We start from the raw sequence: 70,675 nt of genomic DNA on the forward strand, positions 1-70,675 counted from the left end.
TATTAGTTTGAGAAAGTTCCTACTATCCTTATTTTGAGAGTTTTTATAATGAATTTTGTCAAATGTTTTTTCCTGCACATATTGATAATTTTATTTAATTCTTTTTCTTTGTTGTGTTAAAATGGTGGATTACATGGATTGGTTTTTGGATGCCAAACCAAGCTTGCATTCATTCCTGTGATAAGAACTATGTAGTTGTGATGCATTATTCTTAAGTGGTTTTTACTTTATTTATTTGCAAATATTTGCTGGTTTTTGCATTCATATTCGAATAATTACTGAGGATTTTGTATCTGTATTCACAAGGAGTATAGGTCCATATATTCCTCATGGTAATATCTCTATGTATTGGCAGTGGGTTTCGGAGTTGAAGTGGGGGTGCCTCTTTGTTTCTGAAAAGTTCTAGTAAGACTGGTTTCAACTTCTTCCTCAAGTGTTGGGTAGAATTCACCAGTAAAACCATGGTCCTGGAGCTTAACCATTTGAGAAGTTTTCTTTCTGGTGACAAATTTAAAATAGCTCTATGGTTATTCAAATTTTGTTGCTTCTTCACGTATTTTGGGTTCCTTTGCCTTCCCAGTGGCTAGGGTGCTGTAGGCTGCAAACATTGACAGGGACCCTGGCAGAAATTCCATCAGAGTCCTCCCGCTAGAAAACTGCCCTGAAGGCCCAGACAGCAGGTGACCACAGGAAGCTGCAGTCTGTGGAAGTCAGGGCGGACTAGTTCCCAGACCCTGGAAGTTGCCCGGGGCTCTGCCTCAGGAAAAATGCTCCCTTCCTGGCCTCCTGAGGAATCAGCCCTGCAGGAAAGTGTCCTCTTCCTGCTCTCCATCCACGATTCCCAAGGAGCACTAGGCTCCATTTGGAGCAGATTCAAATCCTTTGTTCCCATCCTCACAGTCAGAGCACTTCTTGCTGGACTGCCCCTCAGAGTCCCTTTCCTCCTCCTTCCAGGGGACACTCAGATGCCTGCACAAAGCCGGATCCCAACTGTTGGTTGGGATTTACTCCACAAGCAGAGCAGCCCCAGGATCCCTGGTCCTCATTATTCAGGACAAGCTGAGTCCCACCACTGACTTCCCCAGGCACACAGAAGTGTGGCCTCCACAGCGGGGACCTCGGGAGCCACACACGGGAGTTATGAGGCAAAGAAGTGCCACAGTTGGGCTCTGAGGAATGACTGACTAGGGAAGCTCAGCCATCTCGGCAGCGGAAACATGGGAACCCCCTTGTCTTTTCCTGCACTAGGAAAGTTTCTCCACCACAAAGAGTCATGATGGAATGACAGTGCCATCTCTCCTTTTCCTGCAATTTGACTTTTTTTAGAAGTCTTTTATATTTGGTTCTCAATGATTATCTGTCCTTTTCTAATGGATGTCCCATGGCATGGTCTCAGAAGACCAAGGGAAAGAGGCATGCAGAAGTGACCTGCTGTGCACTGGTTGGTGACAAGGACAGAGGAGAAGCAGGGGCTAATCCAGCTGGCCTCCCCGAGTCTCTGAGTTGGTGGAGAGTGGAAGGACATGGTAGCGGTTGGGCATAGGAACTTGGGGGCAGTGGAGGGTGGAGGCTACAGTCTGAGGTGTAGGTCAGCTGGTCTAGGTGAAAAGAGAAACAAGAGTTTGGGATTCCACCATAATTGTTAAATCTTAATCATTGTTCTTATTTTTTTTTCCCCCACAGACGAGAAAGAAACGCTTTATCAGATTAAAAGCCTTGCAGCTCTGGAGAAAATCGTCGACAGTCTTCGAAGAATCATAGGTAAAGGGAGCAGGAACTGAAGTGACGGTGGGTGGGGAGGATGGCTGCTGGCCCTGGAGCCCCCTTTCCCTGAGGAAGAGAAGGAAATGGAGCCTGTGCCCCAGCTCCACCCCTTCTCTAGAGCTCCGGGAGCTGGGCTGAGCCCCTGGCAGGAGCCCCGTGGGGTTTTCTCCTGGGCCTTTGACGGACAGTCCAATACAAGGTCATTGGCCATGTCACTCAGGGGGCCAGACGGCAGGTCAACCACAGGAAGTTACTGTTTGTGGAGGTCAGGGTGGCCCAGTTCCCAAACCCATGGGAGCCTCCCCGGGGCTCTGCCTCAGGAACACGTCACTCTCTTGTCAACCAAAGGGACCAGCGCTCGTTCCCCTTTCCCAGGAATACTTGACCCTGCGAGGCTGCCCTCACACCCATGCCCAGTCTCCTCACACCGAGACCAGGAGGCCACAGCCTGCCATAAAGTGTCCAGGCCAAGGAAGGTCCGTCCCTAGGCCACCTCAGGGTCTGCCTCTCACTTGAGGCAGGAGGCCTCCCCTGTAGCTGAGTCTCCTCTGCTCCCCACCGCTCATGTGGTGGAGCCCCTCTCTGTTGCTCCGTGTTCAGATGGCTCTACTTTGACCTGACTGCTAGGAAGCCGCCATGAACTTCCCATGGCTTGGACCATGACACCCCTCATGGCCCCATGCTTCTCTGTGGGACCTTCCAGAACACCCTTAGGCCTCCCTCCAAGCCAGTCCTTCATTAGACAGCTCTCCTGTCCTCCCAGTCTCTGAGGTGGATGTCCACAGTCCCACTGGCAGTTCTGTGCACTAGGGCACAGAGCTCACCCTCCTGTGTGCTGCCCTGGGGAAGGAGCAGGGAGCAGCTCTGCCCCACCCAGAGCTCCCAGCTCTCCATGCATTTGAGGAAGGGACTAGAGGACAGGCATCAAACAAGCCGGCTAGGGGAGCAGGCTGCTGCCCAACCCGCCAGGGTCCCACCCTCTGGGACTCATCTATGTGGCTCTCCTGCCTGTCTGATGTCCTCTCCCTTGTTTCTGGCAGGGCCTCTTATGCCTCTGTCCTCACACAGGAGTCCCAGGATCCTGCCCACCTCCTCCCACTTGTTGCCAGTCTCATCTGATTCTACACCCTGCTCTCACCCCTCATGCCCTGTCAGCCCTGCCAGGTGGGGTTCCTCTCCTGAAGTTTGATGCACGCTGAGCATCAGCTGGGGAAATGTTCAGAGCGTCACACAGGCTGCTCCCGCTGAAGCCACCTACACTGGACACCTCTCTTCTTGTTCTTCCCTTTCTTTCACGAAGTGTCCTCCTGGGAAACAGCACAAAAATCCACTCACTTGGCTCCTCATTCTCTTATGGACCCAGCACAGGAGAAAGTGGGGTCAGGACTAAGAAGCAGACTTTGGAGTCGGTCTGACCTAGGTTCAAACCACAAGTCTTATGACCCCAGGGAGACACTGGGCAAGTGACTGCCTTAGCTGGCTCCTCCAAGTGGGACAATCCTAGCCCCATGTCTGGAGCTGAAGGGGTGAGAGGGAATGGTGTTTGCAGGGTGCGCTCACAGAGCCTGGCACTCAGGGAGCTCTTGCTACTCGCCTGTACCTGTGTGAGGGCCACACCTGCACAACCCAGAGAGCTGGCCTGCGCCACTGACATCCAAGCCTTCCCTGCCCCCACAAGCACCACAGGTCAGCAGGCCATCATTGGTGTGAACGCCACTGTCACAAGAGAGCTGGGGGGCTGACACACAGGATTCAGCAGCAAGCAGTGTAGCACCAATAACTTCTTAAGGAGGTCTCCTCTTTCTTAATAGGGTATAGTCTCAAGAACAAACAAAGGCTGAGTGAGAGCATGCTGACTTCCATATACCACAAGAAAGAGTAAGCCCGGCCTGAGGAACAGGACCCCAGGAGCTGAGCGCCCCACCCTGGGCAAAGATGAAGCAGAATCAAAACCATTCCATGTCAGGAAAAGTGCTTTTAAGAACACCAAATAAAATTAACAGGTTTAAACACATAATGTGGGTTTTTTTTTTTGGGGGGGGGGTACCAGGGGCACTCGACTACTGAGCCACATCCCAGCCCTACTTTGTATTTTATTTAGAGACAGGGTCTCACTGAGTTGCTTAGCACCTTGCCATTGCTGAGGTTGGCTTTGAACTCCTGCCTCAGACTCCTGTAATGGGGTTTTTGGTCTGTAAACAAATGAACAAAAAGGAACTGGAAAGCTAACTTAGCCTGCAGAATAACGCCACCTGAAGCAGCTTTTGTCTAATGGGATGAGGACAGGGAGACCAGCGCCAGGGGCCATAGTCGGGACTCTCCAGAGAAATCAACAGCCTTGAGATTGGGCTCCTGATCGCATGCAATGTGTGGCTGTGGCCACTGGGGGTGCAGTTGCCAGGCAAAGCTTGTCCCAGCAGGAGCAGCAGTACTACCCTCCAGGGTGCAGGCAGGGTGGCAGTGGGCAAGGCCTGCCACACTGTCACTGACACCTGGTTAGGTGATCCCAGGCAGCACCTGGCTGTGAGGGCTGAGAGACCCTGGGCAGAAGCTCTGCAGAGACCGCTGGGGATATCCCCGCCTCCCTGCACAAGTGAGAGACCCCTCAGTAACTTATCTAAGAGCCAGTTCTTTAGTCTCAAGAGCTATGTTCAGGTGCAAAGTCCCGAGATGAAGAGAAGGACAGCAGGACTTGTGCTGTCCTTCATAAGCAATTTAAAGAAACCTTTAAAAGTGGTTTGCACTGGGGGAAAGCAGCAAAGTGTTAAAATTGGTACTTCAATTCCTAAAGATGCAACTTCACTATACACTGAGTTTTACTTTATTCATTAAATCATTCAGCTAACAAATTTTGAGCACCTGCTGTGAATATGAGATTATCTGTGGCATGTGGGACCTACGCTCAAGGGGGCCAAAGAGACCCACCTTGGCTACACATCCCAATCTGCCAATCAAACAGATGAGCAGCAGTAAGGGGCAGGAAGAAGTTTTAATCAATGTGGCCAGGCCAGAAAGAACAGATACAAGGGGTCAGTGACCTGCCTCCAAGGTTGTACGCTGGTGCTATTATTAGACCTTCATTTTGCAAAGGTCCCCCATCTGCCAGTAGCAGTGAAGTGGCTACTGCATCTGTTTTACGGGAGATGGATCAGCAGGGAAAGAACAGAAAAGCAGGGAAGTACTTGGAGCCAGAGCCAGCAGGGCCTGCAGCTGGACTGTGTGTGGGAGAAAGTGTCGATCCTGGGGCTTGACTCTAGCCACAGGACAGACAGACACTGGTGTCAGTTACAGAGCTGGAGAACACTATGTATGTGTGGGATGAGCGACAGGTGCAGCTCGGCTTACTCAAGAATTTTGCTGGGGCACAAGTGAAGCTGCCTCTAAGAGATCCAAATGGAGATACTGGAGATCCTAGCTCACCCTTGGGCTTTACCAGTCCGGGGCTGGAGGGGACAGGGTTCCAGGGCTAGAGACATCAATTGAGGATCATCAACATACAGAGTCTGAGGTGTGGGATTACATGGCATTGCATAGGAAGAAAATCCAGAAAACAACCACATGTCTAGGTCTCAACCATATGGTCCTTGAGCTTTTCAGAGGTCAAATGAGAGGGCTTGCCCGTCACAGAAGACAAAGCAAGAGCTAGTGGTCAACCTGTTGCATAGTCCTGCGAGACAAACTGTGACTGTCCAGTTAAGCAGACTTAAAGGTCTGCAATGAATTTGACTGGAGCTATTCTCTGGGAATGCTGGTGGCTGAGGGCAAGCAGGAAGGGGCTGGGGAAGGACAGAAAGCAAGGACCATGCCCAGTTCTCCAAGGCTAGACTATGAAGGAAGCAGAGAGATGGGCAGTGACAGAGGAGAATGAGTGGCAAAGGAGGGTTGCGGTTATTTTGAGGCGTAGAACTGTTGTGGGTGAGAGCACTCAGTAGGGCAGGAGCAATTACAGGGGAACGAGCATCCTCCCTACTGGACATTTGAGCTTCCTTCCAGTGAACTGCCTATCAATAACCTTGGAGCATTTCTTCTGCTATCCATCTTTTTCTCTTTATATATTTGTATTCTTTATATATTTATATATAAAGAATACAAATCCTTTGCTTGTTCAAGTGACTTGCAAACAATTCTCCTTAGTTCAGTAGCTTGTCTCTCACTTTCTGGTAACTTTTGTCAAAATGAAGTTTTTAATTACAGTAAAATATGCTTTTTTTTTTTTTTCCTTTAATGGCTGTGTTTTCTGTGTTAGGAAATCCTTTGCTGTCATAACATGTTCGCTGTTTTCTCCTCAACTGTTTGCCATCTTGCTTTCTTATTTAAGTGTAATCCATGAGGTACAGATTTTTCCAGTGGGTGTGAGGCAGAGTCTTAATTTCACCTCTTTTCTTGCTCACTGCTCTGGGCCTGCTTGGAGCAGTCGTGTGTGGGCTGCCCAGTGGACTGGACCTTGGACTGCCACGCCCTTGGGATTGAACACTGTGCTCTCCTAGCTTTTCTCTGTAGAGCAGCCTGTCCTTGCCAGTGTACTCACACCTCAAGTAAGTGTTGATCAAAGTTATAGGTCATTCCCTGCTGTACTCTGGAGAATTAAGAGGAAAGGGCTGTTCCACACTGTGGATGAGGGGGCTGGGGAGCAGAGGTCAGAAGGCTGCAGCACCAGCTGCACCCAGCAGGGACTACATCCCAGTGACACTGGAACAAGAAGCAGGGCAAGAGGAACTGAGTGGGCACCAGGGACATGCTCGGCAGCTGCCTCACACCCCAAGTGTTGCCGAATCCTGACAACCAAACCCCTGGAGGATATGACTTTGAGAAAAACAAAAAACTATCTAAAGTAATACCTAATGGCAGAAAATAATTGGTAACTGAGGTTTCTATATATTACCAGTGGGAGTATAAATTAATAAAGGTACTCTGGATAGTTATTAGTAACCTTCATCTTTACAATCTAAAAATCCCTTTCATGCCTGCAATCCTTTTCTCATCTGTGCCGCAGTCTGGCTGGGCATAAATAACTGAGCCACCACACAGCCTTGTAGGTTCAAACAGCAACTCTTTATTCCCAAACTCTCACCAGCACTCCACACACACTTCCCGGGAACACACTCCCTCCACTCAGCAGCAGGATCCACCCTAATCCCAGCCGCCCTATTCCTGGAGCAGGGTCATCTTTCAACCATTCCCTCTAGCAAAATGCCAGGCTCATTCCGACTAAACTGTGGCTCTCAACACATCTGACCTTGACATTGACTCTTTTACCTGGAGAAGATAATTATCATCTTCCTTAAATAAAGGTGGGAACTAAGCCAGAGAGGCCACAAAACTCCCTCCAGCAGAGAAGGCCTGCACATTCTTTCCAAATATATGGACCCAGCCCTCTGAAACAGAATGCAAAAAAAGGCTGGTATAATGAGAAACTGTCCTGGCAGTGACCCCCTGGGCCTCCCTCCATGCGGAGGAGGCAGGGCTGTTTTCTTTGGCCTCTGTCCCATTTCTGATTGCTTCCCTAAATGCCCAACAGCCACTCTGAGATTACTCTAGAGTTTGAAAGGACCAAGAAGGGTGGTAGAAGGTTCTAGAAGACAATCAAGCATGTGTGTTCCTGCTAGAGACCATTGTAGTGCAAACACTTGCTCAGTGGACATGCTGTTAGGTCATGACAGGCAAGGGCTGTTTCAATGTCACCCAATTTCTGTTCTAGAAGGAGACTGCTAAGATTCCTTTATCTCAGGTCATGAAATGTCCCAGCAGGCCCAGTGTTTTGTTTCCAGCGTGTTGTCATGCAGCAAATACAAGAGTGGTACCTGCAGGAAGATGAGAATCCCTTTGATGGCACTAGGTACCTGATCAGCTAGTGGCAGGTCAGCAACTTCTACCTGAGAGCTGAGCAGTCCCATCTGAGCCTCTGGATAGCAACTGGGGACTTTTGAGCTTGCTCCATGAAGGCGTCCACACCCTTCCCAGTGGATCCAGAGGCATATTTTAATAGTAGCAATGACCAGCTAGGGACTTCCCTATGGCAATGACATGGGGGGAACTGATGTCATTCTAGTTGAAACATTTCAAATGACTGCATGGTGGCTCAAAGTCCCACATGCCACACATGCGTCAGGAAGTCACCTGTCCCATCCTCACCCGAGGAGAGGCCCTCCCTTACCAACTTCCCTCCTTTAGGCACCTGCTCCACCCACAGCCTGCTGCCTTCTCCTTTCTTGTCAGTTACCTGCTATGGGATACATTCCAAAGCCCCTGTGTCGAATGCTTGGTCCCCAGGGTGGCCCCCTAGGAGGGTGAAGGCTAGTAGGAAGTCCTTAGGGAACTGGGGGCGTGCCCTCGAGGGAACCGTGGACCCCAGTCTCTGTCTTTCTGCCTCCTGGCACATGGCAACAGGTGCTCTGCCACACACTCTTTCCATGCTGTGCCACCCTCACAGGAGGCACCTGACTTTGGGCTGTACACCAGAGCTGTGAGCTGTGCCTCACAGAGTGAGCCTTCACACGATGCAATCCTTTATGGAAAAATACAATTCCAATTCTAAAGGGGGAAGGTTGTTTTTTTTTTTAACATATTGAATGTTAAGTATTGTCTTCTATTGTGCATCAGGAGTCTTTCTTCAAACACCTGTTTGCTTATTTCTGGTTGCTTCGTCAAATTAGACAAAGGATATGGTTATAATCTGCTTTACTTTTTTTTTTTTCTTGCTTTTTCGAAACAAGAATTCTAAGACAAATCTATGATTTCTAATTTTGGGGTAAACACTAATCAGTGCTTAGGAAAGCTTCCGGTGTGATAAAAAGGTCTGAAAAGAACACAATACTGAAGGAAATGGAGAGGGGAACTGGTCACTTCCTTTATCTCCAGTCCTTTGGAGAGGATCTAAACAGTGACCCTGTTGTGAAGGAGGGTACTCACAAATTGAAGAAGGGAATTCACCTGTGCAGCAACTGACCTGTCCTGTCCACTCCCCTGTTTGTGGGAACCAGCAGGCTTCCACCGTACACAGGCTGGAAAAGCAAGTAACACAGTCCAAAACCTCTCTGTTGAGTCCTCTAAGTTCTTTTTTGGGATTGGCAAATAATACCCTTGGGGCATTTGCAGTCCTGGAGTTGAACAGTAATAATCATAAGATTTGGGTAAAACTTGGGGGAACCACCAACTGGAACATTAGTATCTGACAGTACTGACTGGATACAAGGTATCCATGATCCCCAAAAGGGAGCTCTTGAGGATCCACCATCATATATATGTAGGCTTATTTCAGTTCGGCTATATAAATATGTAGAGTCAGAAGAAAACAGAAAGCAATCTTAATTGAAAAACTATCCTATCATTATAACATGTTTGACTGGTCAGGCTTTAATATTGTCTATGCAAAATAAATCAAAGGTTAAAAGAGCAAAACCTAGTGGTGTGTTGGAAACTAGGCCTGGGTCTGATTTCTAGCTCTGCCACAGGCAAAGTAGCTTGTCCTTCGGCAAATTCCTGTTTTTCAGTCTCAGACTCACCCCATTCCCCGAATGTAGGGTAAAGAAGAGCAGTCCCTCCCTCTCATTATTACAAATGGGAAGGTAGGCTTATGTCCTTTTGGAAAATGGGGCACTTAAGGAGAGAGGAAATCATTGTGAGAGGATAGATATTAAAGAATTACTATAATTAAAGTCATTTGCAAAGAAAAATGAATGGTAGAGTGAACAGAGCTGAGATGAGTTCACAGGTATTTCCACCCTTAAAGTATTGCTTAAACTATTAAAATACTCTTTCTGGCCTCACCTGATAGACTGTGGAGCAAGAGACGTTTAACTCAGGCCCCGCAGCCCCTATTCATGCCGCACACATCTGTGGCGTCTGCGGGAGGGAAACGGACCTGGAGCCGGCGCTCGGTCCAGGAGGCATTCCCGGCGAGGCGGAGCGAGGCGCTACCGCCTGGGGTCCACCATCCACCTCGAGAACCTCTCCGCAGGCGCCCCAGAGCACCGAAGGGAAGAGCTCCGACGCCGCGGGAGCACTGCCTGGCCGGGCGCACGGACGCGAACCCCGGAGCCGGCGTGGCCTCAAAAGGCGCTGCCGCAGCCCGGCGCCGCCAAGCCGCTCTGGAGCCGGGCAGCCGCCCCCGGCAGCGCGGCGCGGGGAGGCCCCGCCCCCAGGCGCAGGCCCCGCCCCTCCCCGCCCCGTAGTCCCAGGTGTCAGCCCCAGTCTCGGCCGCGGCAGGCCCCGCCCCGCCGCAGGCCCCGCCTGCCTTCAGTTCGCGCTCAGCTCCGCAGCCGGTAGGACCAGGCTGCGGTGCTGCTCTTAATCCTTTGTGCTCCGCGGCGGCTTCGCGGGCTCTCACCGAAGCGTCCTCTCGCTCGCCAGCCCCGCGCTCTCTAGCGACGGACCATGGCGGCGGCGGGAGCAGGCGCGGGCGTGGAGGCGGGCTTCTCCAGCGAAGAGCTGCTGTCACTTCGCTTCCCGCTGCACCGCGCCTGCCGCGACGGAGACCTGGCCGCGCTGTGCTCGCTGCTGCAGCAGACGACGCGCGCTCATTTGGCCGCCGAGGACTCCTTCTACGGCTGGACGCCCGTGCACTGGGCCGCGCACTTCGGCAAGGTGGGCACGGGCGCTTTAAGGCGCCATTTTCCGCTGCTTTCCCGTGGGGGCTCGGAGAGGGCGGGGGCGCGGGGCGTGCTGGGAGCGCGGGGCGGAAGCGGGGTCGGCAGGCCTGCGCCCCTAGGGGCTAAGGGCGCATGTGCGGCGGCGCGCGGGGTGGCAGCCTGGGGGCCGCGGGGCGTGCCGGGAGCGCCGGGCGGAAGCGGGGTGGGCACCTCGAGGGCCCAGGGCGCATGTGCGGCGGCTAGTCCGGCTGGCCGGGTTTCAAACCCCCAAGCTCCCGAGGCGGGCCGGGCCCTGGCAGATGCGATGGTGGGGTCCGCCGCGTAGTCTCTTCGGCGGGGAGCTTCGTCGGGGGAAGGAATGCTTTTGGAGGGAATGGCCGGACTGCGCTGCGGTTGTGCGGAGGCCGCGCGTGCGTGCTTAGCGGAGCCGTGCGGCGCGTTCCGGAGGGCCGGACGCCGGTCGCTGGGGACAGTCGGCGGCGGCTGTCCGGAGAGTCTGCTGAGCGTCGCCTCTCTGGAGAGACAGTGGCCCTTAAAAATTTAGAGGGAGCGGCTCAGTCCCTCGCTGTGCAGTCGTGCTGCTCCTCAGAGACGAGTCTTAGCCTGAGTCGTGAGCGTCTCCGAGTGCCCTCGGAGGCGAGGGTCCGGACTGGGGGGCGGTGCCCGGGCTCTGGGGAGGGTCGGGGGTGGGGGGGCGCGGTGCCGGGGCTGAGAGGTGAAGGAGCACATGTGGAGGTGGGGGGCACCCTGCAGGAGAGGCACGGGTGCCTGGGCTAGAAGATGTGGGGGAGGCCCGTGCCCGGGCTGAGGCCAGGCGTCTGAAGGAGACCTGAGACCTAGCAGTTCTTGGCGCCACCCATTTCATCTCCTGGGGTGGCGTCTGATCTCAGACTGCAGCTGGGAAGAGCCACCCAGCCTTGTTGGGCACTCCCCAGTTAACAGGCCTCTCTCCGGAGGGCTCTTGCTAGGGCATATTTTTATACCAAGCTTTAGGAAACTTTGGATGTTTTTCCTGCCTGTTTTAGGGAGTAGGTCTTGCAGGCAAGAACCATCTTTTTCTTTTTTAAATACTTTTCTGATGATTCCATCCTACCCACCCTGGGATGGCACATGACTATGACAGTCTGTGGAGTCTGGAATGGTTACACTTTTGCTTCATGCAAATGGTCACTTGGAGTACTTATTTACCAACCCAAGGCGGTCCCAGTTATATTTGAGGACGAAAAATAGTCCTAATCCCTTAAAATATTAAATTTTATGCTATATGTATTTTACCACAATTTTTTAAAATGACCGAAATTATTTTTAAAAGGTCTTTTATCTCTACAGAGGAAGTGGTATGTTTGCTTTGGAGACTATCGTTGTACCAGAGGCCCATACTTTATGGGTTTTAGGTAAGGTAGGGATCTTGGAAAATCTAGTCTGGTGCCCGGGTTCCCACCTGTGAGAAGCAGCTCCTAGGGCAGAAGTTAGGCCTAGACTCGAAGCTTCTCCACCCTTTATCAATGGTTGCACTCTTTTTAACAGTTTCAGGCATATATCCTTAGATCATGCCCATGGCACACAAGTTACCGTGAGGCTTATTTGTTCCCAGAGTACTAAACATTAAAAATATCTAATTATACCTTGCTTTTTACAAGATACCATATTTAGCAAAACTTTCCAGAATTTCAAACCCAGTTTTTAACAGGCTTAGGTCCAGTGAACTCTCAACTAATGTTAAAGATTAACCACTTCCATTTTATTGGGTTTGACACCTATTCATCTTATTGCTAGTTGATACTTTTCATTTTTCACTTGGTAATAAAGGCAGTGTTCAATCTGCCTTCACTCCCAGTTTTACATTCATTTCAAACAGACCACATTTTAAATGTCTGTATTTCTGAGAGTTTAGCTCACAGGTGTGTAACTTGGGTGTCATGGAACATCTGTTCTCCTTGTGAGGTCTGTCCTCATTACTATAATTGTACTGGGGATTGAATCCAGGGGTGCTTTAGCACTGAGCTCCATCCCATCTTCTTAATTTTTTTTTTTTGGAGACTGGATCTAAGTTACTAAGACTGGCCTTGCAGTCTTCCTGCCTCCACCTCCCAAGTCATTGTGATCACAAGGAGTACCAGAGTCCTGGTGGTCCTCTTTAAACAAGGGAATGGGTGCATCCAGGATAGCTTTTTTTGTGGTCCGTGAGTAGAAAATAGGTTTCTCCACAGTGTGGGAGAACATGTGATTCAGTTGAAAAAATGCTGGGTGCCCGGTGGACTCTGGATAAATTTGTTGAATGTAATGTACTCTTTAGCCAGAGGCCAGCGTAGTATTCAGGCTTAGCTACAAATCCTTGTTTTAACTTGCTGGTCTTCAAGTTAGCTGCCTATTGGGTATAGAGCTCAGCTGTGTTGCCTTTTTTGCATACTTTTCTTTGCATACACAGATTTTAAAGACTGAAAATAAAGGTTGCACACCCCTGAAATCCCAGCTATCCTGAAGCTGAGCCAGGAGGATTGCAAGTTCAAGGCCAGCCTGGACAACTTAGAGTGTCTCAGGAAAAAAAAAAAATCCACAAGGGGGCTGGGGGTGTGCAGTACAGTTGCGCATTCCCTGTGGAAATAGCTACGTATGTTTTTGTAACTTACAGTCACTATGACTTATTATTCAAAATTGTATATGTATAAGTCTTAATAGAAGTTTTGGAGTAATGCACGCTGATCTTTTCTGATTTTGGATTTTTCTATTGTAGGAAAATCAAAATATTTGTGCATGTTTAATATTTTGCATTCTTTCCATCAGCTTTTTTTTAAAGGATGAGGAAAATGTCTTCTAAATACCTTTTTAAATTTGCATGGTGTTAGGAAGGAATTAATTTGTTCTCTCAAAAAAAAAAATGGGTAGCAAAAATGCCATTTGTCCCCAGTGTGGAAATTATATTATTTGTGTGGTATTTTATGTTATACCGACATGTTTGCCTGTTTTTATATCCCTCCCTGCTGTGTGCGAAGTTGGAGTGCTTAATGCAGTTGGTGAGAGCTGGAGCCACCCTGAATGTGTCCACTACACGCTATGCCCAGACTCCAGCTCACATCGCCGCTTTTGGAGGACATCCTCAGTGCCTAGTCTGGCTGATCCAAGCAGGGGCCAACATTAACAAACCGGTAAGAATGTAGGGGATTGACTCTGCTTTCCCAGTTATAATTACTCCCAGGGTATTGTTTCAAAGTGAGGCCTTAATTAATGAGTTTGAAGTGTTTACCTGAGGGTAGACTGGAGTGTTCCTTCAGTTATTATGGATAATAGACCCTTTCCAGAAGTTTGCATACTGTTCATAGAGTGCTTTTGCCTATTATGACTCACCAGATCATCTACTGCCATTAGGGTTGATTTGCCTAAGGTCACAACTGGTAATTGATGGTTCTGGCCTCCAGCTCAGGTTTCCTGGCTCCAGCTGCTTCAGCTTCACTTCACAGTCACTAAAAACACATCCATGCTAGCAAAAGGAGTGGCCTAGGTCAGCTTCAGACACACATTTGGGATGATGACTTTTCGAAAAGTCGATGTCATTTACTGAGTGGGAAGAATAAGTGATTCCAGCCCTTTGTGTTTAAATGTGCACCAATAAAATAATCCTAAGAAATGTGCACAGACTGAAGTGTGCATGCGCCCACATTTTTACTGGTGTTTTCAGCATCTTTTCACCAAATAATTAAAATCCTATTATTTTAATTATAAAATAAATAAAATCCTTTTATTTCCTCTCTCTTGCTTTTCTTTGTCTTTCCTAAGATACCTTCCTTGATCACGGCAGTTATAAAGTGGTTGTAGTTCCCTTCCTGAAGATGGCACAGCTACCCACCTTAACTGTAGCAGTTGAGGATAGGTATTTCGGCCAGGCTGGAAACATGGATAAGTGGGAAAAGAGTGCAGGGCATAATTGGGCAATTTGTTCTCTGTGAGAGACTTGTAGGAAAGACCCTATGGAGGAGAGGTCCTGGGTGGTAGGCTTGTTCTTATCATTGAGCTAGCCTTGGGCAGGCACACCTGTATTCTTTCCACACTACCTCCCTCTTCTCTGCACTCAGACGTGCCTTTATGTGTTTCTGCTGCTGCTGCTCTACTCTTCTGCTTGTGAATTATCTCCCATGTACCCTCCCGTGCTGGGCATCAGCACAGCTGCCCATTTGCCTCAGAACCTGCACCCTGGACTCCCTCTCTGCAGTTAGAAAGGGCACTATGGCCTGGGACAAGTCACTTAGAGAGATCTAAGGAATTTGCCTAGTATTGGTTTTTGAATCTAGAAGCTCCCTTTTCAGCTAGTGTCTCACAGCAGCTTCCTGTAGTGAACTAATAAAGGGTGTGGGCTGAGGGTATGCTCTTGCGCCTGCAACATCATTCAGGTGCCTCCGGGCAGCACCTCTTCTGTGCTCTGCTTCCCAGCACAAGACTACCTGATCCTCTCTCCTAGCAGCTTCCACTGTTGAAATACTTGCCTGATCAGAAGCCCCCAGGTCCTCATATCCACCCAGAGTGCCCACGGGCATTGTTGGGCACCCTAGAATCTCTTAGAGGGCCACAGGTTTTCATCTTTCAAGGTAAAGAGCTGTGGTCTAAATCTCAGGCATGGTCTTGCTCTTAATCCATGGGGGCTGGACTTGGCCTCTCTTGTAATGGGCACTCTGCTGTCCTAAGGTCACAGTAGCCCTCTGGCAGCTCCCAGTGTACCTCTGGCTTATCTTGTATAGTTTTTATCTGACATTTGTGTTTTAAGTTTTTGAACCTGGCATACCACTTCTGTTAACCTTTTGGTATGTAAGCTGCCAACAGTTTGACATTCGTTTTCCTCATGCTTTATACAGACTTCCTGGGTCATCTGTCAGGTGAGCTGAGAAATGGTAGAAAGCTGGTGTGCTGCCTGCAGGCCTGTGTTGGGCTTCCCCAAGAGGAAGTGAAGCTAGCTTTCATGTGCTCCATTTTTAGTGCTCATCTTGACTAGCTTTGCTCAGTATTTGAAAGCCAGCTCTGATTTCTAATATCTAGATCAGAAGTCAAAGGTTCCCTTTGTTAAAATCAAGGTGCCCTGCTGCCCTTGGAATTCCTGGCACATCTCCCTCTTCTCACAGTTTGCCATGGTTCTAGACTCACATTGCAAACTTAGGTGTTTTTGAGATGTGATTGGTCTGAACTAGAGACTCGGACACCCTTCACGTGGCCTTTTGCTCTTGGTATTCTCTCTCTTGACTGCAGATGTCATAAGCAGTGTCTGCTGTGCCCGCCAAGACTCTTCTTGTGTAACAAACCAGGGGCTGGATAGTTCTGCTTTTCAGTGTCTTCCTTAATGTCTGGTAATATTCTATCATCTTTTTGAAATAGTGTAGCAAACTCAGGTTTTTCATCTTGCTTGTAGTTTTCTTGTCAGTATTTTTACCCAGGGGGTTTTTTGGGGGGAGGGTGATACCAGGGATTGAACTCAGGGGCAGTTGACCACTGAGCCACATCCCCCAACCCTATTTTGTACTTGAGACAGGGTCTCACTGAGTTGCTTAGCACCTTGCCATTGCTGAGGCTGGCTTTGAATTCACATCCTCCTACTTCAGCCTCCTAAGCTGCTGGGATTACAGGCATGTGCCACTGCGCCTGGCCTTTATCTAGTTTTTATTTGCTTTATTATGTACCACTTCTCTCCCTTCCCCTCCTCTTTGGAAGAGTTCACTTTTTTGAATAGTCACATGGTTTGCTGGTTTTCTTTTTTCAAAAATAGAAATTTTTTGTTGTTGTTTGGGGTGTTAGATTTCTTTATATTCTGTTCACAGCCTTTTGGACCCTGATTGAAATATATGTACACACTCTTCCCTCCACTCTGCCCCTTGAGTCTCTCGTATTCCGTTTTCTGCAAAATAATGTGCCATGTTTGTTTTACTTGGGTGGCCTACACCTTACTGTCCTCCTCATGAGTCATTGTGCATTGAGAAGGAGCTCAGGTGGCCACTGGGTTTATGGAGGAGCTGCTTTTCCCAATGCTGCACACCATGCCCAGTTGCTCACTGGCTCGCTCTCAGTGAGGCTGTAGGCAAGTATGGCAGTGGTAGCTCCAGTGACAGTGAAGTGGGTTTATCCAAGAACTCTGGGTGCTTCACCCTCAGGATTCCCTGGACAAAAAAAAAAAAAAAAAAATTCTAAATTTTTCTAACAGAAGTGATGACTGCTTGGGTCTTGATTACATTTACTGTTTACTTGTTACTTGCCTGATAGCCTATGGACAGGTATGAAAGAGTCCATCCCTTCTGGTTGACTGTGTTAGAGTCCAGGGTGTTTTCCCTGAGTCTGCTTACTTCTGCTCTGTTCCCCTTTGTGTCTTCTTTGCTAAAACAGAAGTCTGTTTAGACTGCAGAGCCTGCTGTGTTGACCCTTGGGGTGGTCTCCTTCTGTCTTTGCCTGAGCCTTTGACCTCAAACCATCTTTTCTAAATATGGTTCCAAATCAAGAAAAAATTCAGGGTAGATAGGTAGAGGAACATGGGTAGGCTGGACTGTAAGTTAGCTAATAATATGTGCTATTTCAACTTGTCATAGGATAATTATTGGGGGTTTATGTGTACACATTGGTGCCAGGATTAAAACATTTGTGAATCCCGATTGAGAGCATTCATGCTGTCCCTGCTAAAGAGACCCCAGGATTTTGGGATATTGACCTTTAGCTAAATGCTTTGGAGAACACCACCCCTTCTCTAGTCTTTGTCTTCTCTTCACCTAGATGTTCCTTTGTATTATGCTTCAAATTATGCGATGCTCAGCTCGTTTGTGTCACAGGTGGATGAGAAGACCTCTGGCTTTTGCTAATTGTTCTGCTTTAAAATGTGGAAGATGTTGTTGGATCTGAGAATGGGTGTTGTGTGTTTCAGGACTGTGAGGGGGAAACTCCCATTCACAAGGCAGCCCGCTCCGGGAGCCTCGAGTGCATCAGTGCCCTGGTGGCGAACGGAGCTCATACTGAGTAAGTGCCTTCAATTATCCTCCCAAGCTAGAGAAGTAGTCAAGGTGTTTATATTCAAACCACAGCATGTAGAGCAAGCAAAAGCCCTAAAATCTTTATTTTTAAAATTAGTCACACAGTTTTGTTTTTTAGATCAGTTGGTGTTAGCAAGATTGTAGTCTGAGTTGACCACTGATTATCAGTAGGAGCTTAGTTCCATGATGGCTCCAAATTCTTGAAATGAGAGAATGTATTAGGGACAGAAGGATCAGTCAAGTGAGTGGATTTCAAAGTTGACATTGTTGACTTCGCCACTAACTAGATGTGTCTCTGTGGCAGGTCTTCGCTTTTCTTTGCCAGCGCATGGATTGAGCTAGAATATCCTTGCAGGCCTCTTTGGCTTTTGAAGACAATGGGCTTTTCTACATTTTGAATTCCTCCTCTTAGCAGATGTGAGGACCATCTGTGCTGAAGGCTGTGGACAGTCTCAGTCATTAGCCTAGTGTGACTTAACTTATGACTCTTTGTAAAGTAGAACTTAAGTAATTAAAGACTTCAGACTTGCTTGCTGGGAGCCTTTGATACCGGTGGCATTGTTGTAGAATTCCTTGTTGTTGCCCCGTTTATATCAGCTAGCTCATTTATCATCTGACAGAATAGTCTTTAAGTATATTAATTTAGAAATGTGATCTTGTTTGCAAATCATTAGCTAGCCATGGCATTATACATTTATTTAGGTATTAAATTCGTTTGTCTTAACTTTCTCTTAAAGATTTATTTTATAAAATTTTTCTTCTACAGTTCACAGCATTAACAATGGATCCAGTTTTTCACCCTTAAATCTTGAGTGTAAGCTATAGAGTTGTAATGACCAGATAATTGATACCAGCTTTTTTGTTTTACCTCAAGTGTTATGAATGATTCATAGAAATAGAAACCACTTTATTCTAATTGGAAATGTGAATATTTAGACTTCGGGAGAAGTAAACCCACAAAAGTTTAACCCTTTGGTTTCCATTGTTTTGACTCTGTATTCTAGTAGGTTCTGAACAGAAACCCTGGGCAGCAAAGCCATACAGATTCACTTAAGGCATGTTTCTATGCTGGAGGCTGTCAGCAGTCTCAGTGACTTAGCTTCTGTTTCATTAAGCGTTGGCAAGATTTGCCATTAGTTTGGCTTGAATCCTTTACTTCATGTGGCAAATCAATGTTGTAAATATGGCCTTTAATAACTGCTACATTGCAGGGGACCCTTATAAGTTAATATGTAGTCGTGACTTAAGATAATCTAAAAGTAATTGATAATGTTAATGTATATTACACAATTTTAAAACATTGATGATTCTCAATGACTTGTTTTAAAGTTATAGACGAAGTTTTATAGTTGTGCTTAGATCAAAAATTCAAATTTTTTTTAAAACAGAAGCTTTGATTATGAAATACAGAGTCATATAACATAATTAAGTTGCTTAGTTATTATTTATTGAAATAATGGATAATTAGGAGTTGATTTTTTTTTTTTTAATTAATGACTTATTTTTTCCAAACAATACTCTAATCGGTCCTAAGCATTTTATTACACAATGTTAATTTTATTCATTTTAATGGATGGACAGCTTAATCCTTCAAGCCAATCAGTATCTATCATTATGTCCTTTTTTTTCTTTCTTTCTTTTTTTTTTAAGTAGGTGTCTTTTTAAAAATGAGCATCTTTTATTTACAATTTTGTCCTTGGTTACAGGACCCTCAAGTGTCTCTTTTCTACCAGGTGTGGCTGAGCATGGCCTCGTGTGCCAGTCTTTCCCATCTCAGTATAAGAGCCACCCCCTCAAGACCCTGCACTGTGGTGACGTCCCTGGACTGGGCTTTCAGATTTTTTTAGAAGAAATATTTAGCCTGAGCTACTAGCCAAAAGTGATTCTTAAAATTCTTAGTCTTTGGCCTAGAAATAGAACATAAGTAATCATTATTTATTGCTATAAGTATATGTGGTTATTTAGTTTTAACATCTAAATAAAATGTCAGTTTTGCCAGTGAGCCAAATTAAAAATTGCTTCTTTTTCTGTTCTGCACATTTTTATAGTTCACCCCATTTAGTCTAGTCATAGCAACATAGAACAGTTAAATCCTTAAATAATGGCGTTTAGGTCCACTTTATTTGTTCTCTGTGATACCACTCAGATGGTCAAGTGAAATCCTAGCAGATAATACCTTTTTTTTTTTTTTTAATTAAAGAACAGAGGCAAAGGATTAACTTTTTTTCCAGTTTAAAATGGGTAGATTAATTCTTTCTTTTACATTTCATAATATTTAGGAGATAGTGTACATTTTTCTTTCCATGAATAGATTAAAAGCTTCCTCATACCAGAATTTTTAAATGAATAATTTTGTTCAGTTTCTACCCCACTTTACTGTATCTACTTCACTGAAGTAACCGAAATCTAAATGCTCTTTGGGTCACGGGTAGCTGCTGAGGGCAGTATGCCAAGTGTCTGGCTGGAGTGGTTTGTTAACTGACTTGTTAATGTAGGTTGCAACTCTAAGATAAGGCATTTCAGCTCCTGTGCATCGTGTTAAATTTTCTAGCACCACACGTGAGTATGTTAACAGACTTTTGTTTTCTTCTCTTAATTTAAAACTTGAGTTTTGGTGCCAAGTTATCTTTTCCATATGAGCTTCTTTTGGGGGCTTAAGCGATAGTCATTAATATTTACTGTTATTTACATCTAAAAATTGAAGCACACAGGGTCAAGTCTCAGTTCTGTCACTAGACTCCATGTTTGTATACTGTAAAAGGCCTAAATCTGGGTCTGAGAGTTAAATCGTGATCACCCTCAGTCTTTCTTGCTGGGGAGTGGGAGGTTCACTGTAACAGTGTTGCCTCAGCTTCACACTTGGTCTTTTTGATTAGAAGAAGGGCGTGTACTAACACAGCTGCCAACTAATTTTTCCTTGGGATAAGACAGGTTAAGTCAGTGTGATTTTTGGAGAAAGACTTAAAGCTTTGCTTTCTGCTGATAAGAAGGCCTTATACTAATGCTGTAAATAGCAGGTTCACTTTCAGAATTTTGGCTACTATTTTGTTTTCTTGAGAGGGAAAGGAGAATGTTTCCATGTCTTCTAAATATTAACATGGCTTCTAGATATTAACATGGAGTGAAGGGGGTTTAGCTGGACGTGAAGGACACTAGAACTACTTGAGCCTCAGACGTATTTGCAGGTCTCTTTTAATCCCACACTGTGTGGAGAAGGCTGGTGCCCAGCTGCAGGCTCACAGCCTTCCTAGAAGAGAATTTCCTTCGAGGCCATTTAGTCTGTAGCATCTAGATCAAGTGAGCTACATTTTGTCAACCTAATTACTTTGAACTTGGGAGGCACCTCACTGTGATCTCCAGGTAACTGGAGAAAGCTCTAACCTGAGATAATAAGTAGAGTGATTCACTGTAGAGCATTCATTCTTGCCTAATTTAGAAAATAGGCACAGTTGTCTGAAATAACAGAAGCCTAAAATGAGATGCCAACAGATGGTTTTTTAATGCTATAGGAAAAGAAATGCTGCTAAACTTTTAGAAATTCTTAATTAAAATGGAATTGGCTTACTATGGTTCAAAATCAGTGGCCATTAATGACCCACCTTTATTTGCTTACCTTGAAGCCCAGCCTAGAGGCAAAATTTTCACCAGGACAAATATGTCTGATGAGGGCACTTAATATTAGTGTCAGAAATTCACTTGCATCTTTTGTCCTTAGTAGAAATGAACTTAGTTTCACATTATTAGCCATCATTTTTTAAATCTCTGTTTTTTAGTTCATTTGCTGCTTGTTTGTCCTTCAGGATAATAGTCTAGTTAAGACATTTGTTAGAATTATGGCTGAGACAGTCTTCAGATGCCTGAGCTCTAGTTGCCCTCACGTCCTAGGCCTTGCCCCTCCTGGTTGCACGACAGCTTATCTGTCTAACTCGCTATCTCCTGCTCATCCCTTCTCTGCAGTGCTGCGCGTGGGGATGTCTCTTCTAAAGGTCCTAATACAGGTTCCCTGCCAGGCAGTAACAGATGTAGTCTGACAGTGTTCCCAAGTTATTGACCAGTTTAGTTTAGAATTTTGATTGTTTTAAACCATTGCTTTTACAGGTAGTGCGTTCACGTCGAGCCAGCGATAGCCTGATGTTTCTTTCTTACTGAGTTAAAGTGAGAGCATGTTGCATATATAGCACACTCCTGAATGATGAGCTTGTGTTTTAATGTCTGTAGACAAGATTGTGGCTCAATTATAGCATAAAACTGTCCTCGGTAATGTTGAACTTGAAATGAAAACTTGGCACCAAATTTATTCAGGTAGAAACTTTTTTAAAAAATAGTTTCTTCCTGTTGTTAACTAAAGAATATATTTAAGAAAGTCTTCCTAATTATGTAAGTTTGGATACCAAAGGGTTAAAAATACACAATGTGTTTTTTACTGAAGAAATTTTAGATGTTTGCTTATGTTTTATCTGTACAAATGGACATTTAGTAATGTTTTATCTTTTTTTTTGTAATGATTCCATTTATTTGCTTATTTCCATCTAGGAATAGTTACTAATGTATTTGTGATACAGCATACCAAATTTTAAAGTAACCAGAATCGTGAGTTGTTGGTTTTTTAGTCCATACTCTTAAACTTTTGTTAAAATATTGACATACTTAAATTGGCTTCATGCTAAAAATTACAAGAGGTAACTTAACAGGTAGTGTTGGGAGCAGCCACTCGGCGTCAGGATGGTGACAGGCCGGTGGCTTAGCTCAGCAATTGCTTCTGCACCCCATGTGTGTATATGTATTTTTAATCAAATGTTGCCTGCAAATGTGATCCCTTATTATTTAAGTTTCCTGTGTATGCACCATTGCCCGTTTTAAGTCACACAGAAGATTCTGAATCTGTAAAAACTACACGTGTCAATGTTTTACAGCTACGTAATTCGAATTGACTTGATTTTTTCAAGTAATCCTAGAAAGGGGGAGCATTCCATATAGAAACTGCTGAAACTGCCACAGGTGCTTCTCCGAAAACCTTACGGTTGTGGCATTGAATGCTCAGTATCGCTTCCTTTCTGCACACGAGGCGTACTGTTGAGGTATTTGTTGCGGTGATTGGTTTTAATGCTAATCTAGGAATTCAGATATAGACTCTTTAGATTTGCATGCTTTGCTTACCCTAATTTATGATATCTACCTGTTTACTTGTAAACTAACAATAGCTAAATTGAGATCAGAAATTTAACAGAAATATTATTTATATAAAAATTGTGGTTATCTTTTATTGTCACATGGCATTAACAAAAAGAAAACACCCTGGAGGTTATGTGGCACCTTGGATTCTAAAAAATTGTGTTTCAAGTATTTTCTGATATTTGATTTTTCAAAATTAACCCCCCAAAATCAACTTTTCATCAGAATGGCTTCTCTTCTGGTGTTGTGGCACTGTAAGTGGAAAATCGAAAGCAAGCTGGCTGGCCTCAGTGGAGCTGGAGTCTAAAGTCGTTTGAGAGGAATTCTTAGGTATAATAAATTTTAATGCTCCATTCAAATATTTTTCCAGAAAGTAGAAGCACTTGTGTTTTAACTTCAGTAAAGCTAGTGGCAGTTTGATTCATTTTGCCGTTGGTTTTCAGGACACTTAACTAAAGTGGAGGTCATTCTTCCACGTGCTGTGCTGGTATTCCAATGCTGAAAGGGTAGCAGGAAGTGTTGGAGAGGATGGGTGTCTGCCCAGAGACTGCTCTGGTAGTCTTGGTGAATGGTACAGGAGCTGGAAATGACGGGGAGGAACACCCATTATGGTAGAACACCAACAAAAGAATCTGCTCCTTCTAAACCTCCTTTTAATAAACAAAATCAGTGTTTAAACTTCAACAAAACTACAACTAATTTGAAAACCAAATGATTGTTGTTTTTAAAAATATCTGCCCACTTTCAAAGATTTCTCCAGTGGACGTTAGGAGCAGAGAGTGGACGAGGGCTTTAGAATGACCTTCCAGAACACTCACTGGTTGTCAAACATGGACAAAGATTAACGGGATCTCAGGCACAGCCTGCATACCCCGGTGCCTCAAAGGGTGTGAAATTATACACCCTAAGTGTCAATCTAAAAAATACCACATGTGTGATTTTGTCTCTAGCTTAGTCTTCATCAGAATATTGTTTTTGAAGCCAGGTGCAGTGGCCATACCTGTAATCCTAGTAGCTCGGGAGACTGAGGCGGGGGGATTGCAAGTTATAAAAGCCAGCCTCAGCAACTTAGCAAGACACTGTCTCAGAAAGGACTGGTGATGTATGACTCAGCAGTAAAGTGCCCTTAGACTCAATCTCTGTTAGAAAAAAATACACACACACACACACACACAGTTTTTGAGGTTTTTAACATTTTCCTCCAGGTAGTTTAAGTTTCCTGTGAGAAGAATGTGTGTAATGCTGCAGTCCAGATTAACTTTGTTCTTACTGATTCCACACTTGGTATAGGGAGTCAGTGAATGTTGGTGGACCATAGGGTGAAGGGTAGAGTGTTGATAAGTACTAGATCCCAAGTGGAAGTAACAAACTTGTAAGTCAGTGATTTAGTTTCTGTGTCTACCTCTTATGAACTTTAGCAAATTAAAACAAGTACCTTAGATTTAATAACCTACGTAAAATTGGAACTGTAAATATAGAGTATGAGGGTTTCTGAATTTGATACATTTTAACCAGAATCACTTTTTAACTATTAAAATACCACAATTGAAATATTGCTTCACTGAAGCATATGTGAAAATGAAAAGACCCAAGCTTTTGTTTTTAAATAAAGTGATTTGAGGGCTGTGGGTATGGCTCAGTGGTAGAGAACTTGCCTAGCATTCTTTGCACCTTGGGTTCAGTCCCCAGCACTGCAAACCATTTTTAAAATGTTTTGAGAATTATACACTTTAATTATTTATTCTAATGCTGACTTGGAAGCCTACATGGTGATATAGATGAGGAACTCAGGCCTAAAGGTGTCTCTCGATGCTTGCCATCGGCATTTGCCTGAATTCTCTTCAAGGATCTAGACTGTGCATGGAGTGTCAGTGGGACTGGGAGCAGTTGGTTTAACTTGAGGTCTTTTTCTCGGTAGTTAAGGTTTTGTGACAGATGTGGCAACTTTTTAAAAAGTGATCTTTGAATTGAATAGTGTGTGGAATGTGTCATTTTCCAAGAAACCCATTATTGAGAGTAGAGGGATAGTTACCAGGGTCATAAATTGGGAGATTATTCAGCAGGTGTGGCTGGCTAGCTGGCTGGCTGTTTTTTATATGGCCTGTAAACTAGGAATGTTTCTTGCTTTTTTAGGTTGGTTGAACAAAAATCAAGAGAATAATAATATTTTGTAACGAGATCATATGAAATTCAGATTTGAATGCCCACAAAGGCTTATAGAACATAGCCTTTCTTGTTGTCTGTGTGAGTGGTTTCTGAGAGGGCATGGCCTGCAGTTCCTAAAATATTTACTGTCCAGCCCTTTAAGAAGAAGTGCCACCCCTGGATCAGATGTTCCCTAGTGAGCATGTCTGTCATGTGCCGCCTGAGTGTGGAGAGCCAGCAAGGAGAGGTTTCTGATGTGGACAGAGAGGAGTGAGGTGGCTGCATAAGGAGCTTGCAGGCAGTGGGTGAAGGTGAGTAGGAGAGGAAGGGGGTGCCTGGCCAACATCAGGCGCTACACGTCCTGCTCAAGAAGAACGCGGACACTGTCAAGTTAGGCTGTTTGTTATACAGTCAGTCCCTGGTAACACAAGTCACTGTGTAGCTCAGGTCTTCTGCAGTCACTGGGAACAGAGGGAGAAAACTAATGTTCCCATTCCTGATAATGCCACATGGGCAGTGCCACCTAAACAGTGGGTAAATCAGTCTCCTCCGTTACTGTGTCCTGTCCTCTGTCACAGATGCTGTCTGTATAGTACACTTCTCTGGAAATTTTTTTTCAATCATCTCCCTTCCATGTTGTCTTCAGAACCCTAAATTGTGTGGAAAGCCATCAGAACCTTGGATGACTGGTGGTTGTGCTTGCTGGTGTGGCCCCCACGTGGCATGCACAGTGTGAGTTGGTTGTGATCCTCCTTTTGAGATCTTCCTTTAAAGTCTGGAAGACACTGCTGAGAGCCACCTGGAGGTTGTTGGCTCTGGCCTCAGGAGAGTGGTGAGCTGGTGTTGCCTGGTGCATGTGGCACCCTGGCTGCAGCGCTCCTAGCACTTGATGGTCTCCATATTGCTGTACCCTGTGTGTCTTAATTTTCTCCACCAAATTGGCCTTTATGATTGTGTCATTTAAAAGTGGTTGTTTGTTCTTTCCCATTCTGATCCATCAAGAAGTGCTCTTTACCATTGGCTGTGCTGTTGGTGGTTTTATTTTTCCTGTGGGAATGGCAGCTTTTTGTTTCTATACTCTGGGATTGGGATTCTGGAGAGTGAGACTATTGTTTATCTACAGGAACTGTTAATTTGTAAACCTCATGTTCTGCCTTTATCTTCAGATTTCTCAGAGTTTGAAAGTCTTCACATAGCAGTTTGTATTTCTCGACAGAGTAGACCTGTCTATACCATCTTCTCTGGTGTCCTGAGAATGAAGCCTGCAGTGGGTGAAAAGTACCACCTGTGCGTAGCAGTGCTCATGATGCTGCAGGAGGCTTCAGCAACAAGAGGACACTGGTTTGGGCCTGTGTGGTTAATGTAACTCACTCTGCCCAAATTTGGTTTTTCCTTTTTATTCATGTATCAAAGTTCAAATGTTGGGATGGATATTTATCAGGATTCACAGCCACAAGGTCCTAGATCAAATAAAAATGTTAAAGTTCCCAATAGTACCGAACACTGTTACCTTTGTTTTTTAAGAGAATTTTGTTCATTTCTGGAATTCTTAAGTCTTTTGTCTCTATATCTCATTAAATTGGGCTTAGCCTTCCTTCCAAATACATATTGCATTATTTTTTATATATCATGATTTTAAAGGTAGACATGTTCAGTGAGTATCCAGAAACATAGATTTTTACTTCTGAGGATGGAGCTTTGGTTGTGTGGCTGGAAATAGGAATACAAGGCTGTGATTGACCTTGAAAAGAAGAATATTTGTCTCTTAGGTTGTAGTTGTCTTTTTCAGATTTTTTCTTTTGTTACCTTCCTGGTCTCCCTAACCAGCAGCCTCAGGGTCCTGGACTGGCCGTTCAGTGGTGTAGGCTGAGGCGCTTGCTGGCGTTGCCTCGTCTCTTATATATATATGCAGCACAGCCAGGGAAATGGTGCCTTCTTTGTGGAGGATTTCACAGAGCCCTGTGTACTCTTTGTCTTTCAGGGGAATTTTAACATGGAGTTGCTTTTGTGCCCTCTGTTTAAATTTGGTGTCCAAACATTTACACACTCAGCCGTTTCTCTTGTGTGTTACTGAGAGTCTCCACTTAAATTGTGCCAGGTCTTCCTCCTCTAACATAGTGACTGCAGAAGACATGAGAGACCTTTACTTTAGTGTCATCAGTCAGGTGAAACATTGGTTCTTTGGAATGGCAAGAGTAGTCTCAGGATGAGTTCCTAGGACACTATGCAGAGTCTTTTCATAGGAAACATCTACTCAGATGCTGTAGAAATGCTGACATGTAGAACTCCTGCAAGTTTTCTTAAGACCACCCAAAACCAAAACTTTTTTGGGATGTTGAGTCTGGTGGCAGTTATTTTAACATCAGGGCATCCTTCTAAACTTCCACTTACAGTGTTGCATGCCAGCATAAAATCCAGCTTATTGCTGAACTGGGACTGTTCTTAGGAAGCCAGTTGGTGTGAATGCCATGGACAATTTTAGTACATGTTTGTTTGTTATGATTTTACAGAAGCTAAAGGATGGGTTATTAAAAATTAAGTGCAGATAATGTGTAGAATTCAGTTTCAGGTTGAGTCTGAAGTTAGCATAAATTTAGATTCTTCAGACTAACAAAGAATCTTGAGAAGTAATTAGGAAGATGACTTTTTTAAAAGTTTAGCATTAATTTTTTAAAAATTATTATCTCCCGAATATTGCTTAGAAATCAAATGTGTATAAGAGAAGTTAGTTATGGAGTTAGGATAGTTAACTGCTTTAATGAAGATTTGCTGTAAATTTGTTGGCTTTTTCATATCACCTTCAGATAGATAGTCAGTTCAGCAGGAGCAGAGACCAGGTTCAAATGCTAATGGGTGTAATTCAGTGTTTTTGTGTTGTGCAGCTTGAGAAATGCCAGTGGCCTGACAGCAGCAGACATTGCACAAACCCAGGGTTTCCAAGAGTGCACCCAGTTTCTCTTGAACCTCCAGAATTGTCACCTGAACCGTTTCTGTCATAATGGTGCCTTGAGTGGGGGCCATGAAAACGGATTTCCCAATCGTGTTAGTGTGGGAACAAATCGAAAGAGATGCTTAGAAGATTCGGAATCCTTGGGAGTGAAGAAAGCCAGAACTGGAGGTGAGACCATGTGGGCTGGGGAAAAGCAGGACTTTCCTTCCCGGGCGAGTATCTTGCATGGCAGAGCATACCTTGGAGAGGCACCTTCCTGCAAGGTGAGCCGTGCCTGGAGAGTTCTTGTGCAGGACGGTGACCACCACTGTGAAGATGTATCTCATGACAAGGGCAGGTGTGGGAGGGACATGTCACCTCACCTGTGAGTGTGTGCCTGCAGCTTCTGAGCACCCTGCCAGGAATTAGGAAGAATTTGGTCATCTGTTTTATCTGTTCAGAATATAACCACTAAAAAAAAAATGCCACCATACCTGATTTGTTTTTTCACTTCTTGGAAAATGTTTCTGAACTTATAATAATTGTAGATGATATGTCAAACATCTGTCACCACTGGCTTGGGGGATGTGACTTCGACTGGTTCTCATGCCCTGTGTGGTGTGTGAGTTCCTGTATTAGTTTTGGTGTCAGGTCTGAGGTAAGTTACTTCATTCTTCCCTGTTTTTTAAAGATGGATTTGGAGTTTACGTAGCAGTCACTGATCACTCTTTAACTTGAAAAGTCTTCCCTTCAATAGAGGAGAGACTGACTGTGCTTACGTATGAAATGTCTTTGACTGATGGCAGGAACACGCAGAGAACATGACAGAGAAGCAAGTGTGGAGTGAGTGACCACTGAAGTTACAGGCTCAGGTGGGACTTGCTGAGGATGATCTCAGCATCCTGCTCTTTGGTCTTAAAAATGCCAAACACCCAGTGCTGTCAGGCACCTGGGAAGTAGGAGATCTTGATCTTCTGTGCACGTGGCTTGGGGCAAGCCGTCCTCTTCTATCGCTGTGCCTCAGTTAACGTAATGAGTGCTTTAAGAGTACTTTTTTCCAATATTTGCACTTTGACTTAATGCCTGGTTAATGTTGTGAAATGGTAAAAATGTGGACCTTATTATGCCCTTGTGCATCAATTGTATGTGTGTTAGTTTAAATGTTCTTTATACTTTATTTCTCCCTCATCGCTGACAAGTCTAAAATCTGTTCAGTGATTTTAAAAAGATGTCCCTTAACATTCTAATCAGATTCTAAAACACCACATTTAGGGAGTTTAAAAACTATTCCAAAAGTTTTTAATGTAGGGATGGGGTTGTGGCTGAGTGGTAGAGCATTTGCCTAGCATATGTGAGGCCCTCAGCACCACATAAAAAAATGAGTAAACAAAGGTATTGTGTCCATCTATAACTAAAAAATAAAAATAAAAGAAAAAGTTTTTAGTGTCAGCTGAGTTGGCCAGTACGTCATTATCAAGTGTCCTAAAAGGTGTTTCCAAGGATCCCTTAGGTTTCGTGAATTTTACTGCAGCCAATCGAGTAGAATCAGACTGATTTTGTCCAGTGGTAGAGGTCCAGTTTGCACACCCCACAGTGCATGGTCCTCAGTCTGAGGGTGCTTGTGCAGAAGAGCATGTGGCTGGAGATGCATGTGTTTTCAAGATGACGGTCATGCACACCTGAAAAGTGCACTGTACTTCATGGAGCATGTTCCGTGATGGGTGCAGTTTCAGAGTGTCTCGATAACATCTTTGAGCCTCCGTGCGCTTTTCTGTGAGCTGCTTCCTGATGTCCATTCTCTCGCCATGGCTGGAGTGACTGTGACCTCACAGCTCCTTCGTGGTCTGGTCCTTTCTGCAGTTCAAGTCCTTGGACATGCCCTGCGTTTGCACATTGCTAGCACAGATGGGCTTTTCCAGCCTGCCCTGCCATTTGTTTCCTTTTTCCTACTGTCACATACTGTGTGAAATGTGGGGTCCTGGAGCTGATTCTTGATCATTAAAACAGTTTTTCCCACTATGCATGAAGTTGAATATATAATTATTTACATTCTTTGTTGTGTTTTTGGTTTGTAATTCAAAATAACAGCACTACTTCATATTCATAATTTCTAACATTTCGTTTTGATTTGCCGTTTAAGTGTGTATGAGCACAAGTTTTGCTCTCTATCTAAATTACTGGTTTTGATAAATCCCTATTCTCATGTCAGTAAATGTTTCATTTCCTCATGTAACATGCATAAAAAATCCTTTTGAGTAACTTCACATATAAAAATAATTAGAAGGGTTTAAGGGTTTTTTTCCTTTTGTTTAAAAACATATCTATAGGTGCCTGGAATACCTTGACTAAATAGATCATAGCTTTGACCTTATTAAGTAAACAGTTCTTCTGTCTTCCTACAACTCAGCCATCACATAGAATGATGTTTTTAGTTTGAAGTTTATTCAAATAAGCAATAATTCCATTTGGCTTGGTCTCTAAATGCATTCTTTAAGTTTGGGATCATGAGTCTGGCCCTACAGAAGGTAGTAGTTCTGCTTTCAGTAAACCACTGGGAAGTACTGCTCATTGCAGCAGTTTTCTCCTAGAAATAACGTGATACAAAGTATCTTAAATGGATAAAAATGACTAGGACTTTTTGAATTGAATATAAATGGAGGGCTGGGGATGTGGCTCAAGCTGTAGCGCGCTCGCTTGGCATGCATGCGGCCCCGGGTTCGATCCTCAGCACCACATACAAAGATGTTGTGTCTGCCAAAAATTAAAAAAATATATATTAAAAAAAATTAAAAATAAATAATAAATAAACCGTTGGAAACAACTTATACTAGGAAAGTTCATACTTTAAAATAACTTAAAGCCATTCAAGTCATATCAAAATGCAATTTGCTCAGAACAGAGGTGTTACTGGATAGACATGGGTGTATAAACCCTGGAGGGTGCAGTAAAGCTAAAGTTGATGAGAAGCTGGTCTTGAGAAGTGTTGGAGGGGGCCTCTTCCCCAGGATGGAATCCTGTTCTTTTGGGATAGTGATAGTGTGTGCATGGGGTGGTGTTTCCTCTTTCTTTCTGTCCTTTGGTCAGAAAGGAATGATAGGTGAACTTCAAGATTTCATGACTGCACCTGCTTTTAATAGTAAGTTTGGGTTTGTTGGTGTTCCTAGTTCATCTTCAGGAGTATCTCAGTACAGTGTTGGCATGTGTAGTCCTTGAAGACCATCCTGAACCTGCCAGTGCCCCTAGTAGGAAAGAATGCAGTTTTTTCCACAGGTGGACACTCGATCCTGTCGATTATTGTTTGTTTCTGCTGGTGGTCCAGATGGACACAGGAACTTCTTGTGCCATGATTGGTACCACCACAGCCCTGAGGAGTAGCCTATGGTGACAGCAGATCTCAGAAGTTGAACTGACTTCACAGTCATTCTAACCAAATAGCTATTGGCCTCAGATTCTCATTTGTGATATGTAGGTGTGTAATATAAATATATCTACAATGCTGTCACTGTAAATCAGCAGTGAAATTTCCCAGCATAGTTTTTTTTCCAGGATGAATTTAACACCAAGTATCTCCATTTTTCTGAGTTTGAGGGTTTTGTGTTTTGGGTTTGTTTGATTCTTCTGGTGGCCCCTGGGGATGAAACCAGGGCCTCGTGCCAGACAAACCTCTGCTCCTGAGCTACATCCCCAGCCATTTTTATTTCATATGGAGAAAAAGTTGTAAGGTTCCTAGGCTGGCCTCAAACTCCCATGTAGTTGGCGTTAGAATGTGTGCACTGCTAAGACTGGCCTATTTTTCTGTTTGTAATTGCTTTTGTTGAGCAGACTTGAAGAGTTCAAGTTTTAAGGGCAGTGTGACTAGCTAATTTGGTAAATACTAGGTGTTTGCTTATGTCTTAAAGATGAGATTCAAAGAAAACCCCAAAAATAAAATTTTAATTTAGCTCCCCTAATTCAGCCACATAAGATGCTTTAACTTCTTATGTCTCTGGTCTCCTAAAACCTATACTGAAAAACTGTTCATATTTGTTTTTAAAAATTTAGAGCAGCAGAACACCCCTCATTGTGTTAAGATGCTGTGAGCAGGCTATGCTACATTGAGACCACACAGCGTCTGGTTCCCATTGCTACCTATGCGCTCTGGTTGTTCTACAGTTTGGGACACTGATTTTCCTTCCTCAGTCTGACAGCACTACTGCCTCTGTCTCCTGGGTGCACTTCCCCGTCAGTGTCACCCTCCCGCCTCACATCATTCTCACCATCTGCCTGCTGGGATTCAGGCCATGGCAGGAGACCAAGTTCCACTAAAGGTCAATTGAGTACTGGTTTAACTAAGATCTTAGGAAATAAGTAGATAATCGAAGTCAGTCATTTCTAACGACGGGTGGCTGGTGGGAACCATGAAGGAGTGTTTTCCACTTGTTCCTTCCATGGGAAGTTGCATCCTCCCTGTGATCAGCATTCCCACTCACGTGCACTCTGCCATGGGAAGGCCACAGTGTGTAGGGCCACAGTGTGATGGGCGCCCTTATTAGGGTGGGAGCAGGGGGGATCTTCACATTCTTTTATCTGTAAGGTGTTTTTCTTAAAAATCCTGCTCTTCAGAAGTATGAAATTGCAAAAATGACCTCTAGTTGTCGTTTTATACAAGAAACATTTGACATCTGAACCTCAGACAGAACCAGGCGCCAAGTGCGAAGACGCTCAGCCTTGCTGGGTGTGTCCTGGGGGTGCGTCTGTTGAGGGAGCACGCTGGTCTGGCTGAGTGCCATGGAGTCAAGGAAATGAGCTGGAGGTAACAGCTACCCCAAGAGCCCCCTGAAGTGAGCAGAGCGTCCCCTGCACACAGGGCATCAGTGCTGCTACCTCCCCCAGTTTTAGGTTATTTTTATTTTTGTTACGCTAACATGTTTACTATTGATTTTGGAAAAGTGAGTACTGGTTTTTAGTGAGGTTGAGGATTGCCTTTGCTGATTTGGGGTGTGGAGGATTTAGGAACTCTTAGGGAGTAAAAGATGCTTTAGTGCCTTGGGTTTCAGATCACCTGTGTTTGAAAGAATGTGTTTGTCTTGTGCAGACTTTTACTTTATTTCCTAACTATACAACTTACTCTTTGTAGTTAGGAACCATGTTTCCCATTCTGTACATTAGCATCTTTGGGGAGTAATCCGCGATTGACACCTTGACAGTGATTGAGGTTTCTAAAATTAGAACTGACTAAAGCTACAGAGTTCAGTTCTCTATTTTCAAAAGTTTGAGAGAAATATTACACAGTAAGAGTTGTTATTTGTGTTGTGCATTCTTTGATCCAGAAATAATTCTGGATATTTATTCAGGAACCAGAAATGCAAACTAACCAGATGTGTTTATAAGGATGTTAACTCTGGTATTTGGAGGAAAGAAGAATGAAACCACCCAGACCTCAGGGAACTTTGGTTAGGTGGATCTTAAGTACACGTGAATGTGGCAAATTAAAGACCTTCTGAAATTAAGTTACGGTGGGATTCAAGCCACGGTGAATGCATAAACCAAGATATAACAGTGATTTTTAAGATCCTTCTGGCAAAAAAAAAAGACATTGTAACAGAGACATGAGTGTTGTCGAGTTTGGTGAATAGATGTGTACAGTGTTGCCTGTGGACATGACTAAATGTGTGCCTTTTCCACCGCTGGACACAGAGTGTGCATGTGTAGCTTTAGCTCTAGATTCCTTGGGACTCAAGATTTTTTAGTGTGTGTCTTCAATTTTTTTGTATTTTGGTCACAGATCAAAAGCCACTTGGACAGTGTGTTTAAGAATTATCCATTTCTTTTGAAAAATATTTTCTGAATTTGGGGAAAAAAATGTTTCAAATTATCTATAGGTTGTATGATCTCTGTTCTCTTAAGATCCCTAAATTAGTATTTTTGCCATCAAGTATAATTAGAAAATATATCTGGAATTGCATGACTTTAATTGAACTGCACACTTCAAGAAGTATTTTTTATTGTGGGAAATTAAATTAGTAGTCTTTACTTTTTTAATTACTTGAGAGTTCAAAAGCATTCATTGCTGATAAAAAGGGTTTTTGAAAATGTGTCTTAGTTTTATTGTGTGTTCAAAGGGTCTGAAGTCCTTGTTCTCTGTGCAGTTCCAAGCCTGGACTACGCCATGCCACTAATGAACGGCGAGACTGAAGACGACGCTGACAGAATGCACGTTGATAGAGAATTTTCTGCTGTAACAGGTGGGAGTGGACAGTTTCCTGTTGTCTGCAACAACAACCCAATGGTCGAAGATACCACACAACAAGAGAGTGGTTCTGTTGGACCAAAAGAAATAGAAATATATACTGTTTCAGCAATGCAAACCCCTTGTCGTTGCAAGAATCAGTATGCATATTATTTCTAACATAATTTTCTCTCAACCATTTTTGCACTGTGGTGTCCAGTATCTTTAAAAAATGTAATAATTTGCGCATCTTGGGCAAGTTTGTAGATACAAGGACAAGTGTTTGGTGCATTCTCTGGATATGAGAATACAAGTGCAATCTTCCGTTTTGATTTGAAGTTTTGCTTAATGTGCCTTGCTTATTTTTAATGAGGTTGCATTTTTAATTTTCTGACAACCTTTGGATGAACGTACCCATCATGCTATTGCCAGTCTTTTCAAGGCAATGTGTAGCCAGGAAGAGCTCACTGGGCACCTTGGGAACTGTTAACACTGTGGTGCTGACTTGTGACCCACTCATGCCATGGGGATCTTTGGTCCCATGGTCTTGGTTGCTTTGATGTCTGGCATTCCCTCTAAGTCTGTTGCAATGCTGAACATCATTTCACAAAACAGTTTATATGTTAAGATGTTTAACATTAAAACAGTTAATAGTCATATTTTTTATTTTTAAAGGGAAAAAAGCTCAATTTCTTCTAGCATTTGGAATTTCTGAAAGGATTTATCTATTTAGTGAACACTTGTTTCTGCCATTCTTTTATTTAGGTGACCACAAAAACGTTTTAGCCTTTCTCTTAATATGTTAATCAATTTAGAAATACTTTTTTAAAAGTTTCGTGAGTACATTTTTATGTTAAATTCTTCAGTGGGAAGAAAAAATCATGTATTTTGTTTCCCAGACCCACGTGGAAAATATCATTTCTATTCACCAAAATGCAAGGAAATACATTATCTCTAGAAGCCACCGAATTGTTATGGGTAGCTTCACTTTTTTGCCAAATAATTAAACGAAACGGGTAGATTTGCCATGGGCAAATCTGATCATTGGATAGCACATTTTAAATAGTACATTTTCTGTAGTCAGGGGCTATTTGGCCTTGGCTAAAGATAAACAAGACTCAAAGCCTGCTTTTAAGAAAAGCGGACTGTGCTATGTGCTTTTGAGTGGGCAGGATAATTGTTCTGCCTTCTCCCCACATGACTTCCAGTCCTTTCGTGTGAAGCTGGTGGCTGGCTTCACATCTGGCCCTGTGCACTCCCACGTCAGATGCCGTAGGCCTTCCTGTGCTTTCCACTGTGGCCTTAGAACACTGTCTGAGGAAACAAACTTACAAATCACTAGAGATTACTTGCATTTTTCTTAGGTGAAACAGCTTTTCTTGTCCACTGAACGTTTACAGGAACTGCCGCCTCTGTCCATTAGGACGTCACAGGAGTCAGGCTGCTTTCCCCTGAGTACTTCCAAGTATTGTTCTTTGTTCTTATAGGATCATTTTCAAGGACAGTGCATATTTGAAAAGCTGCTCAAATGTTGCCTTTACATTTTGAATGCCCCTCATTCAAGACCTCAAGCAGGGTCCATAGCCCTCCCTTCTCTAAAGAACCATGGCTTTCTCTGGGACTGCTGGACTTGGGGCAGGATGTATCATAGGCTTTGTCCCCAGGCTGTTCACAGCTGCCCACTCCCTGTGGAGTGGGTGTGGATGTTGGTGGCACCTGTGGGGAGCTGGACATGTGGTGGGACAGAGGCTGTTGAAGTGCCGCGGGAGCTGAGCCAGGGAGTGTTGCAGCAACCGCCTGCCCAGGCTCCCTCACAGTCTCCAGAGCAAGATGAGGTCTGAGCACTTCAGAAAGCTTCAGCTTACTTTATTTCAGTAAAAAACTATATACACAGTAGACTGGTAACTGTCCAGTGTTGCCATCGTATCTATGAGTTTCATTATGTCAGGTGATTTAATACTTTTATTTTTTGAAAAAAAATTGATATAAAATTTGCCCTGGAAATAACCTAATTTCTTTTTATTTATATTTAGTCCTTTAGACACTGCTCTCTAGTTTTCAGTTTTAACTAAATAGAAAAGCTAGTATTTAGTTTGAGAAGAAAAAAAGATCCATTGTCCCTGAAGAGTTAATAGCAATTAAGCCAATTGTTGATTAAATCACAAAAAAAAATTTTGATGATTGTGGAATGTTTAGAAGATGTCTTGTTCATTGAACCAGAAACAATCCTGTCTTGGCCAGAAGACAGGCAGGACACAGAGTCCCCCTTGGGTCTGATAGTAAAAGAGAAAGGAGGCCCTTCATGGTAAGAGTGGCACAGTGTGTGGCGCGCTAGGGTATTTGGATTGTTTAGAACGAGTCCTTATTCTGAGCGTTACTAGGACTGAGCTCTTCTGTATCTATTGCTCCTCCGTTGATAGCCAGGACTTCAAGGTGAGATTATCATCAAGCAAGAGGTGATCTTAGAGCATTCTCTGTAGTGCTCTGTGAGTTCCTGAAAACCGGGATATTCTCAGATTCTAATACACAGAGAAATGATTTGTGATTGATTGTCTATTCAACGTGCCCAAGCGTTTTGTGATGGACTTTACATCCATGGGACGTGGCCTTCCTACTGGGTGTTAGTATATGCAGGTTAAACTGTCAGCATTTTTTTTCCCAGCATAAGTGGTTTTTGAAAATGACCTAACACCATGAAACCCCAGCCCTCATGGTCATTTTAATTGCTGGATTTGAAGAGACTCCTCAGAACTGTGCTCCTAGCCCACTGCCATGCGAGAGCGTCCCTGGCTGTGCAGCCTCTCTCTGCCTGTGCTTGCCGTTCTGCTGGTGCTCTTTCCCAGAGGTCCTTGTGGATTTGAGCATCACAAAGGAAAGCTAGCTCCTCCTCCTGTCCTGTGGTATTTTGTACGTGGTTGGAGCATTCCTAATTCACCTGTTTCCTTCCCCCACCTCCTCCTAAGAAATAGAGAAGTTTTAACTTTGTGAAAAACTTTACAGTTTTCAGTTCTGATGGACCTTTTCAGGGGCTGTTTTTAAAACTGCTCTTCAAAAGTAGTTCTAAAATAAGATTTTTTGAGTTTCTTCCTACTTTTGGTATTCTGCGTGCTGTGTTTGTCAGCCTGTGTTTCTAAACTTGACTGCCCAATGATGCTGAGTGCATCGTTTTCCTATCTTGCCAGGCAGATACTGCTCCCGTGTTTTGTTTGTAAACATACCTGTTCATTTTTTTCATTTTAATTTTTGAAAAGGAGCTGGTTTGTCTAAAAGAAGCAAAAGAAAAGAAACTAAATCCCTTACAATTGTGGCAGCAATGAAGCGTTTTTATAGTGTCTCCCACCCTGTTCTGAATTTTGGTGACAGGTGTATTTCTTAATGCAGATATGAAAAACAGTAGCTCCGTATCGAATACATTGACAAATGGATGTGTCATCAATGGACATTTGGATTTCCCCTGCGTGGCCCCGCTCAATGGGATGGAAAGCAGGAATGACCCGGGCTTGACAGGACCTAATGGAATTAGCAATGGATTAGTGGGTTCTGTCTGTGTTAATGGGACTGAGGAGCCAGAAAAGACCATGAGTGTTAACCCTGAGATGTGTGGTTCTCTGCACCTGAATGGAAGCCCCAGTAGCTGCGTGGCCAGCAGGCCCTCCTGGGTGGAGGACATTGGGGAGAACTTGCAGTATGGACATTACCACGGTTTTGGGGACACTGCCGAGAGCATCCCTGAGCTGAGCAGCGTGGTCGAGCACTCCAGCTGCGTGCGGGTGGAGCAGCGGTATGACAGCGCCGTCCTTGGTGCCATGTACCTGCACCACGGCTCCTGAGGACAAGAGACTGGCCACCTCCCCGACAGCTAACTCATAGCACCATGGCAGCACCGACTTGGAGGGTCTCCCCCGTCCTGCTTTTGTACTTGAACTCTGAGAAAGTAGACTCCTGCCCGAGCAGCTCCCAGTGAGTGAGTGGTGCCTGAGCAGGCTTCCTGTGCCCAGAGGTGTCCCTGGCAGGGTATTCATCCTTTTAGAAGATTCTCTTTTGCAGTTTGGTTTTTCTGATGCCGGTGTCTACTTGATTTTTTAATACTGTCACCAGAAATTGCCATTTTCCTTTTTGTAAGTTGTATCTGATCACAATAAGGGGGCAGTGATCGAGATGCCTGGCGAGTTACCTCTTACACTTGGGCATCGTTTTGAGGACCTCCTTGCTCTCTCTGTAAGGTCCTGACCATGCAGCCTCACAGAGATTCCGGTCGGGATTGTACGAAGAAAAGAGCGTTTGTCTCTTTCAGAGTCTTCTCACTGCAACTGCCACAGGGTGGGGGTTTTAGTGTGGCGCACAATGGCTTCGTGATGCAGCCTACTGCCCTGGGTTCCATTAGAACAGGCCCAGCCTGGGGCGGATTCTGACTGTTTCTACTCCACATTTCCTACTTGCTCTCTAGGATTTGTACCACATATAATGGTTTCCTTTATACGTAGTGGATATTACTATTTGTAGGAACTGTCAGATCAAAATATTTAACTACTTTTACTTTTTTTTTTCCCCTTTTTGTTTTTTGAGATTTCCTGTTTTAAAATATATATATATATATATATATTCACATATATCACTATGTATATCCAGTTAATTGAGAGAATTTTGAATCTCTTAATAAAACTTCATTAAGTTTATGGTTTTGTAGAAATTAGCTTTTGTTTAGGCAAAATTAGTGGTTACACTGCAAATATTGTAATGAATTTTTACTTTTTGGATTTTTTTGTAATAACAATTGGTGCAGATGGAGAAAATGTCACATGAGCAAACCAGTGTTGTAAGAGTGTACTAACATTTGTTTTAAAACTGTTCTCTACAAATTGAGTAAAACACTCTCACGGTCACTTTGTTCCTAGGTGTACTTTCTCGCCGGGCAGGTGGAGTTGGCAGGGAGGAGCGAGAGGGAGGGAGGGGGGAGTTTGGTGTTGTGTTTTATTTTTCTGGTGAGATTTTACTTTATTCTCATGATCTCCATTGTATTTTTAAAATGCTTTTGCTTTGTTAAAATCTAGTTTTAGCCAGGCTCGATGGCACACACCTGTAATCCCAGCAACTTGTGAGGCTGAGACAGGAGGATGGCGAGTTCAAAGCCAGCCTCAGCAAAAGTGAGGAGCTAAGCAACTCAGATCCTATTTCTAAATAAAATACAAAATAGGGCTGAGGATGGGGATCAGTGGCCAAGTGCCTCTGGGTTCAATCCCTGGTACATCCCCCACACACACACCCCAAATCCTCTAGTTTGGGGGCTGGGAATCAAAAACTTCTAGTTTTGTGGCACTTGTTCTCACTCTATTGTAGGGGAGTATAAATTGCGTGCCACCTAATATCCTTGTCTTCGGGTGCTTATTTTCATAAGAGATCGGTAACATAATTTTCCAGACTTTGGTTTCGGCAGATATTAAAACGAATGTAGACGCTTTAAGAATGTGTGAATTGTAGTGGCATCACATGTGACCTGACTGTCGCAGACCCACTGGTGAACACCAACAGGAAGAGCAGGAGGCTGTGGAGCGCAGCAGCCAGCAGGTGTCAAGCACAGAAGCCAAGTTGGGCGTCAGAAACTCTGGCAGACCCCAGAAGCTACCCAATTGCTCTGCGTCTTTAAAGGATATTAAACTTGACGCCATCCCCTGCTTGGACTATTCTTTGAAGTATTTCAGAGACCTCATGCTGAGAAATAATTTAGTGAACCTCATGAACTTCTGGACTGTTAAACGGAATGTGACTGGGAGCAGAAACTGCCCAGCTCCTTTGGGGAGCAGCACCCACACTCAGCAGATGGTTGGTGCAGTCTGGTTCAGAGCCAGCTTTGCTAGGGCATGGAGCTCTTGTTGGGGGATACCAGGGGCATTGTGATGGTGTCGTGGGTTTGCTTCACAGTACTACAGGGGGAAACGGTAGAGACAGATCAGGAGGGGTATGAACTGGCACTGGGGCTGGGTGGTAGGCACATGAGTTTTCACTTTGTATTCGGGAAGTTTTTGTTTCTAATGAGCACTCTAAGGAGAAAAAGAATGCTTTAGAAAATTGTGGGTGTCGTTTTGATATTGGCCAGGTGTAGGTTTGGATTTTACTAAACCTAAGTCGCCAAAAGTAAGTTTGGTTACTTAGGTTTAGTAAAACCTAAGTAACTACTAAACCTAAAAACTATTTAGGTTTAGAACCAGAGTGGTTCGTTGGTTCACAGCCTTTTTGGCATGAAGACCCTTTCTTATGCTTGTGTTCCTATATGTTTGTCACAAACAATTAGAAAAAAAATTAAGTTCATTTACAGTAGCACCAAAACGATGAAACCTTGGGCTGTTTCTTAGATGTTCAAGTCCTCTACACTGAAAACCAGAGACACTGCCAGGAGAAAGAAGCCCCAGATAAAGGTTTAATAGATTTACAGAGGAAATCTTCACATACACACATAACTGGAACAGACAGTGGTAATAGCATTTGTAGCTGACTTTGGTGTTTGGTGATTTCTTAAAGCTTCATTGCAACATTGAATCAAACATTGAATCAAAATCCACATCAGTGAACTAATGGTCTTCACTTAATTAAAGTCCGTTTGCCGTGTACTCAAGAGTGGACTTCCAGCCCATGCCTTTGTTTGTTTGTAGGGTTGGGGGGGTACTCGACCACTGAGCCAGATCCCCAGCCCTATTTTGTATTTTATTTAGAGACAGGATCTCACTGAGTTGCTTAATGCCTTGCTTTTGCTAAGGCTGGCTTTGAACTTACAAGCTTCCTGTCAATCTCAGGAGCTGCTGGGATTGCACACATGAGCCACCACACCTGGCCACCATGCCTCGTTAATAACATTCTGCATTGGTTATTTGGAAAGTATTGTTTTAATTGAGTTTGCAGATTTTCAAGTGTTGAAATTTTTTATTATTATCACATAAATATCACTAATGGTCTCATACAAGTCACAAGTGGGAAGCTGACTCATAGTGGTACACATTTTATAACTGAAATTTTTGCTGGAAAGCTAAAATTCTCTTGGCCACAAATGTCAGCTGTCTTTCTCTGAGTGGCAGGCTCTTGGTTAATCATGTCTGCCAAGTACCCAGGTCTTCCTCGCCATCACCTGCCATTCACATTTGCAAAGAAAGGTCTGTCCAGGCCACAGGCGAGGGCCAGAAGTCTTGGTCATAACACTGGCAGTGCTCCTGGAGAAGGGGCCCACCGACCTTCATCACACAAGTTCTCAGCCGAAGGTAAGCTTTTCACACCGCACAAACAGCGCTCCTAAGTAATTAACTTTTCTCTTTAACTCAGGGCCTAGCAGTGAGAAGTGACCATGAGGCCAGCCCGAGGCGGCCCCCGGGCTGTGTGGGATGAGGAGGAAGATGAGTCAGCCGGGGCGAGGGTAGGAGCAAGCGGCTCTCAGCCCTAGGGAAAAGTAGCTAAAGCTGACCAGGGCTTCCAGGTGCCCCTGTGTGGACGTCTCAGGGGTATCCCCCACCCCATCTGTGGCCAGCCCTATTCCAGGCACCTAGCTCTGGGGTAGATGAGGTTGGCAAGGACAGAGGCGAGTGGAATCAGAACTGGAGATAGGGAGGTCAGTGGAAAGAGACGACCTGTTCACACAGTTCCTCTTCACACTGCATTGGAGCGGCCAGTCCTCCAGGGAAGCAGTGAATTGTCCCGGGCATGCAGGGTGCTAGGGTGTCTTTATTTTTTGCTCCAAACAATGGTTTTGCTTAAATGTTTTGGAGGGTGGGCAAGAAAGTCTGGGTCATCCTCGAGGTCACCCTGCACCGTCACTGGATGGTTCTGGCTCAGAGCCCCATGTCTGGATAGTGACCAAAGGTAAGAACAACACTGGGTGCAGCGGATACTGAGGGGCAGGTGTGTGGGAGGCTGAGGAGGCCTGGAGGAGCGGCAGAGAGCTGTCCCCTGGGTCAGACAAACCACAGCGATCAAAAGAGGGAAGTTTGATATGGTGACCAAACTACACTGGTGGATGCACGAGGCCTTGGAGAGAGGACACCTGGAGCAGAGTCCCTTGTCCAGGCCACAGGCGAGGACCCTGGACGGCCAGGGCCCAGGTGAGCAGGGACATGCCTCTGGGGGGACCCAGGCACAGCACTGGGCTGTGACCTGAGTGCAGTGGGGCACACCAGGGCCGCAACACCCCCAGGTCAGATCACACACCTGGCAACAACTAGGATTGGTGAGAGAGGACGTCCCACCCAGCAGCCCTGGCGCCGCAGCACCTCTGTGAGGGGACTCTGGGCATGCAGCCACTGCCACAGTAAGGGCAGGGTGCTTGGATCTGGAACAAGGAGAGCTGGTGACTGACAGCGTCCGTCCTGGCCTGTGCCTGGAAGGAGAGGTAATCAGAGGAAGTTGGGGGGGACTCTCCTGAGGCCACCCAGCTCCCATGCTAATGAGTCCTAGTGTGTTGTGTGTTTTGAGCCTGGGTTTTCACTCATGCTTGGTGGTGTCCAGGCACCAGAGGTTCCTGTGGAGGAAGTCCCAGCAGCCCTTCGGGATTCACAGGCTTAGAGGTCAGAGCAGCCTCACCAAGTCCTGAGACCGTGAGGCCTGGAGGCCCCTGGGGGGCTCTGGGCTGATCCTAGCAGATGGGCTTGTTCACATCAGGCACAGATGAGAACAGCTGCATGGCACAGTGACCGTGATTGGACCAGCCAGCCTCCCCGGGCTGCCCAGGGTCTGTACGACAGGAAGACACACACCCCGAGACCAGCAATCCCATGCTGGAACTCAGGAAGCACTGTGTGCCCAGCAGTTAGGGCATGGGGTGAGTTGCCCAACACTTAAGACTTATCCAGAAGCATCAGTGCAGCATTGCTGGGTGCAGGGTTCATGGGTGCTCAGGAGGCTATGAGGAGGGTCTCTGCCACCTCTGAGCAGGATTGGCCCCCCAAGGGCCTCTCCAGCCGGTGCAGAACAGGGGAGACCCCCCAGGCGAAGCTGCCCCCCAGTAAGTGGCCTCAGCTGCTTCTGTTGGGCTCCTGGGGTCCCCGAGGGCTCCTCAGGTCCCTCAGCCTCCCTGAGGTAATGAGGCGCACAGCAGTGAAACCTAGCTGGCACCAGGAGGTGGGGGAGTGAACCTGGGAACTGCCAGTGCAGGGCCGCCTCAGGTGGGGCTCAAGAGGCTTTGGTTTCACCTCTTTGCTTTTTTAAAGAAGAACTGAAACCTTTTACATATAAAAAAAAAAGTTAAGCACAGAACAAGCAAGTTGGAACAGCCCTGCTTGGTTTCTCAAGGCCGCTCCGAAGCCTCCGGCCTCTGCAGGGCTACGCCAGGTGTCTTCCAGAGGGACCTCTCGCTGGCGCTTCACCATCCATGTCTGTGGCACACTCTTGCCCTGAATGATAGTCCGCACAGCTCCTGTGTGCCGAAGAGGCGCCGCTCCCTTGCCAGCTTTTCACTGGCCTCCCTATGCTGGGGGGTTTTTCTGACAAGAATTCAAGATAACTGAAGCCAGTTTGCCAGTGAAACAACATGAACCTGTGCCTCAAATAGCACAGTAATTCTCCAGTACGTAACAAGTGACACTATTTCCTCATCTCCAGAGCCTGGGGGTTGCATCCAGGTGGGATTTCTGTTTTCACAGCTTGTTGGGGCAAGGTCTGCTGAGCTCAGCCCTGTGGAAGGCCCCCCTGCTCTGGAGACTTTCCCGGTGGGGTGCTCCTGAGACCCATGGAGCCTGCACTGGGCAGGGTGGTGCTGCTGTGCTGCCCCAAGGCCTCAGGCCGAGGCAGCAGAGAGAAAGAGTGCCTGCAAGGAGAGCTGGCCAGAGGCACCCGGCGGCCCGCCTGCAGGAGCTGTACCCGCGTGACCCTCCCGCAGCCGCACTGGGCAGGACATGCTTTCTTTTCCTTCTGGTGGCCAAGAGGTGCAGCAGTGGGTGTGGAGATGGATGGGGGCCAGAGCTGTGGTGGTGGCAGCAGCGGGGACTGCATGTGTCCCCGTCCAGGAAAACTGGGATAGCTGACCTGGGTGCCAGGAGCCAGCCTCGAGCAGCCCAGGGCCCCTCTGTGGGTGAAGGGTCCAGGAAATGCGGGCTCTCCACTCACGGAGTCCCCTCAGCCCTGAAGGAGAACAAGACCTTGTTGGCAGGAAAATGGTGGAACTGGAGAAGGTGGTGTTCAGTGAAGTGAGCCCAGACTCCAGTAACCGTCTCAAGTTCTCTCTCCCGTGTGGAAGGCAGAAAAAAGGGAAAGAAGTATAGAAGATGAGAACTGGGGAGCGAAGGAGGGAGAGGGAAGGGGAGGAAGGATGAGCTGAGCATGGCATGTGTGACAGCGTCGCCATCTGTCCCCCGTTTTGTGTCATAATGCTCCAGCAAAAGCCATTTAAAATACGAGGAAAAAAGATTTACTTGTGTACACCTGGCCTCAGTTTTCACTCGCATTCTGTGGTTTTCTGGCACGTGGGCTGGACATCACTGGCACACGGGCTGGGCCCAGGTCACAGGAAAAGGGAAAGCCAGGCCCAGCAGACCAAGAGCAGTGATGTGGACCGCCGGGCCAGGAACAGCACAGGGTGAAGGCCAAGGCTAGTCGGGCACTGGTGTGGACTCCCAAGATGTTGCAAACGGACCCCACAGACGCAAGGTGTCACCTGGGAGCCCTGTGACCTCTGCAGCTCCTCTGAAAATGTGAGCTGCTTCAAAGTCTCTAGAGTATGATCAAAATAGCCAACAGTTACAGAACACACCCCTCCTGGCATGGAGCTGGCCTCAGCGTAGAGAGCTGGGGTGGGATCCGTCCTCCCTCCTCCAAGTGGGGGCACTCGGGGACCTGTCAGCAGGCGAGGCTGTTACCACAACCTGCGACTCTCCACCAGACGAGGGAGCACTGGAGGGCGGGGGACGCTCATGGCTGCTTGTCTTTGTTTTCCTTTTACTGGGATTGAGCCCAGAGGAGCATTACCACCGAGCCTCGCGCACTCTCGGACAGCAGCACGTCTCAGGTGGACGCTTGACCCTGAGGCAGCAGGAGCAGGCCAAGGACAACCCGAATGTCCCTGCCTTTCCCCAAACAGTCAGCACGTGCAGCATCAGCCAGAAACAGGCCAGGCGTCGGGCTCTGGCACGCCACGCTCAGCTGAGTGTCGCAGCCACCACCCTCCTGTGGGCCTTAGAATGCGCGCCTGGGTCGCCAGGCTGGCAAAACTGTGGCTGCCACCAGGTCCAGCCGGTCCCCACACGGTTACAATGACATTGCAGTATCAGGGTTTGAGTGGAGAACCCCAGAGCACAGCGCCTTAATCACAAGTGTTTCCCCCTCACCGTGCCACCAGATTCAAGACCCCACATCCATGCCTCCTGGCTTCATTGTCCTGGCCAGGGCTCCAGCCGCTGCCTGGCTGACGGTGGCATCCCTCTCAGAAGGACACGGAGAAGGGGCGTTGGAAATGCAGGAGCCACTGTGCCGCAGGCTGACAGCAGAGCAGCCCAAGGTCACTAACCAGCAGGGCGGTGGGTGAGGTGGGGTGGGGGCTGAAACTGGGAAGCCAGAGGTGTTATAAGTGCAGACCACACACTTCAGGGACAAAGAGTGGGGGCCACTGGAGACACCATTAAAGGGTGGGACTAAGGGTGAGTCTCCCTGGGCTTCTCCTTGGTTTCCAGTCCACGCATGAGTTCTCTGAAGACAGAAATACCCAGAAATCTGGCAGCACAGGGCGTTGTGGAGTGTGGCACTGGAAACTCTGAAAGGGGGGCAGGAAGTGGAACTTTTCCAACAGCTGGCCACAGCCCACCCGCTGTGACCAGGTTCAGACCTGCAGTCTCACAAGCCCTTGCAGGATGGGATCTCACAGAAACGGTCACTCGTGCACCAGATGCAAACCAAGGGACCCCTGTGACACTGGCTGTCCCACAATGGAAGCGGCCAGCATAGAAGGAGAAGCCACAACACGGCCCCCACCTTGAGCCCTGCCCCCAGTCGGGGAGGAAGAGTCTTGGTGGGAGGGTAGAGTGGGCATGGGGCACTCAGAGTCCCTTCCTGACCCAGGCTCGTGATCCGTGGACAGCAGGCACCCAGGCTGTGCATTTCTGTTGAGTAAAAGTAGATGAACTTCTAAAAAGGTTTAGTTTCCTCCTTGAATTGATCTGATACCAACCTCCTGAGAAATGTCCGTCCGTGGGGGTGGGTTGTTTTTCCTGCTGAACCAGGGCTTTCCTCGCTCACTGGCTGGTCCTGCTTCACAGAGCTCTGCAGAACAACCCAGTGTCTCGCACAACAGTCCCGCGAGGCCAGGCTGAGAATCGGGAATGCCGTGAGGCTCGGAGTCAGCCTGCCTGGCTCTGGGCTCTAGGCCGCTGGTGGGCAGCTGCGTGGCCTCCAGTTTTCCCATTGTCCTGTTTAACTGCATCATAAACCCACACCCGATGCACACAGTACCACTCCCCCTCCTGTTCATGTGGGGGCCTGGGGCCTCGCCAGAGCTGCTGTGAAGGTGGAGTCCACAGTGGCCATTGTGGGGGCCAGGCTCCACCGCTCCCCCAGTTCAGGCTGCACACGAGGTGTCCCCGTGGTGGGTCCTGGGCCTCACAGACCACCTCTTCACCGTCTCATCTCTGTCCCTGCCTGAGCTCCCCTCGGTATCTGACCGCCTCCCAACAGTTTTCCCAGTGGTCTGGCCACAAGGAGGCTTGGGTGGCAAGCAGAGGCCCTCCCCAGGAGAGTCTGATTCTCCCCTGGAGTGTGGGCTGGGCACAGTGACTCCTGCCCACAGACTGGACAGGATGCGGCAGAAAATGCAGTGACTCCTACGGACAGGCCAGCTCATTTAAAATATATACATACAAAGTCCCACCGGACGGGAAGAGATTGTGTAGAATTTGCATTATTCCTCTGATGTTTGTAGAATTATCCAGAGAAACCGACTTGACGTGGAGACTTCCTTGAGGTTGGCAGTAGGGGAGACGACAGGCCATTAAAGCTCTAAGTCTTAACCGTGAGAGTCTGGGAGTCGGGGTCTGCTCCATTTCAGTGTCCGGAAGGTCACAGCAGTGTCTCCCTGATCCCCCTGGATGCCCAATGGCAGTCTCTCTTTTATTCTTGGTAAACTGTGTCTTTTCTCTCTTTTCCTGTCAATTGTATTGGTCTTTTCAAACAGCAAGCTTGCTCTTTCATTGATTTTCTGTTATGTTGTTTCTATTTCAGATTTCGTTGATTTCTCTCGTCTTTGTTGTTTTCTTCTTTCTCCTTGCTCTGGGTTCTTGAGGGTAGTTTAGATTCCTGGCTTGGCATTTTCTCTCTCTCCAAATGCGTGCATTTGACAGTACAGGTTTCTCTCTCAGTACTGCTATTCCCACAATTTTGATATGCTGTATCTTAATTTATATATGCTTATTTTCTTTTTTTAATATGTTTTTGATGACTTTCAGAGCTTTAAAATGTTTTTTTTTTTTTTAGAGAGAGAGAGAGAGAATTTTAATATTTATTTTTTAGTTCTCGGCGGACACAACATCTTGGTTTTGTATGTGGTGCTGAGGATCGAACCCCCCGGGCCGCACGCATGCCAGGTGAGCGCGCTACCGCTTGAGCCACATCCCCAGCCCCATAAAATTTTTTTGACAGTTATTTTATTCAGCTTTTTGGCCACTGTGACCTAAAGACCTGACGAGAGATTTTAGAGGAGGAAAACTTTATTTGAGGGTCACAGTTTCAGGGGCCTCAGTCCATAAACAGCAGCTCCACTGCCCTGGGCCTGAGGTTAGGCAGAGCATCTGGCAGAAGGGCGAGGATGAGGAAAGTAGTGGGGGCCATGGCACCAGGAGCAGAGAAAGCTCCCCTCAACAAGGACAAATACAAACCCCAAAGGCTCACCCCAGTGACCCGGCTCCTCCAGCCACCCACCCGTCTGCAGTGCCCACTCAGTTAATCCCATCAGATGGTCAGGGCACTCATTGGTCTGAGGCACTCACGACCCATCATTCTGCCTGGGAACTTTCTTAAGCTCTCACACGTAAGCTTCTGGGGACATCTCACATCCAACCATAAGAGCAGCGTGGTGTGGTTGACATTTGCCCTCTGGGGAGAGGATTTCTTGAGCCTTACTCTGACTGGGAGCAAGTGCCCACTTGGTTTTTGGATGGCAGCACCAAGGCTGTGGTCAGTGTGCCCACAGCTCGCAGCACAGACACACCTTCTCAGGCTGCCTCGTGACCTTCCTGAGGCCAGTGGTGGCCGTGGGCGTGTGCACCACTCCAGACTTGGATGTTAGCTCACCGTCCCCCTGACGTGGGGAGGGGCTGGGTCTTCACGTGCACAACCTTAGCATACTCCCCGTACTGGCTTTTGAAGAGCTGGGGATGAGGCCCTGGGCCTGGTGCCACCCGGTGCCGCGTACTGTACAGTTTTGACTGGAAGGCTGGTCGGTTCTGAGTCTAAAGCTCCTCCATCTGCTTCTGAGCTGTCTGCCTCCTGGACTGCTGCTCTGTCACCAGGAGGCCCTGATGCATGCCAGGGCAGTGCTGGCTGCCCTCTGGTCACCACTGCAGCCTGGGTGACCAGCCACACTCTCTGTTCCCTGGACTCCCACCCTGCAGATGTGGCACCTGTGCTCCAAATAAGCGACCAAAGACAGGAAAGGCAGCTGGGAGGAGCAGCATCCATCAAAGGGATCCAAAGAGACCGACAGACCCCGGCTTCTGCTCCTGCTCCCTCCGACAGCGCAGAGCTGTCCCCCGTGTGGCCCTCACGTGAGCCAGTGCTCTTGTGGCCGTAGCATCTGTCTCGGCGCCTCCAGGCCGGATCCCAGGAGGCACAGGAAGGCCTCCGACTGCAAAAGCAGCATCTGTGCCGCGGGGAGGAGTCAGGGACCGAGGTGGGCTGTGACAACCAGTCCCCCTTCTCAGACACCCGGAGCACCACATCCTGCCATGGGCCTGGCTGGTGCTTCTTGCTGAACATTAAATGACATTTGTCTTAAAAATGCATCGTGAATATTTGTCTTAAAGAGAGGTGTCACCTCTCTAAAGGCTGGTGTCACCTCCTGGTTGGGGATGCCCTGGAAAGCCTCAGTGAACCTGCCCACCCCGTCCACCTTCAGGTCCATCCTCTTATTCAAATGATGTCAGCTCTTGATCCCACGGAGCCGGCTGGCTGGATACGCCTGGGTCCGTCCAGCTAGGACCGACCGGCCAAGGAGCCCGCACTGTGTTTGAAACCCAGAGGGAGCAGCCCTCTCCCTGGAGGAGGTGGCCTCACAGGGAAGACAGGACACCAGCTCCAGGAGCAGTCACCCTCCGTGGGCTGCTGTGCCCCTGCCCACTCCCCGTGCCAGTGTTTAACGAGCAGAGACACCGTCACAGAGCTCGGGGTAGGAGTTGAGAGTGTGCTCCTGCAGAACCGCAGAGCGTCCTCATGAGGCAAGGCCACACGGGGTCCCCCTGCACCTGAGCGAAGACTGGCTTCGTGCCTGCCAGCCTTGATCAGAGTTGTCCATCGGGCCATGCCAAGTGGGGTCTGTGCCTGCTGCAGTGGCCCCGTGAGCATCCTCGACCAGGAGTCCTCAGAACCCGCAGGTGTTAACGCTCTAGACGGAGCCACCGAGGGCTTGACCCTGCTCTGAGCTCCAGCGCAGGGAAGTTCCAGGCACCATCCTTGCCACGCCCCACTCCTTGTGTGTCCTTGGGATTCTCACCCACACCGTCCGTAGGGACCCACGCTCTAGCACCTGCCGTCCGTGTGGATGGTGCTTGTGGTCGGTCCTTATGGACGGTGGTGCTCCTCGCCTCACGATCCCTGCTCTTTACTTGCTCTACTGCCTTTCACAGATAGGCTTCTGTCTGCAGGTAGTCAAGCCTGCTCTGCTGCACGGTTTCTGAATTCAACTTCTTAAATAAAATCGCTTCTTGACCACAGGATTTCAAAAACACATGCTACATATTCTGTTATTCACTTATAATCTTGTCTTTATGTCTAGTTCTTAATCCATTTAAAATTGATGTTTGCCGATGGTCTGAGGCCGGCTTTCGCTTTTGTTTTCTTCTAAAACTACAGGTGCTGCCCCCAAATTCTACCAATGGCCATTTACATGCTGCCTTTACCATGTGCTGAACGTCTGCTGCGGTTGGAAAGCCGCAGGTTCAGCTCTGCCTCCAGTCATTTGTGACTAGGCCAGCCCCACTGGTCACTTGAGCCTAGGCCAGCCCCACTGGTCATTCGCCTCTAGCCAGCCCCACTTGTCACTTGAGCGTAGGCCAGCCCCACTGGTCATTTGCATCAGGCCAGCTCCACTGCTTATTCTCATGCACTCGTTTCTTCTGCTGGACAGGGACTAGGTGGTCAGCCAGGCACAGCCCTTTGGAGAGCGGCTTCAGCAGCACCACACCTCTTGGTGGACGTAAGAACCGGCATTTTCACATCACGTCTCCCCCCAGGGGTGCGTCCCTCTTGTCTAGATCTTGGGCCGTGCCGGCCTATACATACCCATCAGATGCGTAGCTTCGTGGGGTGTCGACTAGGAACGTGTCCATGTGGATGCTCCTTTTTAGGTGTTTCTCACCTTTTGCTGCCATTTTGAGTGGGGCTTATTTTCATTTCATTAACTTCATCTTGTATGCAGTCACATTGCTGAATTCTTCTGCCATCCCAACTTTTTTTTTTTTAAGGCTTTAAAGGTTCCTAGTCCTAAGATGGACGTGATGGTGCTCGCCTGTAATCCCAGCGGCTCAGGAGGCTGAGGCGGGAAGATCACAAGTTCAAAGGCCGCCCCAGCAACAGTGAGGCGCTGAGCGACTGAGACCCCGTCTCTGAATAAAACGCAAAATCGGGCTGGGGATGTGGCTCAGGAGTCAAGTGCCCCTGAGTTTGTTCCTTGGTACCCCCCCAAAAAACACCAAATCTCTGGTCCTACAACTAAAGAGTGTGAAGCCGATGCTCGCTGGCCACTTCCCTGGTGTCCCTCCCTTTTCCGGTCTCCGGTTCATCTCTGGAGTTTCTGAAGCAGTTGAGCCACTGTCCTTTCTGCCTTGTGGCTCCCTGGGATGCCGTCAGTGCTTCACCCCGTAAGGTGTGTGTGCAGCGGGTTTCTGGGGAACCCCTCTTTTTCCCTTCCTTCCTGCATGGACTTGGAGCTTGGCTATCTGTGTCTGTCTTTTTGCTCCTTCCTTCCTTCCCCTCTCTCTTTCTCTTGTTCTTCCTTCTGTACTGGGGATGGAGTTAGCCTCCCTCCCTCCGTCTTTCCTTCCCCTCATTCCTCCCTCCCTCTCTCTCTTTCTCTCTCTCTGTACTGGGATGGAGCTTGGCTGGCATCTTGGCAGCCCCTCATGGACAGCCCGTGTCTGTGAAGACCCTGGCCTGCTCAGGGCTAAGCAGCCTGCCCCTGCCCGAGCTTCACCCTGCACGGCACTGTGCCTCCCAGGGGCTCTGCTGGGTGCCCGCTCTCCTCCTCAGACCCGTCCTTCTCCTGGCTCATGAAAACCCAGCCCCAGAGCCAGAGGACAGCATTGGCTCTGGGCTGCTTGCTCCTCCTCACCCCAGAGCCGGTCACTGAGTGCTTCCAGAATCCCCCTCCCCACCACCCCCCGTGCTGTCTGCACCAGGTCCTTCGGCTTCTCGGACGTAACCATCTCTTCAGCTGGAGAACTTGCATCGTCCACACCTTTGCAGAGCTCCTTCCAAAGCACCGGGCTGGCCGTGGTGGTGGGTTAGCACCTTTTAATGAAGAGCTGAGTCCAGGTCCCTTCCCGTGCACCTGGCCACACACATTTGCTGGATTTGCCTCCCTCTCACCCAGGGAAGGGTGGAGGTGCTCATGAGGAGGCGCAGGCACCGGTGCTGCCCGACAGGCTGGGTCTGGTGGGTCAGAGGGACGGTGAAAGGGCCCTGAACCTGACTGCTGGGGAGCCGCATGGCCCACTGTGCAGTGGGGCACAGCCCTGCCCAGGCATTGCGGAGCTAAGCTGGTCATGAAGACAACGTCCTTGGAGGGCACCGGTCCCCCAGGGGGCACCTCTGAAGGGTCTGCCCTCCAACCGTCGCTTACAGAGCCACAGTTCAAAGCACCACAACCTGGTGCAGCAAACTAGAAACTTATTGTCTCCCAGTTCTGGAGGCCAGAAGCCAGCAAGGAAGTGTGGTGGGGCTGGTCCCCTGGGCTGTGGGGGACAATCCCCAGGCCTTGCTCCTCAGCCTGTAAACTACATCTTACCTCCACAGGGCACGCTCCGGTGTCTGTCCGTCCATCTCTGTGCTCAAATCTCCCTTTGTATAAGGACTCAGTGACCTTGGGTTACAGCCCACCTACTGACCTTCCCCAACGTGATCATCTGGAAAGACCCTGTTTCCAAATAAACCTAATTCGCACGCAGGTTCAGGGACAGGACTCCATCTTTCAGGAGGACACAGTTCAAACCAAATCCACTGAAAACGTCTGGTTGCCAATGAGTGAGTGAGCGTCCCCACCTCCAAGAGGATCCGAGAAGGTGTGCGAGCCGACGCCTCAGGGCCTGTGCCACGGGGGAACAGGTGAATCCCAAGGAGATGGGTAGGGAAAGAGGGGAGGCTGCCAGGGTGGGCAGGGTGAGTCAGGGTGGACAGGCTGGCTGGGAGGAGAGGCCTAAGAGGACAGGCCACAGCGTCCAACGCTGCTGCAAGACCAAGTCAGACAAGAGCCGGAAAAGCGCCCTGGAGGACGGTGGAGACCAGAGCCCATGGCAGGGCGGGGGAGCAGGTGGAGGGAGAGAGCAGCCTTGGCCGGGGAGGAACAGCCGCCAGAGGGGGTCCCGCAGGGGCCGGGGCGAAGAGGCCTGCAGGGGGAGGACCTGGGGCACGTGTGTGTCTATCAGGGAGGCCACAGAAGGAAAAACCAAGGCAGACCCCGAACGATCCAGGAGAGTCACGCACACCAAGTCCCACAGCCCCAGTGCTGATGAGGGCCCCTGTCCAGGTGTGGAGAAGTAGAGCTGAGAGCCAGCTGGCGGAGTCCGGGGCCTCTGCAGTCCTGTCGGTGCTTATGGGAAGCTGCACAGCGCCCGCACCCGGAGTGCATTTCCGTGGCTCTCCCTGGAGTATCCCCCACCCTTGGCCATTCTGTCGTCTGGAGTGTGCAAGTCCTTCACCGAAGCTCCAAGCTACATGAAGACTGTGTTCTCCTCCTTCCCCGTTCTACCCTCTCTGCTCCTAAGCCTGCTTCTGCAGACGGCAGTGCCTCCAGGCCAGCGCATCTCTCCTGGGGTGGGTGGGAGGGGCTGCCTACTGAGAGGCGCCCATAAGGGAAGGGGGTGGGGGCAAGAAGGAAGGATGTGGTCTCAGGCAGACCCACTCCAAGGAAGAAGGCATAGGCATCAGGGGTCCCTAAAGCCCTCCCCAGGTCTGTGAGTTGCTGCCAAAGGACCCTGGATGAGCAAGCAAGCTCTCAGCACCTGGGCCCAGGTAAAGGTGTTCTTCCATGGTGTGAGAGCACCATCCTGCTCACAGGAGTTGATTCACAAACGTGGCCTCCCAGGTACCATGCAGGTGCAAAGCAAAGACTGAACCCCAGCTTCTCAGCTTGAATGTGCATTCCAATCAGCTGGACGTCCTGTGGCTGTGGCCAGCAGGTCCGGGCCCCCAGGGTGCTGCATTTGACAAGCTCCCAGGTGACACTGCTGCTGCTGACCCAGGAACCCAGGTAAAGTCCAGGGTGGAATGTGGTCCCAGGTGGCCCACATCAGAAACGCCTGAGGCTTTCGGCAAGGCTTGTGCTGCCCCCATCACCCAGGTATGGGAGAGGGCGCAGCCTGGAACCCAGAACTCCCAGGTGAGCAAGGGGCCGCCGAGCTGTGATCCAGGGAGGGGCCAGGGCGCCTGCCTCCTGGTTTTTTTTTTTTTGTTGTTGTTGTTGTTTGTTTGTTTGTTTTTTGTTTTTTTGTTTGTTTTTTTGTAGTTGTAGATGGACAGAAGGACAGAACGCCTTTATTTCATTTATTTTTATGTGGTCTGAGGATCGAACCCAGTGCCTCACACACAGCCCTGCCTCTGCATTTTTGATTTAATCAAGCTCCCATCAAGCTTGGGCCTCTGCGAAGGAGAGGCTGTGCCCGGTCACTGCTCGCTGATACTCCTCCCACCCAACGGTGGCAGCGGGTCTGCGGGGAGCAGAACAGCGGTTCCCACAGAGGGTGCGCGTGGGCTCCGGGACGCCTTTCCGGGCCGTTTGCTTTGGATGTATCGGCTGACTCACTAGCATGGACGACGCCTTTTAAACCATGACTGGAGACCTGGAGTTTCTGCCTTTAGCCAGCAGTTCTGAAATCAGCCATTTCCATGAGGAGTCCCCGCATTGTGACACCTTTGTGAAAACAATTCTTGACCCAACTTTCTAACGCAGACTTTGTGCCTGGAAAACCTTCCTGCATTGAGAATGCTCGCCTCTCACACCAACGCCCAAGACACACAGCACACACAGCACACCCCCAGGACACACAGCCACACCCCACAACACACACCAACGCCCAAGACACGCAGCACACACAGCACACCCCACAACACAGAGAAACACCACAACACACAAACACACCCCACAACACACACCAACGCCCAAGACACGCAGCACACACAGCACACCCCCAGGACACACAGCCACACCCCACAACACACACCAACGCCCAAGACACGCAGCACATACAGCACACCCCACAACACAGAAAAACACCACAACACACAGCCACACCCCACAACACACACCAACGCCCAAGACACGCAGCACATACAGCACACCCCACAACACAGAAAAACACCACAACACACAGCCACACCCCACAACACACACCAATGTCCAAGACACGCAGCACACACATCCCAGGACACACAAGTCACACAACACACACCACAACACTCTGCCACACACAGATACACACCACAAAAGCAGCCGTTTCCACCTGGCACGGCCCACCTCTGCTGGCCTGGAGGCTTCCCGGAGCCCAGGTGTGGCAGGGACTAGCTGGACGGCAGCCCCTCGGGCTGGAGTTGCCTCGGCTCCCTGGGGAGGGGACATTCTCACAGCTTCTGCCCCTGCAGCTGTGACTTGGAAAAAGTAAATGGATCCACCTTCTTCTCCACGTTATCATTCCATGTTGTCCACTGTGGTTCTGACGGGCTGTCGACGTCCCTGGCAAAAAGGCTTAGAACCTGCCACGACACACAAGGTCACCTTGAGGTACAGTTGCCACACGGTGCTGGGACCTGACACGTGAGGTCCCTGGAGCTGCGTTCTTTGGAACGGGGACGACACTCGTTTCAATGACGCTCTTCCCATCCTTTCCGTGCAGAACCACCGAGGGCTGGGGTGCAGCTGGGGGGCACTTGCCTCACACAGGGCTGAGCCTCAGCACCGCCCAGTGAAACCAAGGCCAAGACCAAGGGTAGAGCGGCCGGGCGTGTCTGAGGAGCAGCGGCCAGTGACCCACTTCACGCTAGGCGGGTCCCTGGACGCCGCCGGGCTGTTCCGCATGTGCGCGACACTGCTGTGCCCACCGTCCTAACGCTGTCAGTGTCCTCGGTGAACCCCTTGGAGCACCTGGTGGCCCCTGCTGCCTGACTCCAGCCTGGCTCCCTCCAGCCATGGACAGTTCATGGCGGCTCTGGGCTCCCTCTGCTGGCCCGAGGGCCTTCCCCAAAGGACCTTGGGCTGGCCTCTCAGCAGAGCCTAACCGCCTGGCACAGGGTCGAGCAGAGGCCATGTGGATTGCCCCACGGGCTTCCTGATGGGGCTCCGCCACGGACTCTGGTTAGACGTCAGCAGGACCAGCAGTCAGCTGCAACAGGCCTGTCTTGTGCCTGAAGGCCAGAGGGCTGCCAGGGGACATGATGGCTTCTCTAAGAGCTTCAAACATGGAGACAGGTGCTCAGAGACTACCAGGTGGCTGGGTTTTGTCACCCCTGAGTTCATGTTCTAGCAGCTTGGTCCTCGGGCTGGTGGTGTTGAGAGAGGGCGGAACCGTCACTAGGGGTGCCTAACAGGCTGGTCACCGGTGCCACTGGGTGACTCTGCCCTCAGCCAGCCCAGCGCCTCGTGTGCAGAAGGTGCTTTCTTACGGTGCCCAGGGGTTTCCCAGGGCCACTGCAACAGCACCACGGGCCGAGGGACTCAGACCACAGGGACTGTCACCTCAGCTCTGGAGCCAACGTCCAAGATCAGGGGACCGCTGGGCCCCACCCTCCCAGGCTGGGGAGCACCCTCCTGCTGGCCCAGCTCCTAGCGGCCACTGTCCTGGGCCCGCTGCGTCCCCTCCTCGCCTCCCCACCCAGCCCTGTTCTCTTGGTGGCCCCCCGTTGCCCACCTTCCTGACGGGCAGCGTCAGGGCATGCTCCAGGCAGCAGCGTGGGCTGAGGCCCAGAGCGGAGCTTTGCTGAAGCAGGTTCCTCCTGGAAAGGGCAGCTGGGGAGGGGGAGGGGTGCTCCAGGAGGAGCCCTGAGAGACATGCCGCAGAGGAGCTTCCTGGTGACAGCCTCCTGGGTTGGGCAGCCCAGGGAGGAGCACTCCACACGCCCAGCCTCCCTGGGCGACCCTCCCCCTCGTCCTCGTGGACTCTGGAGCCCCCCCCCCCCACTTATTTGTGGTGGATTAGTGGATCAGCCCTGGGCTGACAGGCACCCCAGACCCGGGGGCAGGGGCTTCAAAACAGAAGCTCCTTCTGCCACAGCAGGGCCTAGGGGTTGAGGCAGGCTGTCCCCAGGGCTGTGCTCCTGCCGAAGGCTCTGGGGCGGCTCCCTCCTGGTCTTGCAGCTGCGGGCAGTGGCTAGCAACCCTTGGCTGAGCCGCGCACATCACCGCCGGTGGATCCTCATGTGTGTGCCCCTCTTGCAAGAGCACCAGTCATTGGCAAGAATGACTTAACTAGTTACATCTGCAAAGATTACTTTCCAAACAAGGCTGCACTCTGAGATCCTGAGCGGCCATGAATCCTGGGGCACGCTGTTCAAACCCCTCACAGTGGATGATGTCATTGGGTTCAGGAAGCAGAAAAAGAGAGAGGAATGTAAAGAGAAAATCCTTGTCTCTGTGACTCCATGAGAACATTCCAGAATAGTGATTCATCCTGAAAGCAATCCAGCCAGCTCCCAACGTAAGCATCTGGCAGGTCCCAACAGGACCCACCTTCCAGGGGAGCATTGGCCCTCTGTCACCCAGCTGCCAATGCCACAGCTGAGTGGCACCAGCTCCTTCCCACCCACACAGGATTGGGGTTGGTGCCACGTCACGGGGATGCTCATTGGCAATGCTCACCAGAGAGAGAGTGCAAGGCTTGTGAGAAATACGCGAAGACCCAAGAGCGAATCTAAAGGCAGAGACGCAGAGCCAGGCGCTGTGTCCCTGGAAGGCCTGACGAGGAGCTCCTGGTGGCTTGGGACACTGCCCTCGTCTCCTGTATGTGGTGCTCACAGAGCTGCCTTCTCTCTGAGTGACTGCGGTGCGCATGCGGCCAGTCCACTTCCCAGGCTGTCCGTAAGGAATCTGGGGCCCCTTGCCTCACTGTATCCAGGACCTGAGAGCCTGTGCCCACAGCAGCCTTGAGGGGATTGGGCTATGTCAACAAGGGCATTGGGGGGGAGGGACAGGTACCAGGGATTGAACTCAGGGCCCTGAACCGCTAAGCCACACCCCACGGCCCTATTTTGTATTTTGAGACAAGGTCTCACTGAGTTGCCTAGGGCCTCATGGTTGCTGAGGCTGGCTTTGAACTCGAGATCCTCCTGCCTCAGCCTCCCAAGCCGCTGGGATTACAGGCCTGCACAGTGCTAATGACGTTTTGGAACAACATTTCGCATTTATGTATTCAAAGCTATTTTCAAGCTATTATATAAGTAGGCATAAATAAAGTCATACTGTACATTGGAATCTGGTTGAAATCAGTTTTAGACATGTGGTAGTTCTCTACTAACCCCCCAAAAGAAAGCTGAAAAGCCGCATAGGTGCACTTGTAAACACGGCTCGATGGCTGCACTGAAGCACAGCAAATTTGCTAGTAAACTTACAAGTGCTTCCCAGATAAATAAAGAGCCCTTACAAAATAAGTTGGCATCATTTCGTATACGATTCGCCTTGCCATGGCACCTGCATTCCTAGAAAGTGTGCAAAATACTGATCAAAGTGAAAACGGGAAGAATGTTCTCACAGGTGCGCCCACTCACTGCACGGAACCAAACAGTCCCCAGCACCCCCCGGCACGACGCCCGGGCCACGAGTGCAGCTGCCCAGGCGCCGCGCTCCGCCGGCAGGGGGCAGGCGCGTCCGCACGGCACGGGGCGAGCGCAGGCTGCTGGGACCACGCTGGCGAGCTCGGCCGGCGGGAAGGACGCCTCCGCGACCGGCCCTCCGCGCCTGCAGGCCGGGTCCGCGGGGCGCCCCGAGTGGCCGCCACCAGTCGGCGGGGCCATCGTGGGCCGCGCAACCCTGCAGCCGAGGGTGCCGCGGGGCGCTCCTGCAGCAGGGCGCGATGGGCCCGCCTGCCTCCAGGCCCTCCTATGTTCCCTCCAGCCCTTCCTGTGCTCCTTCCAGCCCTTCCTGTGCTCCTTCCAGCCCCGCGTGCTCCCTGCAGCCCCCTCCCGTGCTCCCTCCAGCCCCCTCCGGTACTCCCTCCAGCCTCCTCGAGCTCCCTCCAGCCCCCCTGTGCTCCTTCCAGCCCATGTGCTCCCTCCAGCCCCCCGTGCTCCCTCCAGCCCCCCTGTGCTCCCTGCAGCCCCTCCTGTGCTCCCTCCAGCCCCCCGTGCTCCCTCCAGCCCCCCGTGCTCCCTCCAGCCCCCCTGTGCTCCCTTCAGCCCCCCAGTGCTCCCTCCAGTCCCCCCTGTGCTCCCTCCAGCCCCCCGTGCTCCCTCCAGCCCCCCTGTGCTCCCTTCAGCCCCCCAGTGCTCCCTCCAGTCCCCCCTGTGCTCCCTCCAGCCCCCCTGTGCTCCCTCCAGCCCCCCGTGCTCCCTCCAGCCCCCCTGTGTGTGATTAACTAGGAAGACAGCGCAGCAGTGGTTGGAGCAGCAGGCTGGAGCTCGGGATCAGAGCCTGTGTCCCGGGTGATGAGCAGCAATGCCCACAGAAGGAGCCGGAGGCCGGGGACAGGGCTGAGGCTGCGCAGCTGCGCAGCCTCCACTCAGAGGAGGAGGCGGTGAGGCAAGGCCAGAGGCCTGCCTGCCTGTAGCAGCCAGACTAGCCTGGCAATCCAGAGACCGCAAAATGGGGCTGCGACAACACGTGGCCTGTGTAGACACGTGTCCGTGCCGTGCGTGTGCACACATGCTGTACATTGTGCTTCCGTGTACACACGCCTCATGCAGGCGGTCCATCCGTGTGTGTGCATGTGCTCTGTATGTGTGCCCACTTGCACACGTCCACCGTGCGCATAAATGTGTGCACGCAGAGATGTGCATGTCGTGTGCGTGCGGGCACTGCATGTGTGTATGAACACTACGTCTGCACGACGGATGTGTGTGCCATTGGTATTTTAAAATCTGTTTTCTGAGGCCTGGGGATTGAACCCAGAGCCTTCCACATGCTGGACAAGACCCTGCCAGGGAGCTTGGTCCTCAGTCTTTTTAAAGTCATTTTTATTTTGAGACAAGAATCCCTTGAGCAGCTGACATTACAGGCGTGGATGTCACCGGCACGCAGCTCACCTGCATCGGGAGTTGGCTTCGCCCTCTGCAGGGAGGTTGCTGGGTGCGTCTCCTCCTTCCCTGTTTATGTGCCTCCAGGTCTGTATCAGAGCGTCATCTGAGTGAGAAAAGGTCACTGTAAGAAAATGACAGTGACAAACACTCCTTCAGGGTCCCTGTGTCATTCGAGTCACAGTCGGGGTTTGTTCTTCTTCCTCATGGAGTTTGGTAACAGTGATTCTCAGAGTTATTTAATGAAGGGCCGCCTAGAGCCGAGACCCTCCAACGGCCAAGAGAAGTCTAGTCACAACAGGAGGGTGGCCGTGATGGAGAGTGGGCCTGGTGCCAGGCGGTCGGTAGGACAGGTGAAGACACGGGGGTAGACAGCCGCGTGAGCCGACCGTGCCGGACACTGCAGCTGGACACTGCAGCTGGACTCTGCAGCGGCACAGTGACGGCGTCCTCCACACCCTCAGACCCACACGATGGTGACTGAACTGTGTCACAGCCCAGAGCTGCCCTTCCCCAGGAGGTCAGGAAGACGGTGGGAAGAAGGGAAGAGGTGCTGGCCACTCGCTCAGCGGGCGAGGGTGCGCCCAGAACAGGGACGAATCCGCAAAAATGAACAGGAAAGAGAATGAAAAAGTGCTCAGATGTTGCTGCCCCAGGAGAGGAGCGAACGGCCCTCGGACGCTGTGGGCGACTCGGCTCCGTTAACCATCAAGGGGGGTTCAGGTCGGCTGAGCAGCCGCTTCGCGCGCTCAGGCCAGTCGGTGCCAGACGCTGGTGAGGAGGTGCGTATGGCAGAGAGAGGGCCTTCCGCTCCCGCCTGGCCAGGTCTGACCGTGCGGCCACTTCGGCGAGAACCAGGTGCTGCCCAGTGGAGATGAGCCTCCTGGGGTCCAGAACCTTCCCTCCTCGCACACCCCTGGAGAAATCACGCAGCAGGACTTGTGCAAGGATGTCCAGGTAGCACACTTCCTCAGCAGTGAGCGGGTGGACCCACGGCGGCCTGTTCTCTGAATGCCCTTCAGGAGTGACAAGGAAGCAAAGGGAGGCCAGTCACAGAAGAGTCGCGCTGTCTGATGCTCCATGAGGAAGGTTCCAGAACAGCAAGCCCCCGGGGGCAGGACTCCCAGGATCAGGATGGCATGGGGGCACCACGGGGTGGATGGCAGGGGGTGTGTGGGTTCCCTTTCCCCAGACACATGAACGATTGATTTCATGACACAAGAGGCAGGTGACAACGTTCAGTAAGACATTGTCTTCTTTTTCTTCAATGTTGATCCTTGAGGAAACATTTGATCTGTGAGACGAGGCAGAAGAGCAGCTGTGTTTTTAACGTATTTCTTTTTATTTGTTCCTTTTTAATATGCATGAGTTACTTCTGTCATATTATACATCCATGGAGTATTATTCTGACTAAGATCCCAGTCTTGTGGTTGTGCACATTGTGAGTTTCACTGTGGTGCATTCATATATGGACATAGGAAAGCTATGCTGGTTCATTCTACTGTCTTCCTATCTTCCCTCCCTTCCCTTCATCCCCCTTTATCTGATCCATTGAACTTCTGTTCTTCCCTCCCCATATCCCTATTGTGTGATAGCATCCACATTTCAGAGAGAACATTTGGCCTTTGGTTTTTTGGAATTGGCTTATTTCACTTGGCATGATAGTCTCCATTTCCATTCATTTACCAGCAAATGCCATGATTCCGTTCTTCTTTATGGCTGAGTAATATTCCATTGTGTATATAGACCTCATTCCCTTTATCCACTCATCTGTTGAAGGGCACCTAGGTTGGCTCCACAGCTTAGCTATTGTGAATTGGGCTGCTTTAAACGTTGATGTGGCTGTGTCCCTGTAGCCTATTGCAGGTATTTTTAAGGAGAATAATTGGGATCATCAGGGGCTTTGGGTTTGATTTGCTGGTTGTTTTATATGCAAACCTGTGGTCTTGCTGGATCTTAGTGACCCTGTGCTCTCAGGGGACCTAGAGCATGGGGAGGCCTGCAGGGAGGTTGGCTGGGGGCAGGGATTCGGGGGACCTTCCAAGTGTGCCGACAGGGGCATCAGTGCTGACTGCCGGACCATGGGCTCACGATCATCCCGCTCATCCCGCTCTGCCCAGCTCACTGCTGCGCGCCCCCGCAGCCCCTGACGGCCATCGGCCCACACGCAGATTGGGCCACCTCCATGTCGTCCACTCGGCCGGGTTCTTGCTGCGATTTCTTCCGTTCACCTCAAACTCCTGTGGGTCGTTAGAGGTCAGCTGTCAGGCACCTGATGGGCTCAGCCAGGTCGCCGTCGCCTCACCGTCTGGGCCTGGCTTGGCTGGGCCCTTGGCTGGGGTCCCACGGGATGGGCCAGGTGGTCATCCCAAGGTCTTCCTCTGGTTCCTCACTCTGTACACTTCCCCTGAATCCGTGGTCGCTGTTTTAGAGCCGGCTGCTCCCCGGGTACCCACTCAGCCTCACGGAGCGGGTCTGCCGCGTCTCTGGTGGCAGGGGTTGGGGACAGGTGCCAGTCAGCGGTGGTTTGTGGACGGGGTGAAAGTTCCTGGTGTCTGTCTGCGAGTGTGGGACGGGGCCAGCCAGGAGCATGGGCAGGGCTGGCCACACGCCCCTGTGGGGTCTACCCCAGGACTGTCACTCCAGGTCTAGGCTCAGGCAGTTACAACACGTGGGGAGACTCTGCACAGCGTGGGGTCTCCCGTGGACAGAGCGGCCAGGGCCTGGCTCGGCGGCCGCCTCCCGGGGACCTTCAGCAAGTCAGCTTCTCTGAGCCCGACCGAGTTGTCCCCTCTTTGGAATGGGAGTGACAACACCCAGTTTAAGGGGTTCTTGTGGCAATGGCTGGGCCACACGGTAAGCGGTGATGGCACTGGAGCCGCCATCTGCACGGGCCTGACTCCGTGCACGCAGGTGAGAACGGCTGCCCTCCGGGTGCCCAGGAGGGGCACAGCTGGTTTGCTGGTGGGCATTTGCCAGCTCTGCTGATGCGAGCCCCTCCATCCCTGGGCTCCAGGCACAGGGGCATCAACGAACCTCCCCAGGAGGACCAGTGGTGACTCACAATTCCAGCCTCCCCTGGGAGAAGTGTCCCCTCAGAACACACCGGAAGCCCCGAGGACCGTCCCCGCTCTGAGTCACAATGATGTGCTGGAAAGTGTCACAGGATCAGGTTTTCAGTCCTGGTAAGTCCCTTTCTGCCGTTAAACCAGAACTGCTTTCTTAACGCCTCACAGTCTCAGGTTTCTTGAACGGAACCTGGATCTGGTCTCTGCTCACTCGTTATTTGCCTCTCACTGTTGTGAGAATTAAATGAGATAATGTGTGTAAAAAGCACACACTGAAATATTATAGTGAGATGGACTTTGTTCACTGTGAGGATCAAAAGTCTGGTGGTCCAGTTTGAAAACACGGTATTCAGCTTTAAATGCAAAATTACTGGGGTCGTAAAAAAAGGGGGGGGGACAGAACAAACAGTTACAGCCCTTAACACCAAAGTGTGACAGATTCACAGCCCCTGGACAGGAGGGGGACACGGGGCCCAAGAAGGCCCTCCCACCACCGGAACAGAGGGAGGGGGGACAGCTGAAGGTGCATTTCTTCAAATAACCCAACAGGAGACAGCAAAACCCAGGCCACTTCAGGAAGACTGTGCGCCCCACAGCACTCAGCCAGCAAGGAGCCGGGACAGGGACCTTGCGCACCAGGGGCCGCTCGGGGTGCCTGTCCCCAGACACCCAGTTTGCAAGGCCGTCATTAAGAGCCTCAGTTTTTGCTGAGCCTCGCGTCTCGTCGTCCACTCTTTGGGTCTGGGCCAGTGAGCTGCTCCCTACGTTCCCCACCTTCGGAGCAGCAGCCTGCGGACATGTTTACCCACACCCCAGCAGCGACACTACTCGAGAAAGCCTCCTCTGTGTAAATATGGACATCTGCGTGGACTGCTGTGCCAACACGACCCATATATTCACCTCACCTACGTGTGCACTGCTGGGCCAACTCAGTGTGTCATGAACACGACGGCGGTAAGCACTGAGTGTGACCCAAACACACAGACAGCACGTGACCTTCCTGTTGATCATCCACAAAGCCCTTTCTGGGCTTCTGCTGAGTGAGCTGACCACTGCTCTGGGCTCTTGGGCGTTTCCTGGCAGGGCGTGGGAGCGTCTGCTTCTCGGTTGGGTTAGGCTCTTGACTTTCAGGGGGTCAAGCTTACTCGCTGGCTTGTGTGTTCACGTTCCAGTCCCATCCACCAACTCTGGGAGCCTCTCAGGGGCACCTCAGCGGGCAGCTTCTGCCCTGACGCCAGGTGGCACGGGGATATCTGTTAACAAATGGAATCACCACCCACCACCAAGGGGAAGAATAGTAGAAAATGACATCTCCATTTTCCAACTATGCAGACAGGAGAATTTTTTGTTGGTGACACTCATTATTTTTGGTGATAATAAAAAAAATCAGCCCATCTGTTTTCAAAAGATTTTCACAAGTTTTTTTTTCCCAGAAGATGTTAATTTCTTATTATTTTAATCAATTTTGTCTTGAAAGTACAAATTAACAGTGTTTATTGTTACTCCTTTAATATCTGCCAAGAATTTTGCTTCTGACAGCCGTTTGTTCCCAATGATAGAGCACAAATTCTGAACAATTATCTTTTTTTTTAAAGCAACTACACAATTCATCCTTAAATTCAAGACTCTTTTAACTACCTTGTTACAATTTAACTAGAATAATTCTGTGCTACAAAATATCTCATAATCACCCTCCGCCTTGTCACAAAGTCAATATGCTTCTCTACTCCACCTCTGCTTCTATCTGTCTTTAATGGACGTGGAGTCCACCTGGAGTCCACCTCTGGGATCCACCATCCAGGGACCCACCTCTGTGAGCACCAGGCAGGCTCTGGCTACCAGAGGGTTGGTTCTGAGACTCTGCCCAAGGATGAGGGTGTGATGTCCTGGGGCTGTGATTCCTGTGTCTTGGTCCGGATCCTGGCCTTTGATCCCGTTCTGTGAGGTTGGTTACCGTTTTCCCACCAAAATTTTTTATTTTTATCTGGACATGGAGGTGCATAGTTGGCAGCCCAGCTCCTCTGGAGGCTGAGGCAGGAGGATCAAACTTTAGCAAGACCCTGTCTCAAATTTTTAAAATTTTTATTTTTGAATGTAGCTCCGTGGTAGAGAGTCTCCCTGGCATGTGTGAGGTCCTACATCCAATCAGTATCACAAAAATCATCTATTTTAATAAGCCATTTTCTGTTAGGAATGTGTTCTAGGTTGTATTTTTCCTTAGACACACAGCGAGGTATCAATCTTGGTTTGCTTGTTGTGATTCTGGGGATGAACCCAGGACTGGGGGTTGGACCCTACCACTGAGCTATACCATCAGTCCTTTCCGTTTAAAAATTATTTATTTATTTATTTTTTAATTTTTTGAGACAGGGTCTTGCTAAGTTGCCCATCCTCCTGCCTCAGCCTCCTGGGTCACTGGGATTAGAGGTGTGCAACACTATTCCTGGCTGGGAGATACCGATCTTTTAAAAAATCATTTTGAAACAGAATACGGCAAATACCACAAGTCAAGAGACACTGGACACATCCATAGTCGGGTCAGAAACAGGATACTTGCAGAGTCTCGAAGTGTCTCCCCACCATATACTAACTGCAAAAGGAAAGTGGTAAGTTCACAGGAGAGACCGCGCAGGGGAACTGTCCCCAAGATCAAGGTCACCATCACAGAGCAGAGACACCTGGCCACACGCACCCTGCTGCAAGGAGCTGAGAAGGGCACAGCCTCAGTCCCTTCTGGAAATCAGTCACAAAGAGTTCTGCAGGAGGGACGCTCAGGGCTCCTGGAAGCTGTCAGGGTCTGGAAGACAGAGAGCTGCCCCCTGGGAGGAGCCTAAGGCGACCTTCGGGGGTGGATCCTGAGAGGACAGGGCCCAGGGACTGTGGGATTCCAGGTGTGAAGGTGGCCATCAGCCCCTGCCCCAGCCAGGCGACCTCCTGGTCTCAGCAGCTGCCGGTGGCTAAGTTAGAGGGCTCCACAGCTCTGGGCGGTGCTGCCGAGCCTGGCAGGCGAGTGGAGCCTCCTCCACACCTTTGTCCTCTCCAGGCCGCCCGAGGGGCCTGTGTGAGAGCCAGGCACAGGGCATGGGGTCCCCTGGCGGGGAGCAGCCTCTGAGAGGCCATGGCTGCTTTGGGTCTAATTCCCCATGAATCAAACCCAAGCTGCCCAAACAGAGAGGGCATTGGCACCTGTCGGGTGCTGTGCGCGGCGGCTACGGAGATGTGAAGGAAATAAAGCTCTGGGTGAAACCCACTGGAGAGGGCACGGGACGGAGGGGAGAGCGTGGGCTGCAGGGGACAGGGGGCGTGGGGGGCCACAGTCCCAGAGGACCCTGAGGCAGCCCCCCTGCCCCCCACCCCAGCTGCGGCACGGCTGGGTACCTACTCTGTGCCTGGCTGTCGGGCTGGCAGCGTCAGGCTGGCACGAGCTGGTCTTGCTTGAGATGTCGGTGGCTCGTCCGCAAGGAGGCGAACAGCACCTTCCAGAGCAAGAGCAAGAAAAGCTACCTCAGTGGGCACCGAGGCTGCAGTCACGCCATCACAGGCAGCCGAGCCCCGCACCTAAGGAAAAGAAAGTGTCCCTGCGCAGACCCTGCTCTGCAAGCGCCCCAGACAGAGCCCCAGCAGCCTGGCCCTGGCTTTCCCAGCCCTAACAGGAAGAAGCAAGTGGGGAGGCCAGCTCAGCAGGAAGCCAGCCCTCCCTGCCCCTCCCAGGAGGCACACAGCGGGGGTGAAGAGGTGGGGGTCCTTTCACGGGCTTCTGCCTTGCCAGTCTGGTCCTCTGGGAGGAGAAGCCTGGGCCCTGGGGCTGGGGCCTGCAGCTCATTCTGTGGCAGGAAGCGGCCTCTGTTTTTCCTCAGCAGCTGAACACTGTTCCAAGTCCGGCTGAGCAGTTGCCTTTCCCTCCCGGCAAGCGCAGCGTGGGCCCGAGGAGCCCGAGGGACACCTTGCCTTAACTAACTGCCCCTTCTGCTGGTCGTCGGGAAACAGGAGGCTCACGCTCTTGCCTCCACGCGAGGTCCTGCAACTTTCTGAGCCCGGGTGGGGCCTCCCTGCGCAGCCTGTGCACCCCGGGCTGCGCCACAGCACCACCCTCTCCCTGTTCTGACCCCGGGGTTCCCTGGCTCAGGTAAAATCTGGTGCCCGTGGGGGGACGGCTCTGGCACAACAGCGGAGAGGAGGGGCTCAGTCGCCCGGTAACAGAGGCCAACCCACGGGCAGCGCAGAGTGGCGTCTCGAAGGTCAGGGTGCAGCCCTGTGTGCCCGCGTCCCCCTGAGGTCAAGGTCTAGAACGTTCCCATCAGGAAGACTCCCGCCTCCTGTGTCTCCAGGCCAGGCCCGCCTCAGAGGCTGCTCCACAGAAGCACTGCTGGTCAGACGCACGGACCCTCCCTGTGGCCGGCACCCTGCGGCGCGCTCCCCGTGGCCTCTCCTTCGACCCTCAGAGCCCGCGGGCTCTGGGTGGCCTGGGAGGCAGGGAACCTGCAGAGCAGCCCAGGGCAGCACCAGTGTGTCGCTTGCCCTTACACACAGGCCCAGTGCTGTGGTGCCAATCTGCACAGTGACCCGTCAGGTAGACACCTGTCACTTTAGCTACAAGCAAGGTGACACTGCCGGCTGAGTTCGTAAGCCGGGCTGTCTGTGAGAGAGCGTGTGTCCCCACCTAGCAGAGCTCACGCACTCACCAAGGCACCCACTAGAAGTCCACCGCTGCTCATCAGTAAAAGCCCAAACTGGGAGCTGCCCCAGAGCCACGAGGAGCTAAGCACCATTTATTTATGGTGAAAACATTCAAAATTCTTTCTTCTACCTATTTTTAAAATACATATATATTTTCTTTAACATCAGAAAGTGAAACATTAAAACAATCTGTTTGTAACCTGCTCCTCCGGGGCACCCTGACACTGCGGCTTTCTGGGTCTTTCTAGAGACATTCTGCATGTCAAGGTCCTTTCTAAGCACCTGGGTTGGTGAAAAGACAACTCAGAAAGGCAAAGAGAGATGTGAGGAGATGCCCGATCTCGTGGGCATCGGGGATGGCAAGTACACTTCAAGACGGGGTCCTACCACCGGACCCTGCCCGCCGGGCAGCGCTGAGCGGGGCACAATCCACCCGGCTCCCATCTCTGCTGTGGGACAGAAGCTTGCTGTGGGGGAGGGGAGCACAGCATGTTCCCTGACTCAGCATTTGGGAGCACCCATGCAGGAGGGGTGCAGGAGGGGGCCCAGCACTCTGCCTCGAGGCAGTGTGCATGGGACACCACTACAGCCGCGGGAGGGCAGCCACACCTAGGAGCCCAGACAAGGTCAGCCTGAGCCTGAGGCGTAGCTGGGAAACTGCCGTCCTGTCTTCCCTTCACCAGGGAGCACCTCTTAAGCACTGCCCGCAGCAGGGGCTCTCACCAAGACCCCAGCAAAGGGAAGCCCTCACGCTGAGGGTGGACAGCCACTGAGAAGGCCTCCGGCCAACCCGGCCCTCCTGAACACAAGTAGCTCTAGGCCCAATTCAGGGGTCCCAAGGACAGACGGAGCGAAACCAGTGCAGACTGGCCCAACTCCTGGCCTCGGACACGAGACAGACGCCGCGCCAAGCGCCTGGCAGAAGCAAAGGCCTGCTCGCTCCCAAACCTTACCGTCTCTCCTGCCCCGTCCAGGATGTCTGGCACTCAACACGACAGCATGATGCAGGCAAAGAGAGAAGAAAAACAACACACGCCAGAGACCAAGAAGTCCACAGATCCAAAGTACCACCCAGCGCTGGGACTACAGAACAATACATTTAAAATAACCACCGTTAACACGTCAAAGGTGCTAATGACCTGGGAGGACAACCGGTGACATCGAAGGAGTAAAGTCAAGACTGGGTGTTTGTGTTGTCCCAAAGCCAAACGTTGAAGCCTAACCCCCAACATGATGGTGTTCGGAGGTGGGGCTTTGGGGTCGTAAGAAAGGGGCCATGAGGGGGCTTCTTGATGGGATGAGTGTCCTTACAAGAAGACAAGACCCCTCTTCACCTCTGTCTCCCTTTTTTCTCTCTCTTCCTGTATATGCACCAGGCAATAGTAGTAGTGACGTCAAGTGCACTTTACACTTACCTGCAGGATGGATGACGGGAGCTCAGAGGTTGGGAGGAGGGACTAAGAGCACAGGTTATAAAAGTCTACATTTTATAATTTCTATATGAGGTGTACAAACGACACGGAAGGAACTGTTGGCAAATGCTAGGAATAAAACGCACCAGCCAGCCCCAGCCGCTTAGTGAGGCCCCAAGCGACTTACTGAGACCCTGGGGATGCAGCTCAGTGGCTAAGGGCTCCTTGGTTCGACCCCTGGTACCAGTAAAATGAATAGTAACTGAAGAATGCCTTTGAAGAGCTCAGCATTGAACTGCCACAGCCAAGGAAGAAATCGGTAAGCTTATCCAAAATGAAACACAAAGAAAAGAGTTAGAAGGAAAAGATGGAAGAGAAAGTCCAAGAGCTGTGGCAAAATATCCGACAAATGTGCTATTGGAATGCCAGGAACACAGACAGAAAAACAGAAAAAAGGAAATGATGCCTGAGAATATTCTAAAATGAATGGCTAGCAGCAAATCAGGGCCCCCAAAGCTCAGAGAACACCAGAATCTACAATTAAGTGTGTAATACTGTAGCTGTCAAAGCGACAAAGAGAAAAGTAGTCAGAAAAAAGACCTAAGCTAGTGCTGTGGTGCACACCTAAATCCCAGCAGCTCAGGAGGATGAGAAAGGAGGATCACAAGTTTGAGACCAGCCTCAACAACCTAGCAAGGCTCAAAGCAACTTAGTAAAACCCTAACTCAAAAAACAAAAACCAAAAAACCTAAAAAAGTTGGGGATGTGGCTCAGTAGTAAGTGCTTCTTGGTTCAATCCTCAATATCAAAAGAAGAAGAAGAAAAGGCATGTAACATACAGAGGGACAAACGTAAGAATTACATCAGACTTCTCATCTAAAACCAAGTAAAGCTAGGCATGGTGGTGCATGCCTCTAATCCCAGGAACTCAGGAGGCTGATGCAAGAGAATCACCAGTTCAAGGCCAGCCTCAGCAATTTAGCCAGTCCCTATGCAATTTAGTGAGACCCTGTCTCAAAATTACAAATTTTCAAAAAGGGGATTAGGATGTGACTCAGTGACTAAGCACCCCTGGTCCAATTCCCCATTCCACATTAAAACAAAACAAAACAAAACAAAACAACCAAAAACCTGTCCTGTAAGCCAGACAACAAGGGAACAGCATTTTTTTTTTTAAGACTCCAAAAGAAAGAGATATGGAAACTAAGAATTTTATACCCAGCAAAATTATCTCTCTTTTTTCCCCCTTTTGTGGCAGGGATGCTTAACCACTGATCAACATCACAGCCCTTTTTTATGTTTTTTGCAGAGACAGGATCTCACTGAGTTGTTTAGGGCCTTGCTAAATTGCTGAGGCTGTCTTTGAACTTATCATCCTCCTGCCTCAGCCTCTCAAGCTATTGGGACTACAAGAGTGTGCTACTGCACCCAGCTCAGCAAAAAAATCTTTAAAACAAAGCAGAAATAAACAAAATCAAGAGAATTCGTTGCCAGCAGATGTACATCCCAAGAAATGTTACAGGAGATCCTTGAGACACAAGGTCTGTGACATCAGTAGTTGGCAGAGTGTCCCCCTCCCTTAACACATTTGGGCTTTGATTCTTGGAACCTGTGAGTAGATACAAAAGGGAGTTTTCAGGTTTTTTCTGCATCATCAGGGTGGGACAAAGGTAATTACATACGCCTTTAAAAACAGAACTCTCTTTAGTTGAGGTCCATAAGGTGCAGAGGAAGTGGTCAGAGAGCCCAAGCGTGGACGAGCCTGGCTGCCCATTGCTAAAGGCCCTTGAAAAGCAAGGAGAAGAACTAGGCAGCCCCCAGGAGCTGGCCGGCCTGCCTAACAGCCGCGAGGGCAGAAACCCAAGTCCTGCAACCACAGGGAACTGGATTTGGCCAAGACCCTGAATGGGCTCAGAAGTAGGTTCATCCCTGGAGCCTTCTGGGAAGAAATGCCGTCTGTGTCCACTGCATGGGAAGCTGTGGGACACTGCAGGAAGGTGTCCTCGGAGCAGTTAAAGATGAACATTGCAACCACAGGGCAACCATGAGGACCCTTCGTGAAAAGTTTACAAGTCATCGGTGAAGAGAAATTAAAATGAAAAAAGGTTAAATTAACTT

At 49.3% G+C, this 70,675-nt stretch overlaps 1 protein-coding gene across 5 annotated transcripts; it reads left to right on the forward strand.

Moving 5' to 3' along the window:
* Positions 1 to 9,999: 9,999 nt before the first annotated feature.
* Ankrd10 (ankyrin repeat domain 10) lies at positions 10,000 to 38,681 on the forward strand. 5 transcript variants are annotated; one of them, XM_046455001.2, is made up of 6 exons: positions 10,000 to 10,347; positions 13,346 to 13,498; positions 17,239 to 17,330; positions 27,544 to 27,779; positions 33,719 to 33,814; positions 37,180 to 38,681. In XM_046455001.2, the coding sequence occupies exons 1-6, from the start codon at positions 10,138 to 10,140 to the stop codon at positions 37,626 to 37,628; spliced, it is 1,236 nt and encodes a 411-aa protein (XP_046310957.1). In that variant the 5' UTR covers positions 10,000 to 10,137; the 3' UTR covers positions 37,629 to 38,681. The 5 variants fall into 5 exon arrangements, with proteins under 5 accessions (XP_046310957.1, XP_046310958.1, XP_046310961.1 ...); XM_046455002.2 differs by lacking the exon at positions 10,000 to 10,347 and adding an exon at positions 10,516 to 10,659; XM_046455005.1 differs by lacking the exon at positions 10,000 to 10,347 and adding an exon at positions 10,669 to 10,994.
* The last annotated feature ends 31,994 nt before the right edge of the window (positions 38,682 to 70,675 follow it).

The sequence above is a fragment of the Marmota monax genome, unplaced genomic scaffold (assembly GCF_021218885.2).
Source record: "Marmota monax isolate L192 unplaced genomic scaffold, Marmota_monax_Labrador192_F-V1.1 WCK01_AAM20220418_F8-fsc00026, whole genome shotgun sequence".
In the NCBI taxonomy this organism is placed as follows: domain Eukaryota; kingdom Metazoa; phylum Chordata; class Mammalia; order Rodentia; family Sciuridae; genus Marmota; species Marmota monax.

Coding starts and splice junctions, on each gene's coding strand:
- Ankrd10 (XM_046455001.2), top strand. CDS start 10,138: ATGGCGGCGGCGGGAGCAGGCGCGGGCGTGGAGGCGGGCTTCTCCAGC. Junction 13,499..17,238: donor GGGCCAACATTAACAAACCG/GTAAGAATGTAG, acceptor TGTGTGTTTCAG/GACTGTGAGGGGGAAACTCC. Junction 33,815..37,179: donor AGAATTTTCTGCTGTAACAG/GTGGGAGTGGAC, acceptor TTCTTAATGCAG/ATATGAAAAACAGTAGCTCC.